This window comes from Oryzias latipes, chromosome 9, assembly GCF_002234675.1.
Source record: "Oryzias latipes chromosome 9, ASM223467v1".
NCBI lineage: Eukaryota > Metazoa > Chordata > Actinopteri > Beloniformes > Adrianichthyidae > Oryzias > Oryzias latipes.
The window spans coordinates 2,933,648-2,990,154 of record NC_019867.2 but is presented as its reverse complement, the minus strand read 5'-3'; the positions used below and the strand labels follow the sequence as shown (position 1 = coordinate 2,990,154).

The 56,507-nt window shown below is 39.1% G+C and overlaps 3 protein-coding genes across 4 annotated transcripts in view; 1 reads left to right on the top strand and 2 right to left on the bottom strand.

Annotated features, from left to right (window-relative positions):
* The first annotated feature begins 3,443 nt into the window (after positions 1-3,443).
* LOC101163331 (calcium-binding protein 7) lies at positions 3,444-31,487 on the top strand. Of its 2 annotated transcripts, none has more exons than XM_020705693.2 (5): positions 3,444-4,281; positions 24,741-24,884; positions 24,990-25,102; positions 28,439-28,576; positions 30,458-31,487. In XM_020705693.2, exons 1-5 carry the CDS (start codon positions 4,173-4,175, stop codon positions 30,506-30,508), a joined length of 555 nt encoding a protein of 184 aa, XP_020561352.1. In that variant the 5' UTR covers positions 3,444-4,172; the 3' UTR covers positions 30,509-31,487. The 2 variants fall into 2 exon arrangements, with proteins under 2 accessions (XP_020561352.1, XP_004072110.1); XM_004072062.4 differs by having other exon boundaries at positions 3,450-4,281; positions 28,439-28,589; positions 30,458-31,002.
* A 19,264-nt stretch (positions 31,488-50,751) lies between these two features.
* Positions 50,752-53,133, bottom strand: LOC101163086 (transmembrane protein 17A-like). Its single transcript, XM_004072061.4, has 4 exons — positions 52,872-53,133; positions 52,682-52,788; positions 51,275-51,388; positions 50,752-51,179 (listed from the first exon to the last, which is right to left on the bottom strand). Exons 1-4 carry the CDS (start codon positions 52,996-52,998, stop codon positions 50,859-50,861), a joined length of 669 nt encoding a protein of 222 aa, XP_004072109.1. The 5' UTR covers positions 52,999-53,133; the 3' UTR covers positions 50,752-50,858.
* A 3,009-nt stretch (positions 53,134-56,142) lies between these two features.
* The window catches only part of fep15 (fep15 selenoprotein), a 1,127-nt gene continuing 762 nt past the window's right edge, over positions 56,143-56,507 (bottom strand). Inside the window, 1 exon segment of the mRNA NM_001195444.1 lies at positions 56,143-56,467. Within this exon segment, the coding sequence (NP_001182373.1) occupies positions 56,324-56,467 (144 nt within the window). The 3' untranslated portion in view covers positions 56,143-56,323.

The window sequence follows — 56,507 nt, the reverse complement described above, 5'->3', positions numbered from 1 at the left end:
TTTAAAACTCTTTACAGTTTTTCTTAGTCGCTTTAGTACAATTCTCAGATCAGAATTGAAGTTTGCAAATACGTGTGTGCATTTCTCAAAACAATTTGTACAAACAGCAAAACACTATGGATTTCTTGCAAAAGCCTGTAACTTGCTCAAAATCTTTAGTTCATCTCTCCAAACTAAGTCTTTATGTCATTAAACATGTCAGTGCCATCAGAACAACAAGTCCTTGTGTCATTGTCTACGAACAAGACAGTCAAATGACTTAGTCATGTTTTTAATATAACTGTGTACTTTAGAGGGAGGTTCTGATGGAAACTATGGCTAAAGTTTGGATGACAAAAGTTACATCTTTTTTGTTTGATTGCAAGAGACTGGACAAGATTCACATTTACACTTTTATTGTTCATATTGTAATTTGTTGTCACATTATGACAACTTGGTCAACCATTTTGCAGTTAATGACTTATTCGATGAACTAATGACTAGGTGTTTTGAGGAGTAAGACTATTGCACAGTGAACTATATAATACATTTTGATCAACATGACATAAACAATTGATAATGTAGCAAAGAGCAGAGAATTAATAATAATGGATTGGATTTATCTGCACTTTTCAAGACACCCAAAGCGCTTACATTGTGTCCATTATTCATTCACTCCTCATTCATACTTGGTGATGGTAAGCTACGGTTGTAGCTACAGCTGCCCTGGGGCAGACTGACAGAGGCGTGGCTGCCAGTTCGTGCCTACGGCCCCTCTGAACATCACCAGGATCATTCACACACATTCACACACCAGTGGAGACACACTGGAGGAAAGGAGGGTGAAGTATCTTGCCCAAAGACACAATGACATTTTTTTTTTTTTGGCTGGTAGGAGCGGGGATTGAACCGCCAACCCTTTGATCATTGGACGACCAGCTCAACCACCTGAGCCACTGTCGCCATTGTACATAATCATTTGCATGGATGTACCAAAGCAATTGCAACTTGTTCAAAGAAGTGAGAAACTGCTTATATGATGTGCACAAGTGACATCATGATATGAAGATTGAACAAATAGTTTTGGGAATTTTATTCTGATCTGAGAATTGTACTAAAGCGACTGAGAAAAACTGTAATGTGCGTTCGTTGTTGTTTTAAGACGTTTAACAGGGAAGACTCATTGTACGCTGAGACGCTGTCACCGATGCATCATGGGAGATGTAGTGCGAAACTGCCGCAGATCACAGACACTCTCTGAGCTTCATTGAGCTTCACGGTCTGACACCGGATCCTGCAGAAAGCTACACCGCTAAAGACGAGCTTTAGCTGGAATTTTTGTTGGTATTTAGAGACTTTATGAGCAGAATCGGAACAAGGAAGTGAGGACTTTAACCTCTTCTAATTGGTCAGACAGATGACGTGTGATTAAGCCTCCAAGATTGATTGGTGGAGACAGTTAAAGGGGCGAAGTGAGAATCAAATAAACACAAAGAAATAAGTCTTTTATGATCATTCCTATTTCTAACTACTCAGTGTTTTATCAGGGCCTGTTTGGATGAACACAGAGCTGATATCCTGGAGATGGAAAATGATTTTAGATCAGTGAATGGGTAATTGCTCATGGCACACTGTTTGCCGCAGCACACTGGTTGAAAAACACTGGTTTAGGACATACTTCCTGCAGGGTGGCAGGAGCTCATTGAAATTCACTTCTGAGTTCTGGGCAGGACTGTTGGCGTGGAGCATAACCACCCCCCCATCCCGTCGCCGTGGCTGAGAGCTCGCAGCATGGAGCTTGTGGCGCGCCCAGCGCATTTACAAATAAGCTCTTTTTCAGTACGGCATTTTCTCGTCTGCTCCCGATTCACAGCGATTTGAATAAAGACACACTCAGAAATGCAATCTTAAGCTTACTGTTCTTTCTACATGTCCCTCATCATCAGAAAACAAAACAAAACAGAATTTTCATCAGAGTGGGTCTTTCACTTGTTTTTGGATCATGTTCTCATGTGTGCGTTTCCTGCAATGCATTTCCGGCATTTGGCTTTAGAAGAGTTCACTACTATTGAAGAACTAACAACATTATTTCCACATTTCTGACCAACAGAAAGCAAAAGAAGAACAGTTTTAGATGGGAACAAAAGACACCTGCATCTGAATGGATGGAGAGCATCCTTTTGAAGCAAATGAGTTCTTTTTTTTTTTTCTTTGGGATTCCAGTGAGACCCTGAGACTCGGGCAGGAGCGTTAAGGATGTTTCTAATCGTTTTTGGAAAACTCCTTTGAAACGTTTTCCAGCAGAGACATTCAGACAGTTTTTTCCCATGTTTAAATTAACATAGATTACATTTTTTTGCTTCCTTTACTTACAAGCTTTCCACCTCATGGGGTGTTTGAAGGTTCAAACTTGACTTTTCAGAAAGAAGAGTCATTCTGCTTCTTCTTTCATGGATAGAATAAAATAACCCACAGATAAACAGGGCAGGGCTCTGATCTTTACAGTCTTGCTGAAAGCTCTTTGGAGGTTGTCTGTACAAAGTTTTTGTTTCTTCAATAAATTGCTTGATTTAAGGAGGTTTGCCTCATGAAATTCTGAAGAAGCACAGGCGGACTGCTCATCCATTTTTGGTATGTTTTTTGTTATGATGAAAACAAAAGTGTTTTGAATCTGTGTTTACATCTCTGTGAAAGGAAGAGCCTAACCCTATCATATTACCACCACCATGCTCAGCTGTTACTAATATTTCCAAAAGTAACGAGATTCTCTCTTTCCAGAAGGTTCTTACTGTTTCTCATGAGAACATAGGTCCAGAGGTTGTCCAGGTGTTTCTTTATGTTCTTGCAGTGTCTTTATCTTTGAACTTTTGTCCAAAAGGCTCTTTCCGATAGTTGGATCATGATGTCTGACCTGCACTGGGTCAGTAATTTGTTGTATCTTCTGTTTGTTTGAGGACCTCCTGCATGGGTCCTCCTGGTGTTCCTGGTGTGTAGTGAGTCCTCACACTTGACATTATTCCTCCCTAAGGAAAGCACCAATGTGTGCGTTTTTTTTAAATCTCACTATCACCTTCCTCTAATGTGTTTTTAGTGAGCTGACAGGTGTTGCTGCACTGCAACGAAAGTGCAGCTGAGGAGACACCATGAGAGAAGATGCGACATTTGACTCTTCCCGGCTCAAAGCTGCGGGATCTGCGTGATGCGCAGCCTCATTCCTGCCGGCTGCTGCGGCTGCACGCGCGCGTGCTTCACATCAAAAGTTTAAAGAAACACTTCGTGCAAACGCGGTGGCGACTTGTGCACGCCACCCGACGCGTGCGCCCGACGCACAATCACACATCGTGGGTATGCCTGCTGGGAAGCAGTAAAATAAACTAAATATAAACATAGGGGGGCGGGAGGGGGTATTTGTGGATTTTCTACACCCATGAAGTGTGCGCGTGCTCTGTGCGTGCATGTGTCACATGTGAGGCACGGAGGGGAGGTGGTCTATCATATCTTATCTAAAAAAAAAACGAATTTGGTTATGGAGCTCATCTGGATCACAAAGCGCCCACGCGCCCCCCCCACGAATCAAACCCCGCTAAGTCAGTTAACGCAGCGCGAGGAACCTGGCAGGATCTGATCAGTCCTCGACATTCGCGGGCTTTTCACCTCCTGTGAGGATTTCTTGCTGTGTCGCGTCCGTGGATCATGTGAAGGTGCCAGGAGCGCGAGGAAGGAGTGCGTCCAGCGAGCGCGCGTGCAGGATCCAACAAGTGGATGCAGGAGGCTGCACGCAGCAGGCAATCCCTGAACCTGAAACACGTCGGTGGATTGATTTGATACCCTGCGATTTGCCAGTGTCTGCTTGGATCACGCCACGCGCAGGTGACCTCCACGGATCAGGCGCAGCTGTGGAGCGTCTCTGTGCGCCTTTGGCATTTTTGGGGTTTATTTTGGTGTGCAAGCTCAGACCTTTGCTGCTTTGAGGTAATACACCACCACGCATTTTTTTTTTTTTGTAATTTTCATTCTCTGACCGAAAAAGAAGATCAAAGGGACACCACGCTGCAGACCCCCCCCTCCCCCCGTCGCCCCTCATCCATGGACTCGCTCCTCCGTTCCCTCAGAGATCGCAGGGGGAAGTCGAGATCCTCCCTGTAGGTCTTCCTTTATGACGAGGGTGCAGGTGGCAGCCAAAGGTCGCAGCCATGCCGATGCATCCAGTCACCTCCACGCTGATGTACCGGGGCATGTGCACCATCCCCGACATCCTCTCCTACAGCGCGCCCGTGAACCTGCCCGAAGACGAGGTTGAAGGTGAGAACACACCTGCGTGCACGCGCTTGAAGGTTATCACAGGCTGAGGGGGGGCTTTGAAGTTGGCGATTCAGGAGAGATTCTGCTGCTGGAGGTGTCACAGATAAACGTTCAGCACCTTGGACAGCGCTTAGACAGCGATGACTGGACTGCCCAGGTTTTTTCATTGAGATTTTGATGATGTTTATCATAAATTTAGATAAAAATAAGCAGAAAAATACATTTAAGAAACCCACAAACTTTGATGTGGGCTTTCTTTCACTGGTGGGTTTGCAGTCTGAGATGCCTTTAGTCCAGTTTCTTGTGCAGCAGTGATTCACCGGTTCAGAAACTGGTGGTTGGTGGGAGTGCACGGGATTTATGGGGGCTGGGTTTCACTGCTCCATTAAACCTACATGCCACGTCTTGGTGTCCAAATATGTTTATTTTTAGTGTTTTAGTGAGGATTTTCCTGATTTCTGACTTGATTCCTGCATTTCTACACACAGAATCTTGACTAAAATATAAACATTAAACCTTTAGAACAATTTGTACCTGGAAGACAGCTCCTAACAAGCAGAAGACAGAAAAAATATTAACAATGTTTATGTCTTAAAATATGTTTTCCCTGCAGTGTTTTGCGGTGCTGTAAACTCCTCTGTTGAATATCTATTTTGCCACTAAAAACACACTTTGTTAAAATAAAAAAAAATCAGATATTTTGAACAGTTTTGCTGCATTTCAGGCACAGGTGTGCTCATAGGAGTGATGCACATCTACCAAAGCTATGGTTTGTTTGCATTTGTTGGTCTTTTCAAGCATGTTTTCCGTCTAATCACAAAGTTTACCCGATATTGATCAGGAATCATGAAGTTTGATGTTTTAATCTTGACAAATATGCATCTTAAATTGGAACTTCCACACTTTAAATCACACAGATACTATAATATTTATTCTGCAGTTTATGGAGCAAATGATCTATGAGTGGAAACGTGTTTCATGCAACTTCTTGAAAACGAAAATAATCAGACAAATCAAGCAGATTTTTTTTCACTCTTCTTTTAAAAAAAAATAAACTGAGCATGTAATTTAATAAAATAGGGTGATAGGTTGTCACTAGATTGTTATTTTGGCTTGCAACTAAATGTGTAACATCTTTTTTTTTTACTTCTCTGCCAGTCAGGTAATTTTTGACAAAGGCCCCATACACGTAAAGCGATGGTATCGTCATGTTTCAGTCACTTGTGGGAGCTCCACAAGCCAAACGATATAGATTCCCTCCTCCAGATTGAATATATAATTGCACTGGAGTGCATTAAACAGAAAACATTTATTTTGGCTACAATTAAGACATCCATCTTGGGTTTCTTGCGTGCACGCGTGCTGTCATAAGACAAATTGAGCTAAGGCAGTTTGAAGATGCTGTGGAGCTGGACTGGAGCGGCCTGACGGCGTACTGGAGGCAAAGCAAACATGCAGTAAACAGTTTCAGCTGCTGCAGAGCATGTGGATGCTGCAGCCAGTTAAGCAGACCTTTTTCTCCAAACCCGCCTAAAGAAGGAGGAGTTAGAAAAACAAAAAAGATTTATTTTAGTTTTAAGCTCTGTAAGAACGTCTCAGGTGAGATGGATGACAGGTTTTCTGGAGCCTTACGGGAATATCAGTGATACAAAAAATGTTGTGTAACTTTTTTTTTGTAGTTGCTAAAATTGACCTTTTTAAACCTGTTTTGGTTAATAAAGTTGACTTAAACTGTTTTATTTGTTAAAATAGAAATGTTTTCTTTCTCAGGTCAAATGTTGCTTTGACATGTTTGGATAAAGTTTCTTACTTTGACATGTTTGGATAAAGTTTTTTACTTTGACATGTTTGGACTGCAGGTCAGTGCTGGAAAAATGTCAAGGTAAACAACAACTTTATCCAACATTTTTACTAAGAATTTAAACAAATCATCAATGTCAAATAAAAGAAAACAAAAGAGCAAAGAACTATTGAATTAATCAAAATGTTAAAAAGAAAAGGATAGTTAGATGGATCTTTAATGGATCCCGACATGGAAATTGCTTTACTATTGCTCAAAAACGACAGACGATAAATAGCACTAAAAAACAAAGAAGTGTCCTGTGTCAATGAGGCGTAAGATTTAACTTTTAAAGCACAAACATTAACTTGTCTTTTAATTCACTGTTCTTTGATTTACAATAAAAAACATAGAAAACCTTTATCTTGTTTTAAGGGAAGTTAAAACTATTTCTAGGTTATTCATAAATAGGGCAATGAAAGAATTATTTATCAATGTGATTTTAACTTCTTTTGCAACCTTATCAGACTTTCTTTGCTTTGAATTTCTAGCTCCACACATCCTACCTCATCTTCTCCCTCTTTTAAGATGTCAAACCAAACAATATCTTTAATTTTAAATGTGCAATTTTCCAAGATGTTTACAGTGATTTTTCAATGATTCAATTTCCCCATGATTTGGTTCAAACCTGGAATTTTGGGTCACGGTTTTGTTTCTGTTTGATATTTGATGTTTGATAGTTACCAAATGACAAAAAACAGAAAATATTTAGAAAAATACTTTTGAAAATGTGTTAATGAGCAAGCTAGTAACGTTAAACAAGTCATGAATAAATAAGAATAAGAAGAATAAATCCATCTTAAATGTATCCCAACACATGTTTGACAGTTTCAACGTAAACATACTGGTATTCAGTAAGAATGCAAAGATTCACTTTCCCCATGATTTGGTCCAATAGTTTAACATATGGTTTGGTTTAAACAGAAAATTGTGGCAGACTTACCAAATTAATTCAACATGGATATCAGACAGTTAGTACGTCAAGGATTTTTTTTAATTTATAGATTTTGACTGACACCAAGCCCAAACATGCTGCAACACTGAAAAACAAGCATTTTCTGAAAGAATCCTCCTCTCTGACAAAAAGGTAGCCACAAATTAACAGCTTTGACCCATAATTGGTCAAAAACTTGATTTTTTTTTCATGGTTTATGCTTATGTGAATGTATTTTCTTCGGCAAACTTTAATATTAAAAACTCAAATGTGTGTGTTTTAAAAATATAGAGTGTAGCAGGTATGATTCTTGTTGACATCAGCTTCAGTCTAACTGCGTTTTCTCTGAGATCAGAAGTCAGTTCCAACTCCAAACATCAGAGACAAAGCTGATCCAGGAGAGACTCTGTGGTTCATTCTCTCCTGGTTTTTGATCACAGACTACCAACATTAATTATTCCTGCACCATGATAAGCAGCAACATTTACGGGCTTATGATTAGATTTTGACAGCAGGTACGTTTGGCAAAGGACTTCCCGATGAGAAAGTTGACGCCGGAGCGCCGGCCTCTCGCCGCCACTCTCCTCTCCTGAGAGACGGCCAGAATTGGCTGGTAGACTGGAGTGTCACACACATCAGCTCGGCTGTCAAGGAGACCGGCTATTGTCACGCAAAAGAAATTGCACATTAGCGCGGTTGTGTGTGAGTGCGTGCATAAGGACAAAGGCTGAGGGCCTTTCGGCACGCACGGCCGAGGATTTGATTTTTCAATTTCTGCAGCGGGCCCTCCTGGGAACGGACCGATGGCTCCACACTTTGTGGTTGAGAGAGCTGTCAGAGTTAAGCTATAACTGGAATAAAAGTTTCGTTTTGATGCTCGATGAAATGCGTGCGCGAGGCTGCAGAAGGTGTGGAGGCCGATAATGAGGGCCTTAAAGCGCAAAGTTGAAAATCTAAATTGAACCGGACTCTATATCCGTTTCCACTCCCACACAGGGGGGAAGAAAAAAAAAAGAAAGGTAATTTTTACAGAAGCACCATGTATTTTAGAGCTCTCCACCACTACACACACACACACACACCCATGCACACTTGGTGTCAATATCACTGCAGGTGGAATTAAGTGGGTAGCCCATTTCCACACTGCCTAACAACAATAACAACTCTGGGGGTTGAAGCTGAGCTTTGAGCGTTTTTGTCATCTGATCAGATGTTAGCAGCTTTCCATGAACCCAAGCTAAAGAGAAAAAACAGAGGCTGTACAGTTTCTACTAAGTTACACTCATGCTTATTTTTTTTAATGACCAAAAAATTACATTTCATGTTGGTTTTAAAAGCTGGATTCACTTCGGCCGGGGCCGATGGATCTTCACCATCATTACAAATCCTGAAATGTACTTGATGGAAGCTGTTTAACTAAAGCGTTTAAAGAAAATTGTGAACAAAATTTTACTTGGACATTTCTGTGGCTTTGGAACTCCAGAGAAACGAACAGGGATCCCTCATCCACACATGAAGAAAACATAGGAGGAACAAAAATAATCCAAGAACACCATGGAGACTCATCCAGGAAGTCATGAAAGAAGCAGGAGAAGGTAGGAAGAAGATCAGGCCCCACTTGACTCAGTTCAGGTGAGAAAGTTCATGATACTCCAGTCAGAAAGCAACTTTTGGAGAAAAGGAGGGAGACCCTGCTTAGCAACAAGATGTCAGGTGGGGAGGGCTGGTGAGCATGCAGGACCCAGAATGCAGAGATCAGAGGCACACAGTTCCAGGGCAAGGGATTTTTTATAATAACAAAAAGCGCTGCAGAGCAGGGAAACCAAACTAAATGGAGTTTGGGTTAACATGAAAACAGGGCAGAAGACAGTCAGGGAAGAGACGGTGTGGACCAGCACAAGACGAAGGCAGAGACAAGACTTAAATGCAGACAGGACTGACAAGACACAGGTGACAACGATCAGGAGAGATTGGAACCAGGGAAGTAAAACTCAAAAACATGACATGCAGGAAACCTTCAAAATAAAGCAGGAAACAGAACTCAAACCATGACAGTGACATAACGGAAGCAAAAACTAATACAAAGAAACCCAAACCATGACACAAGAACACAAAGAAACATCTGGACTAATATTGTAATGGGACACAAGAGGAACCTTCTGGAAGCAGAGCATCAAAATAACATAATACAACTAAACATGGTGGTGGTGGTTTGATGGTCTGGGGCTGCTTTGATGCTTCAGGACCTGAAAAACTTACATTCTGCCCTCTAACAAATAACCCTGAAGGAGATTGTCTTCTATCAGTTCAGATCTTCATGCTTAAAGTGCCACTCTGTCATCTTATTTTTATTTTTTTATTTTTTTCTCTTTAACTTGTCCTGTCCAACAGTTAAGCAAACAGATGGGAGCTGAAAGCCTTTTGTGTTGGACATATTTTACTTTTACAACAGGGGTTATGAATCTTATGATACACCAGATGTATATTTAAATAAACCCCTTTTGTAATTTCAGCTAAACTTTATTCATGTTAATTATATTTGTAAATATTTTTTTGTTAGACCGGACGAAAAAGAAAAGGAGGAAAGAAAAGAGAGGGATGACAGATGGGGGGGGTAGAGGGATGATTATAGTTGTGAGGGTAAGATCATGAAGCGTCAGAAAGCAACAAGTTGCTGCAGATTTATAATCACATCTGACAGGTTAAGATGCATGAAAAAACTAAAAGGGGCGGGGCCTGTCCACACACAAACGTTACAATCACACCTGTTGGCTCCAAAAGTCAAACAAGTCTACATGGACATACAACCACTAACATTCACACATGCCTACTTATGCAGACCAACACATGTGAAACATTTCATTCAGTCACACAAACTGTTTGTGCAAAGGTGACATAGCACCTGTGCTCCAGTGAGTATTTCTGTTCCTCTGGGGTGGATGATGGAATGGAAAACGAGGGAGAGAACCCAGCCGCCCCCCCACCATGGCCCCCACCGCAGCAGCAGCGGTGGCTGGGACCCCCCAACACCCGCACAGTACAGCAGATAGTGAAAGAGCACTCTGTCATTTTTTCATGTATTGGAGACAAGCCCGCCCCCCTTCCCCACCCTGTTGTTGAGAGCTCAGAGCAGAGAGCTTTCTACCTAGTTTTTTTTTCCAGCCAACATTCTTTTGTCTGCTCGATTCACAACAATTTGCATAAAGAAATCCTCAGAAATGCAGCTTTGAGCTTAACTTTTCTTCAGCTATGTCCTTCATCATCAGAAAGATGCCACAACAATATGTCAAAAAACACAATTTTCATCAGTGTGTCCTTAAAGTTCTTGGGTTCTGCAGCTGAACAATGATCAAATAGGCCAAAAAGAAGCTCTGAAGTGACCTTATCTAAAGCTGGACCTCTTTTGTAACATGATTATCACACTAGAAAATCCCAGACTTTGCTTAAAAATATTTAATCTTTAAAGAAAAGGGAAGGAAAATTCCTCCACAGACATGTCAAAAGTGTGACACACAGATGTATTTTATTTAGGGGGGGCAAATACTTTTTTTTTCTTTTTTTTTTTACAGGGCAACAAAGTTTTAAATGACACAATTATCTAAATGCTGCATCTTGTTACACGATATTTAGCAGGTAAAGCATAGAAAAGGGAAAGAAAATTCAAATTCTCAGCACTGCATTGCTGCATTTTGATTTCAGAGGATTAATCTAAACCAAACTGTCAAAACCATTGTGGATTATTTTGATTAATGCCAGAGAAAAACCGTTACGTGCAAAGAGTTGGATGAAATGTAAAACTGACAAACAAGGAAAAGCTCAAAGGCAAACCTTCGTGATAAAAAAAATAAAAACCAGTTTTTGAAATTAGGAAACAGATCGGAATTTGTTTCCTTTGTGTTTGACTTTGAGCCACAAAATGTCATTCAGAAATATTCTATAACGTCTACTTAAATGTTTTGCATCAAGTAAAAAAGGAAACCTAAAACCGCCTTTTGCAACAGTTTTGCTTGTTCCCTCTGCAAATGGCTTTGACTGGCATCTGCTCAGAACGGCGCCGACAGCATCCCGTTCCTAATGGCATAAACTGCCTCTGAGGCGTTGATGCTTCTGCCCGACTCCTACAGTTGCTGCTGCAGCAACATTGACTCATTTCTTTGCCCCAGGGTGGAGGGTTGACTCGCATTCCTTCAGAAATACTCGCATGAATACAAATGAAGATATTTAAAGACACCAGAATCAGAGCTGCAAGACAGAATTTATGCACATAACATACATTCCCAGTGTAGAATGAGTGGGAGTTATAGGTGGGAGTGTTTCTGAAAGGTCAGCTGCAACACGAGCGCACAGCAAAATGACCAGCGATGATGGAAGAAGCCACTTTCCACATTATTGAGTGTGGAAACGAGCAGATGTGTTTACCAAAGCCAAACACTTGTTTTTCTCATCTGTTTGCCTCAGCTATTGACCGCTATTATCGGAGCCTCTGAGGAAGCCACAATTAGCTTCCTTATTCTTTTCTTACAAGGAAGAGAGGCTCACTTGTTAATGAAGACGAGTACTCCCAACAATCTGCTCATCTGCTGCAAAAGAAAAAAGAAAACAAGCTTCAAACTTTTTCATTTAAGACTTATTAAACTCCCATCATCTTTAGGTTTCTTTCCAAAGTGCTCCCAGTGTTCTTTTAGTTATGTTATACCCATTTTTGACCAAAATAAAAAAAAAAAAAACCTACATTTTCTAGGACATAGTTTCTGCAGAGTGGCAGTAGTTCATTAGACATTCACCTCTGAGTTCTGAGCAGGACCGTTTTTGCGGAGCAACCTCCGCCATTGCTTTCTCTGTTTACACACTCTCCCACTAGCCCCTCACACCCCCAAACTAACTTTACAACAAAAATGGTGAGCAATCCCATGGTGTGGCCCAGGTACACTTTGTTACTGGCAACAAAATCCTGAGGACTCTGAGGTCCAAGAGTCTAGCCCCTGACCTGCCAGAGGATCTTTACCACCTGAGCAAGAAGCTGCGGCAGTCAGGAAGCACCTGGAGAGAACCAGAAAGGACAAAGATGCCAAGTTTTGCCTGATTCTCATTGAGAGCAGGATCCACAGGCTGGCCCGTTACTAAAAGAACCCAGAGAGTACTGGCCCCCAACTGGAAGTAGGAATCTTCCACAGCATCTGCTCTGGAGGCATAAACGTCAACACTTTTGGATTAATAAAACAGTTTCAATTCTGAAAAAAAAAAAAAAAAATGGTGAGAAATATTGGATCTATCCAGCCGTACAGTTTTCAGTTTATTTTCGTTGTCACAACAAATACGATCATTTTTTTAAACAATGTTTTTTGTCTACTTCTTATTCACAACGATTTGAATAAAGAAATACTCAGAAATGCGGTGTTGAGCTTCATTTTCTTGAAATATGTCCTCCATCATCAGAAAAAAATGCTTTAAGAACATGTGAAAAACACCCAAAACACAATGTTATTCTACATTAGTGTTGCAAACTTGTTTTTTTTCTGCACAATGTCAAGACTGACATTATTTTCCATCGTGGGAGGTTTTTGGTAATTATGAATCGAACATAAGGACGCTCAGCTTCAGCTGCAGCGTCTGATCTAAATGTTTAATTATTCCAAAAACAAAGCTGGTAAAGACTTTGACTCTCTCAATATGGAAGGCAGTCAGAGTCGTGTCGAATTCTGAAAGATGAAATTGTTGCAGGTTGGAGTAGAAGCAATCAGAGATTCAGGGAAATATCAATTCTTGTTCATGAGCTGTTTTCTTTATTAGTTTGTCTAACTTTCAGTTTTAGTCTGAATTTCATGGTTTCTAAAACCACAAAGGAGCAAAGATTGAGCTGGAGAAAAAAAAAGGATTTCTCTGGTAAAAGACCTACTGGGATGCGGTACATGAAAAAGTGCTACTTGACACAGACGGTGACAAAGGTGTACGAGGAAATGAGCTTTCTGTCTGAGGTTGAAGTGACCCAGCAGCACAGCTGGTGAGCCACAGGTTGATGATCAGTTTTCCTATGGGTAACAGGTGCACGTGTTAATAGTTTACCTCATTTCTGTATTTTTATCAAAACAAGAACTGCAGCTCATTAGGATCATCAGAGTTTGGACCAGAACCAGGAGAACTGATCACATTTCTCCTGCTCTCAAGTCCTTGAAGACCCTGGAAGTTGTGTTTGTGGTGTTTTTTAACAGGTTCTTGAGACAATTTCCTGATGGAGCACATATATATATATGAAAAAAAATTTGCTCAAAGAACCCATTTACGAGTATTTATTTATTCAAATTGTTGTCAAATCAGGAGCAGACGATAAAAATGTTGATTGAAAAAGATCTTATTTGTGGAGTAGAAAATCCACAGGGCAGGCTTTGAATCATCCAAAAGTGGGGGTCTTTGAATTGATTTTTTTTAGTTAGAAATTAATTAAAAGTTGTTTGTACATCATAATAATAAATTGAACCCCAATATTGATCAGATTTACTGTACTTGGGCGGCTGTGGTGCAGTGGTAGGGCGGCGGACCTATGATCGGAAGATTGCATGTCCGATCCCTCCCCCCCCCCATGTGTTAAAGTGTCCTTGGGCAAGACACTGAACCCCACTTTGCCTCTGGTGGAAGGTTGACGCCAGTGTTCGACAGCGGAGTGTGTGAATGGATGAATGGGACTGTGACTGTAAAGCTTTGGGCCTTCGGGGAAGGTAGAAAAGCGCTATATAAGTATCCGCAATTTACCATTTTACTTGAAAAATAATCAGCTATCAGAATCTAGAGGGGAAGCTGCAATCAGCCTCAAGATGAACGCAGATCTTCTAAAAGTTTATCTACATTTAAAGTGTTGCTCTTTGGTTGCACATTTGTTTAAAATGCTGCATTCCAACTGTAACTTTTCTGTTTTTTATCTCATAGACTGGAGAAATAAAAATGTCTTGTTGCTTGCTGCCAGAATCTTCTGTCTGTGTAAAGCACTTTCTGTAAAGGAAGGTGACATATTTGGTCCAAAACCTCACAGTAAACAAATGAAAACAATTCAACATGCATTCAGCAAAAAGTTTGTTTATGGAGTCATAAGCGGACGGCTTCGGGAGACTTTGATCTGCTTTCATATCAGGCTGCTTTAAGGACCGAAAGAAAAGAAATAAACAGCGAGATGATTGAAGATGCAGATCCTGGTGAGTTTTAGTCACGAACACGGCAACGCTATGTCAAAAAGTCCTGTGGAATTTCTCAGGGGATTTCCTCTTAAAGAGCTGTCATGGATGGAGACAAAGTGACACTTCAGGGGATGAAGGAAGACCACGGGTCTCACCATGAGATTTGTGGTCCTGTAGTTGGTGACGCTCAGACTTTTTTAGAAGCTGAAACCAACAGTGTAACTGTTTGAGGTTATTTTATCACGGAAGAGGTGAAATAAAATGAAGTTTGCTGGAAAAGTCAAACATTTGTGTGTTATTAGCTAAAGCCTTCGCACCCATACGGGGGTTGATCCGTACAAGTACTGCAGGTTTTTTGGTTGCCTGGGCCTGTAGAGGGTCGTAGAGAGGAGGGGCCGCATTTTTAGGGGAGCACTGGTGTGTCCTGCAGTTCCCTTTAAAGCTTGTACTGCCACCGAAAGGGGCGTCATGAAAATGGAACGAACCATTATCGTGGGTGAGGGAAGTGTTTTGTTATTTGTAAGGCTAATGGAAGTTATTTGCATTTATGATGTATGGATGATGCTGCTGTATGGTATCGTAACACCACAGTTACAGTTCTTCCCATTTCTTTCTGTTTTATTTGTTTATCTGGTTTCTCTTTCAACGACTCAATCAGCTGAGGGGGGGAAGAGCTGGAGTGGACCAATTGACTGATAGGAAAAACAGACGTAGATAAAATAGGAAGAAGCTACACTGTGGGGAGAAGGCTGCTAAACAAATAAACTCGTAAACCTAAACCAGTGGTCCTGCAGTGAGTGGTGGCGTCCTGTTTTCTTTGTGAAATCGTCAGTATCCCTGTGTTTTCTTTCCTTGTGATCTGTCCCGCTGTGTGTTGTGGACTTGGGTTTGGTTTCGTAACAATTAGGGGCTCATCCGGGATTTGAAACTAGGACTTCTTGTAACAACTTTACCATACTTTTTGGTAAAGTGTGAGTGATGGCTACGCGTGAATGCTGCACACATGGGGTGTGCGTGTAAGTACCCATAGGATGTCTACACAAACTAGAGTCTGATTGTCTAATTTTCTCATTTCTAACAACCAGGCTGCACACATGGAGCATGCACTTAACATGGGAACAACACTAACATACTCCTTGTGCAGTCCACAGGATTTGGGGGAGGTTGAAAAGTCAGTACAACAAGCCTGTGTCTCACCTACTTCACCCATAATACCCTTGCATGTTGTTGAAGTTTTTTCTATGTCCTTTTGCCCGTAGCATGCCCAAAAAACAAAAAAGAAAAAAGAAAATGAACATTTTCTCTCTATAAGCTCACATAGCGGTCTACGATCTTTATATTTCTTGCAGGCCACCTGTGTGCCCTAAACAAGTTTGCACTTTTTTCACCTGCAGATCCACCCTTAAGTGCAGCTGTGTCTAAGGCCTATTATGGAGTATTATTTATATTTAATCAAGTAAAATAGCTTAGTGAAAATAACAGAATAAGACAAAATGAAACATACCAATGTAAATATTTTGTATATCTATATAAAAACATTTCTTTTATAAATTAAAATGTACTTGTATACAAAGACTTTATCAATAATCTACATATAGACATAAACTAATTGCTTGTATGTATGGACTTGTGTGATGTTTTGTCACAATACTGAAATCGCTCAGTCAAATTAGAGATGAATTTATGGCCAAGCGGTTTAGTAGAAGCAACATATGCAGGACATGAGGGGTGAAAGGTCTGCACGAGTGCGACGTCTTGCAGCTCCATTAGCACAAACCCATCCAATCTGTGTGTGCAGCTGCACGTCCGCTCAGACGCTGGTGTGTTTTAGACACTCGTCACTTTGACATCAAAGCAGCGGGTTGGACGGGTTTGGCTTCAGGCTGAAGATTTTCCTCTGAAATTCACACATCTGCTACTGCAATAGGCACTAATGTCCTAGTATGATCACTTTTTCAAGTCTACATATAGTAGTGCATTTGTATGGTTGTACAATCTCAGTGGTATGGAAGGCTTTAACATGTCTGAGAGCAGACTCCTACTCTTCCTGGTTCGGTTTAATTGGAATGCTCCATCAGAACAAGGCAGGTGATCAGACTTAAACAGCAGCTACTCATGGGACTCTGAGACTAACAAGTGAATATCATCACAGATTAAAAGGAAGCTGGTCTCAACACGACTCTTGAGACCTTTGAAAGAATCGGATGGGCTGGACCACAAGAATCCTTCCTCTCATCCTTCCTCATTTCAGTGTTGGATGTGCTGATAAATTACTACACTTTCAAAAAGAACTTTGTGTTAGCCTTGAATTCTTGGTTGGGGCGTAGGCCATGAACAACTCCCCACCATCATCTTCTGTCCTGGGGGAATTTTTTGTGGCTCCCTCCATATGTGACTGGTTTGCGTGACCAGGGACTAGTGGTTCCTTCTCCATCCAATCCTTGGTCTTCCTCTCCTTCTCTTCCCCTGGAGGTTCCGGGTCAGGGGCTGATGGACGTTGGTTTCCTCTGGGTATGGCCGATCCAACTATCTTCTACTTATCTCGTCTAGACTGGCGACTGGTTTGTTCTTCGCCAGAGCTCCTTGTTGCTGATGGTTCCCAGCCAGTGAATCTTGAGGATTCTTCTCATACAGGAATTCTTAAAACTTTGTGATCTCTTTTTGGTGGTTTTGTTGTGCTCCGTGTTTCAGCTCCTGCTGCAGGAGAGACTTAGTGCTTGAGTTGAACAGGAGAATCATGGTGCACATTGTGATGAGGTGGGATCTCCAGGTGTTCTTGAGGGTGAGGAAGGGTACACTTGCCTTTCCAATGCAGGTTCTTACAGGCACATGTTCCTCCCTGCTGGAGGGGGAAGTTTAGATTTACTATAAGCCTTAAAGTCCCACTCTGATCTTCTTTTGATCCATTCTTAAAGCTTTGCAAGTGGTCTTTTAATTATGACTATGCCATTTTTAGCTAAAACCTAAAAACCTGTGTCTTTTTCCAGGGCAGATTTCTGCAGAGCGACAGGAGTTAAAGTTTAATGGCGAGCAATAGTGTAGCTATCCAGCCGTAGTGTGGAGCCAGATTCCATCTCAGGCGAGGAAAACAAAGACGTACATGGATCTATTTGTCTACGTGTTTTCTATGTCCACGAGAGCATGTTAAAAATATATTTAAAAAAAAAACACTAATTCCAGCAGAATGAGAAGAAACATTTTAAGTTTCAGGTTCTTTCGTTGCATGTGCACAAACAGCCGTATTTTGGATACAAAATGATTTCCCCCAAACATTTAGTTCTGTTTATCTCGATCACTGACTGGCCCAGGTGTAAACCCCGCCTTTCTTTGGGCTGCAGAGGGAACCTGCAGAGCATAGCAGCTGCTGAAATTTGTCACACTGACCTGTGCTTTGGTGCGTCCAACAGATATATGATTTAGTTGCTGCTCAGCTCCTGTGCTGCCAACTCTGACCAAAGCTTGTCAGGGTAAAATGTTAATGGATGTTGTTCCAACAAAACAAATATGCATCATAATTAGGGACTAAAAAGGTTGTGAAGTTTGTTTTTAAGCTTTCTAGAACACATCTATTTCAATGACTAAACTTACTGCTTTTTGACTTTGCTTTAAAAAAAAAAAACTACAGTAGTCTGTGGAATTATTTAAAATTTTAGTACTAATTCTGGTTAATCAGTTGTTGAGGATTTGTTTGTAAAACTGTGCAGAAGTTTTGAGCAGGAAAGAAATGCACCCCTAGATTATTTATTGGAGGTTTCTCTTATGTTGTGTATCAAAACGTATTTTTTGGCAAAGATAAACCTAAATCTGCACATCTGTGTGAAACCTTGACCCCTGAAACAGCCAGATTTTCACCGTAATCGCATAATTTTAAAACCCAACACACAAGTTTGCATGTAGCTGAGAAAAGGAAAGAAAAAGCTCAAATATTCTTTTCCTCGTGTTGGCGCCAACAGCTGATATTTCAATCACTCTAAAAAGCCTAGTTTAAAATAAATTCCCATTAAGTCAGGCGCTGTAATCTGATATGACACCCAGCTCGCCAAAATGGGTTGTGATGGAAAACACGAGGAGCAGATTAGCTGAGAATATCATGAAATGCTACGTTACGGCTGTCTGGCGGGTTCAGCAAAAGCCATTTATTTCCATTTTGATCGATTGCCATGAAGGAGTGGATCCAGCAGACTTTATTACCTGTGAAATGAGCTGTGATGAGTTCTGGAAGGTGGAGTGCGGGCTGTGGACGTTCCCTCTCTTTGATGAAGAATACAGCAAAGTCTAAAGCAGACAATAAGAGAGGTAGAAAAAAACCAGCATCTGTAAGTGAGAGGGTGTCATTAGCTCAGTGGAACTGATGAAGGCTTGTCAGATAAGCTGGAATGCCTCTCCGCCGCTCTCATCCGACCTTTTATTTGAGGTGCTCCTGGCGCTTCCTGCCGTGGAAGCTGGCCTGGGTGCAGCTTGGTTTCCCCTCTGATGATAATCTTTCAGCCTGGAAAACGTCAGAGTGAGAGAAGGAAGAAAAAGACAGATCAATGAATCCCTCCAACCCTCGGAATAGAAAATCCGCATTGGGCTTAAATTTCACATCCCCTCACCATCTTCCATCATTTTGAGGTCAAGGGGGGCTTCAGAAGCTGGCTGGAGTGCAGGATAAAGTGCCTTGACCTTTCCACCTTTATCCTCTCCCAGTTTCACCCCTGTTCTCATTTTATTGCTGCACTGATGAGATTAATGTGCCTCAAATTACATTATCTGTTGTCAGAAGAGGTTTTAGTCCAGAGCAACAAAGGGGAATTCTTCGCACCTTAGAGTCAAATTAAATTCTGGAATAGACTCCTCTCACATGCCCCAGAGACTTGTTAGAAGCTTATTATGGTAATACGAAATCCTCCGATTGTCCAGTTCCCACCTAAAGATGGATAGAGGATGATGTGAGAGTTTAAAAATAGTCATTGGAGGTTCACACAAACAGCTAAGTAGTGTTTTTCTCACCCTGATAAGGTCTTACATAAAGACTGGGTGTGAAGCAATTACCGACCCCAAGCAGCTCAAAGCAGAAACAAGTCTCACTGAGGCAGAGAGGATCTCCAGCTCTGTGAAAAGAAACCCCGGATTACATTCACGGATACTTCAGTGCTGCAAAATCCTCAGCATTAGCTGCTTTGTTCAAATTGCAGCACCTGTAATTGGAAAAAAAATAGTTTTTATTGTTGCTGAATTTATCCTAAAGCACTGAAAATGTGCCTCAAATTCCTTCCATGAGAATTATTTCAGCTGTTTTCCTGATTAGTAGTATTAAATGCTTGCAGAAATATCTAGTCCAAGCATGTCTGCCTTTGCCTTTGAGCAGAGCCGACCTGGTGATGTTTTTTTTTACGTTTGGGGTTGTGTTGCAGTTCAGCCGCTTTGTGCCGCGGTGACCCACTGCTCCTCATTGATGTTCCTCTGCTCTCGGGGAAACGCGCTGCACCTTTTTTCTTCTTGTGGGAGTTCAGCTTTAGATGTTTGGCTCCTAGATCTCAACCTTAACTTGAGCTTTTCATCCGGTGTTGGATCACGCGGCGGGGGGACGGTACGCCGGTGCATCTCTGAAGGCCAACAAGCACTTCTGCACATCAAAGCAAATACCAACACGCTTTCAAGCCCAACCTCCCCGGTGGCTGCGATTCCCATAGACCGGAACAACAGCAACTTCTAATCCTATGAACAAAGGATTTATTTACAGCAGCAGGGAGGAAAGAAAAGTATAAGTTGAGCATTTTTGGGAAGCTGAGGCAATAAAATGACCAGGACAGCACTTAGATTTAGTTTATTTATGACCCACTATGAACACCTTTTGATCCATGTTCAAAGCATTCCTGGTGGTTATTTTATTATGATGATGCTGTTTTTAGCAAAAAGCAAAAGAAAATCCGGTGTTGGACATAGTTTCTGCATTTGAATTTCGCTTCGGAGATGTGAGCGCGTCCGTTGCCCCGGAGCAACTCCGCCCCCACTTCCTGTCACCCTTATCTGAGAGCTAACCAGCTGTGCAGTTTTGAGCTACATGAGGAAAATGAAGAGGTACATGGATCAGAATGGAGCAGATCAGAATTTTCTTTATAAACATCCTCCATCATCAGAAAAATGACACAAGAACATATTAATACATCATTTTCATTGGAAAAAAAGCCAAATCTATATTAATGCTTTATGTATTTCTGGACATTTCATTTAAACGTCTAAAATAGTGTTTTTAAACAATGAACACATCATTTTTTGTTAAAAACTTCATCAGTTAAAGTTAAAGCTGAAAGATTCCTTGTCTGTTGAATTATATTCAAATGGCACATTAATGTTGGTTTCTGGTCTCAGTCATTACCTTCTGCATTAAAAGTTATTCCAGATTAGTAACGACCAAAAAAAAGCTAATCTGTAGACGAGTTAAATGTAGCCCTTGTGCCATCCTAGGCACTTTAACGTTGGGAGTTGGGTCATTTAGACCCACTAGACAGTGCTCTGAACCTTTTTTCTTCAATGATTTGTGATCTTCACTGGTGTCCATGGATTACATGAAATCTTTCCACCTTTATCCACCTTTGTCATGGTAGGGAGAACACCTCAATGGAAGGGGGGGGGGTCATCTAAGATAGCACAAGGGTTAAAAATTCAATTCAATTTTATTTATACAGCCAAATACCACAACACAGTTGTCTCTTCACACTGGTGATTGTACAAAAACATATAATCAGTCTTAAAATCCAACAGCTGATTGTTAATCTAAACTAAACTGGGCATCCCTGCCCTCAGACCCCCCTTCAAATTCTTCAAACAAAAGTTAAGACATTTCATCATTGAAATGTAAAACCTCGTCTTTAAGGAGTCTCTGCAGAAGAAAATAACGATCGTGTGAGCCCCTGAGGAGCTCCGTCTGTTGAGGTTCTTTCATCCCCCGAGTCCCTGACCACAGCGGAAAGCCTTTTCCTGCGTTAAAAAACCTGCTGCGTCCCGTTCAGCTGCACAGAGGCACAGACAGTTGGTCTGCAGCACTCGTCCTGCTCCGACGCTTGGTCAAAAAATATGAATTGGAAAACAGAGAAACAGTTTAGCAATTACAGGTTTTGATGTGTTAGAATAAACAATTCTGTAGAACAACAGTTCGATAGAAATTATTTATTAAAATGATAAATATCCTACACAACTGCTAAATTCAAATGATTTTTTTAGGACACGTCGTTCATCCCAACCTCAAATCAAGAAGCAGTCAATACCTGTGAAGGTTTCTTATGGAGAGAAATTAGACTCAGTCGGATTTGTGCGTGCGTAATTCTTGATTTGTGCGTAAATTAGGATTTGTGTATGCATATTCTTGCTTTGTGCGTGCGTAAATTAGGATTTGTGCATAAATTTGGATTTGTGCGTGATTTGTTACTCACATAATACGTTTTGTGTATAAGTTAAAAAAATATAAAATGAAAAAAATACAAAATGCAATTTACGTATGCACAAATTAAGATTACAACAGCTTGAAACTACTTACACACACACATCTTTAAAAAAACACGCACAAATCCCTTGTTACGCACACACGAAGCCAAAGTTACGCACGGATCTACCGTGAGACTGTTTTCACGGCTCACAAATCCGTCCGTAAGTGCTGCGTTTAAATACCAGTGGAATGCTTGGTCATTAGAATTTTCCTATATTCCGCACAAAGCAAGAATATGCATACACAAATCCTAATTTACGCACAAATCAAGAATTACGCACGCACAAATCCGACTGAGTCTAATTTCTCTCCATAGTTTCTCTCCTTGCTTCTCACAAAGCAGCGTCTCTGTTTTGCAAAAGTATCTAAAAATCTTTTCAAACATGGAGCGAGGGCCTCCGGAATCTGATGTGTTGTTGTACTATGGACATTAAGATCCCACTCAGGGTAGGAAATAAAAAAAAAAAAAGCTGGAGGCTTTCATTGATTCAAATGATCGTTTTCCTGCAGGAACAGACGTAGAAAAACAGGAAAAACTATCTCTGCAAATGTGAATTTGCCCATCAGAATGCATGAATGCCTGTATCCGTGGGAAAGGGATTTTATTCTGTGGATGTGCACTTCTATTTATTTTGAGGGTCCTGCCATCATTCATATTTGCAGGTTTTGTTTTTTCAGAAAAAGAGTCAAGCCGTCAGGCTGTTTCTCTGTTACCTCAGGCCGATCCATTTGTTGCACTTCTGACACAGCAGTAAATCAAAGCAGCAGCGATTCTCCTTTAAACCATTTACCGCATTTCATTGGTTTGATTTGACAACATTTCACTCTTTAGCTGTCAGTAAACTCTTTTAAAATAAGTGATTTATTTCTCAAATACTGGCTTGAAAACAGGTGTTAAAGCTCTCAGTTGTTGTGTTTTTTCTTTGTTCTAATCCAGATTGACTCAATCATCTTTTGTTATATCTAATCAATGTGGCTTCTGTATTTACTTTTTTTTACGTAACCTTTGAGAAAAGGTTTTGATGTGCTTTTTGTTATTTTTAAAAGTAGTTGTAGGATTAATCTAACCTAATCCCACAGTTTTAAAGCAATACCACAAACGACCGGGTTTTCAGAGACAGCAGGAAATTCACGATTCCTCATCAGTCCAGTCAGGGCTTTCTGTGTTTCTCAACCACAGTTTATGACTTTAAAGCCAAAAACCAATAAAAAAAATTGTAATTTTTTTAATTAAATTGCACCTCTAGATATTTGTATTATTTTCAAATCAGCAGAAGAGAAACAACAAAACACCAAAAACAAAAAACCATTTGCTTCGTTTTCTGAGGTTCACTAAGCAACAGTTCGTTTTTCACCCATTTTTTAACAGTGGAGAACAATTTTCTTCTGTGCTTTTAAAGTTACCTTGAACAACATTACAAACTCTAGTAATATAGTTTTCTTTTGCATTTTCTTTTACAGAAATATGTTGTTGCAGCTGTTTTGCAAAGTTGAGAAAGTGGAATAATAAAACCTGTCTCACTCTTCAGTAGGAATTATGTTCATCGTGCATCAAAAGAAAAACTCCTGAGTCTCTCAAAAGCTCTGAAATTGTTTTCTGGTCTTTAATTGCCTTTGTGAATTAATTGATGTTTTTTAATCACCTTAGTTTGAGCTTTTTCTGTTTATTTGAACAGAAGGTCGCTCTGCAGAGGAACATGCACAGATCACCACCATGAAGAGCACAAAGGAGAAGAACTTGGTTCAAGGGCTAAGAAAATGGGAATTAATTAGCTGCAGCGTTGCCAGGTCTGCTTATTATGAGCAACTTTAGGTTATTTAAGTTGCTTAAAAATCTGGCAGCAGTGTGGTTTAGTGAGTCACGGTCGACTGTTGAAGCAGAACTGGGTAATTGGGCTTTTTTGGGCCTGTCTATGCAAAGGTTTAGCATAGTTTGTCCTCTTTCTGTAAGATCTGACTGCATTTGCCTGCTTTTGTTTTTTCAAATTCAAGGAGACAAAATCCCTGTGCAACACCTTACAGAAGGTTTCTGTGTCAAATTCACCGGAAATGCTTTTTAGAAAAACTCCATGTAAAACATGCAATTAATGGAATTAAAAAAAATACACACACACACACATGCGTGCACGCACACACACACACACACACACACACACACACACACACACATGTATACAGTATATATATATCTTATTTCAGTCAGGCAGTTTTGTTGGGGGTTGACACACAGGTTAAAGTAAAAAAAATACTTTTTTTTTTAAATTGACATCAAAACATGATGCAAAGGGAGACTCAACAAATACTTAATAGATTTGCTCCAACAAGACTTGGTACGTCAAGATCTAGGAAAAAAAAGGCCTTTTTTTCTGTAATTGTTCTATTATTTTCACCTGAATATTGTAAAAACGGCCATTTAAAAAACTTCCAGATTATTTAATCAGTAAAATTTCCAGGGGAAGCACTCTAAGCTTACATCCACCTGCCATGCTGGATAGTGTTTTATTTGCACATTGAATGACAAATTATTAAAAAGTGAATTCTATCAAAAAGTGTTTCTAAATTTAAAGTGGCACAAAACGATGTGAACTTTTTCAATTTTGTCAGATTCATTTGAGTTCATTTTTCTTTTTTGCAGCAGAATTGATTGTAGCTGAAATACTAGAAAACAAACCTAATGGTGGAGACCACACTATGTAAAAAGTCGAGACGAGGATTTCTGTCAAATTCTCTGTTAAACCGATAGAGGAGAAAAAGATCTCAAAGGGCAGCTTCTCAACGTTTTTTATAATGTCAGGGATCTTGATATTGGAACGCAGTCAGTTTGATTCATCCTCTCAAAGTTCAAAGTGGGATTCAGAGAAATGTGGGAGCTCTTTGTTCAAAGGTGTATGTCTTTTTCAGATCTCTCTTTTTTTTGGGGGGTGGATTTTTGTGAGACAGCACCCCCCGTATTTCCCTGACTCAAGCTTTTGCCGCACAGCAAATCCCTCTTTGTTGCACTTTCATGTTTTGACGTGCAGTAGAACTTCAGATGGTGTGGCTTCTCCACAGAGATCCGTGAGGCCTTTAAAGTCTTCGATCGGGATGGGAACGGCTTCATCTCCAAGCAGGAGCTGGGCATGGCCATGCGCTCTCTGGGGTACATGCCAAACGAGGTGGAGCTGGAGGTCATCATCCAGAGGCTGGACATGGACGGTGAAGACAAAACTCTATCATTCAGGTCTATTCTGTGTTTCCCCTCACAAGTTGAGGGGCAGAAAGCAACAAAAATGAGGAAGTATTCTCCTCTTTTCCTTCCAGGTGATGGCCAGGTGGATTTTGAAGAGTTTGTTACCCTCCTGGGTCCAAAGCTTACAGCATCTGGGGTGCCAGACAAGTTTAACGGCACCGACTTTGACTCGGTGTTTTGGAAGGTACTCCACTCAGAAACCGTTTTATGTTACAGACGGACAACAGAGAAGTCATGAATATTTCCCAAGGGAACAAAATTATAACTTTCACACGACTATACTGAAAAAAGAGGTGGCCTAAATAAAAGGAGAAGAGCACTAATCTTAGGAAAGAAATCACCAAAGTCATTCGTACTCAAGAAATCTCAGAATAAGATATTCAAATCTAGAGAGGAGTTCCACACAAGTGTTTAAAAAGGGAAAAATGACCTAAAAACTGTTAGAATTGCTTCAAAGTGAATATTATGCAACCCAATAATAATTTTTTTTTCTAATTTTAAGCAAATGTGAGCATTTATTTACCCTTATTGTAGTTTGTTTTGATAACAGTGACAGAAAACTGTTGTGGAAGTGGAAATGACTCATTTAAGAACAAGACGAAGATTAATTACTTACTGAACCAACATAAATACGCCCCACTCAATAAAAGACTCTACCCTTGTTCTACTCTTTACCCTTTTAATTTTTAAAACATTACCTCCACCCCCTTCTATTTAGAAATTGCATATTTGCACACTGGAACCACCTCTCAGGTTTGCACAATTGAAGTCCTCTGTTCCTCTTAAACTACACAAACATTGTTATAATTTACAATTGCAACAAAAATAAAAAAAAATCTGATTTTAGAACCAAATGTGAACAAAATGAGAATAATTTCTTTTGTAAGATGCATCATCTTAGTTCATGTTGTCCCATCTTAATGAATCTTCATAAAATCTAAAAGTAGCACTTCTAATCTTGGAACATAAACTTAAATCTTTGTTTCCATTATTACGACGATGCAAAAGGATTTTGACTCATTTTAATAATAATTGACTTATTATTATCTATTATTACTATTTAATTGACTTTTTTTGCGATGGCATGATTTTCGCTTCTTCTCATTGAAATCAAATACAGTCAAATACGTTTTCACCAAAACAACAGTTTGTCAATTTTTTGCACTGTTCATATTTTAGCATTTCCCAGGATTCCCTCTTGATATTGAACTCCTTATAAAACAGCCATATTTCACCCCAAAAAAAAATTCTACTCATCCTGGAAGTGGAGGCTCTGAATGACCACCTTTTTTTAATTTACAGTTGACATTTAGAAAGTGTCACATAAGGGTCCTGTGGCAGTGTTTCAACATGATCGTACGACGTAATTTAGCCAAACACAATCAAGAAATTGTACAGTTTTCAGAAAATGCTGGGGGCTGCATATTATTGATTTTATGACCAGAGCTTGGAAATTTGAACACGGGCCGGACTTTGGACAAGCAAAGAAAAGTTAAATCACCTTTAAACATCTTGAATGCCTAAAAGCAAGGTGGTTAATGTCATGGCTGAGTAGCATCATTGTAGAGCCCTTACATTACTCACTTTTCATGTTGATTTGATGTTAATGTATTTACAGATAAACCTCATTTGACTTTTTATTTTCACCATGGGAAGTAAATTAGCTGCAAAGAGCGTTGCTGAAAGCTGTTTTTATGCAGATATGTGACTTCAGAACCTGCTCAACAGTGAATCTCCAAAAGGAAAGGAATTGTGGGAGTTTTGTTTGCGTTCTGCATGATGACTAGTAATGTCAAAGGGGAAATAATAAACCTGCAGATTTTCCCTCTATTACATAAGAGAGGCAGTAGTAATACTCAGCACTGATGACTGCGACAAAGAGCCTCGGGTTGCACCAGTGAGCTTACTAAAATGAGTAACACGCTTTTTCACCAGATGGTGCTCCAACGTGTTTTACCTTCGCTCTTCTTTACTCAATATTTTTTAATCAAGATGTTGGAGGTTCCACCATATCATTACAGTGGATGCAGGTGCAAAACTGCAGGGCGTCAAAAAAATGGATGAAGACAAACTAAAAGATTAAAAAATAAGTAAAAAAAAAAAGAGGCAAAAATGTTTTGAGTGTCTGACAAAAAATAAGGTTACAGGCTGTTACAAACTCTGTGCTACAATAACAATAAATATCACATGTACAGTTATCATGATTCGGACTTTAACTTCAGTTCTGGTAACACTAAGTTGCACTTGGAGTGATAAATACTCTCATCCTCCTCTCACTCCCTCTCACTCATGGTGCAGAAAGAATTAAACATAACATGACAAACAACTCGGCAAAACAGCTAAACAACTAAACACATTTGGTCAAAAACCCTCACTTAAACCTAAATCCGTCCAGACAGGCAAAGGGAATGGTATCCCACAATCCCTTGCGGGGCCAGTCTAACAGCAGCACCAAAGTTAAACCTACTTAATTGAATTAATTTAAATGAAAGTAAAATAAATGTCTGATAACTTCGTGTTATTTTTAAGTTGAGTGAAGTAAAAAAAATAGAAATTTTATTATCTTAACTGAAGCAAATAATTGAGTTAGATCAAAGTAAAAAAGTTCATCTTTCCAACATCCATATGTGATCTTATCACCCTCTCACGGTGGAAAAAGTATTATCTGAGCTTCTTCATCCACTAAATCATCTTCAAATGGACCCGCCATGCTGCTTCACCTCTCTGAAAACAAACTAACCTTCAACTAAACCTGCTCCAGACCAGGTTATGTTCAGAGCATGAGTTGCTATGACAACTTGACATACCCTGAAACATACCTCCATTTCTGGAACCGAAAGCTGAGGTTATCCACTTCCTTAGCCTCAAACTTACCGTGGGAGCTAGCATAACCTGCTTTTTGGAATACCCCCCTGCTGGGTTGTGCTGTGCAGTGATATAACAGATTTTCTTTTGGATTCATGTTATATTTTAGCTTTCACGAGGCATATGGACGATTCACCTGGACACAACTGGATCTGAAATAATAAGGAAACGCATTAAAGACATGCCGTATTCTTTAGACATTTCTATCATCTGGCAGCGTTGGAGTTCTATTTATTTTTTTCTTTGGGAATCCGTCTGTCTTTTAGTTTTGATGAGTCTCTGAAGGCTGTGTGGCTTCGTGTTTGCCCCCCCCCCCTTGATGTGACATTGTGACTTTCCAAAAAACAATTTCATGTCAGTTTGATGGGAAAATACAAAGACTTTGAAACATAGATGACACAAAGAAGCAAAGAGCGTGAGAAGAAACGCAGATGACTCATCATAAAGCCTGTGTTTTTACAGTGCGTTTTACACAGTTGGAGCTTTGCGTCTCTCTGCAGGAATCCTGGCCCTGACAAACTAAAATGGGCCATAACTGCACCTTCACGGACACAAGCCTTTATGCTGTAGCTCAAAAGATGTCACTGTTTTTAGGAGGGAGGGAGGGTTGTATTTGCTTACAGATGCTGCGTCTCAGTTGTGCGTCTCTCTGCAGTGTGACATGCAAAAGCTGACAGTGGAGGAGCTGAAGAGGCTTCTGTACGACACCTTCTGTGATCACCTTTCCATGAAAGACATCGAGAACATCATCATGACTGAGGAGAACCACATAGAAAACCCAGAGGACTGCCAGGTGGATATAGACAGTAAGAAACCAATCCATATATTTTGAACATGTCGCTGATGCTTTTGCGTTTTTATCCTCTGCTCCATAAAGCAGATTATAGTTTCTAAAAGATGCAACACTGGTTCTCCATTAGGTTTTTAAAATTAATTAATTTTTGTTAAAATTTTGGATTATATATAGCGATGATTTGCAAGCGGTAAAATAAATTAATGCTGCTTTCAGTACTAAATCATACATCTGAAAGATGACTTTTAAATTGCATGTTTAGAAGCAGAAGACTGAATGAAGGACAAGGAAATCGTTCAGAAATGATTTAAACTTTTTTTTTGGAGCCAAAACAATTAAGAACTCAAAGTTTGATGTTAAATCAGCACCAAATCCAGCTGAGAAAAGTGACGCTAAAGACTGGCATGACTGTCAAATTTGACTAAGAAAATGGCAAATTAGCTAAAAGAAGCCTGAAAACATTTATGGAATCTAGTGTTAAAAAAACAAAATGAGCTCAGAACTATCTTCCTGAACTGAAATGACATGTTTAGCTGATGAAACTCCTGCATTGTTAGATTAAAGGAAAAAAATCCCCAATACTTCCAAGATACTTCCATTTAAAAAGAAAAAAAAAAAAAAGTATAAACTATGATGAAGCTGGACTCAAAATAGCGTGCAACTTAGATGAAACTGCCCTTAATCTAAGTCATTTTGACCTCATTCAAACCTATATGGTTTTACAGTTGTGCCTGAGCTTTTATATTCTGTTACTGTGACCAGCACGTTTTTTTCATACAAAAAGTGAGTCCAAAAGCACAAGTCCATTCTGAGGTGACACCATCTGTGGTCTTGGGCCACTTCGCTAATTTGCTACACAGCTTCCTCCTGGGATGAGAAACCACACCATTGTTCATTTTCCTTCCCTTATACCAATTCATAAGGAGGATTTCAGTTGTTGCATTTCTGATTAAAAAGTCTTTCACTTTTTACTTCCCAGAGAAACATCTTGAAAAGCACACAAATGATAAAAGGAAACATCTTTTTTCAGTAAAATTATAAAGCCAAATACTATTAACTACATATCTGATCCCATTTTCCCAACAGCTGTATCTGTCAGGAACTGGCAAACAGCAGATGAGTGGGTATGGTGACAAAAACGTTTACTAAAATAAACTTCAACATGCCAAAACAAATGAAACACCAACAGCAGAAGCTCTGATAATGAAGAACTGACACCAGAGACTTAAATACTCTGAGGATCATTAACACAAATCAAGACAGCTGTGGATGATTGACGACCTAAACCTGCTGTGACTGACTAGGAAACCAAAAAAATAAAATAAAATCAACTCTTTCAAAGTATTTTACAAGTATTTTTTTCCTTTTTTTTTTTTGGTAAAAAAACCTTTTATGTGTCAGAGAAGTAGTGCAATTATTTTCTTTTTCAAATCTACAACAAATTGTTTAACCTTTAAAGATCCACTCTGATGAAAATGGTGTTTTTAACATGTTCTTGTGGCATTTTTCTGATGATGGAGGACATATAACAAAATGAAATTAAGCTTAAAACTGCTTTTTTGAGTATTTCCTAATTTAAATTGTTGTGAATCATTAAAAAAGAGCTGATTTATGACATAGAGGATTAGGCCAAAAGCTCCCTGCTCTGCAACAGGGAGGGGAAAGGGGGCGGGGTTTCCCCCCATTAACAGTTCCGCCAACAACTCAGAGGCGACCTTCCGCTCTTCAGAAGCTAGTCCTGGAAAGCGACAACGGTTTTTGGATTTTAGCTAAAAATCATAATTAAAGGACCACTTTTAATTTCTCTTTAATGGGCCCTACAGATAAGTTATTTTCCCTTCACTTTCTGTTAATCAGCTTTTTTTAACGTTTCTTTTCCAGGCTCCAGCCCCACGCAGCATGTCAAGCAAACGTGCGTGCGAAAGAGTCTGATATGCGCCTTCGCCATTGCTTTCATCATCAGCGTCATGCTGATCGCGGCCAATCAGGTGCTGCGAAGCGGCATGAAGTAGATAGGAGCCCTGGCACCGAAGACTGCTTTACATAAAAAATGACTGAAGAAACTACACAGAAAAATAAATTAATAAAAAAAAAAAACATAAAACAGACAATCATCCAGCTGCAAAACAGACCAACAGATGACTGCAGAATCACTGAAGACACCAAGGACTTTATATGAGGAGGAACTTGTCTCACTGACAGAGACAAACATTCAAGGACGGCAGGATTTCACAAAAAGACTCAAATGTTTTTTTTTGGTGGACCGCCGATGACACATATCATTCTCAGTCAGATAACCTTGAATATTCATTAGCTGTGTGCATTGAGCAGTGTTGCATCAGTGGTGACAGCTGTAGAGAAGAATGTGGTGACTGTCCGGTTCTGTATTTGTCCTGTGCACCATTTTGAAAAACTGAAAAAAAAAACTGAGGCATTGTGGGTAAAGAAAAGGAACGACAAAAGCTGACTGAGATGGCAAAAGAGCAGGAAACGTTAACTGGTTAAGACTGAGTAGTGGTGCAATAAGCAGAACAGAGTGGGTTGTGGGAGGCCGCTCGAACCCGGTTCAGCGGGAATTTAGGTCGACATGCAGCAAATACTCAACTCTGCTCAGCAGGCCTTGGAGGAAGACCACCATCTATGCATGAAATGCATGGATCTAAAAACAATAAAATAAAAAAATAAAAAACTTGTTCTGACATATTTGTAAAAGTTTCTCTCAGTGTACTAACAATCATGACTGTGTTCCAGAACTGTTTCAATCACCAAATAACAACTGTGACCAAGACGAGTGGCGCATTGAGCCAGCTGTTGCAAAAGCCAGGCATCAGATGCATGAGAGGCTGCTTTTGCACGCGCTTAATGTCAAAAAATAAATACATAAATAAATAAAAGTTCTGCCTTGACATGATCTGTTTCTCCCACATGACTGTTTTCAAAGTGTGTTTTACAGTCAGTTGAAGAATATGCATTCAGTGCAACCTGATTGTTTTTGGGGATGCAAATGTATTAAATGCATTGCTATAGAGCAATAAGTTTAACCAGATATTTGGAAAAAAATATATAAAAATTAGTAAACAAAGAAATAAACAGGCACAGCTGATAGATTTGAAAAGCACTGCAATAAAAAATATGTGTAAAGAAAAAACATCATTTGGGGATGGCTTGTTTTCATGTGCATGCATTTTGTGCCACAGCAGACAGTGCAGACATCCAAACTAAAGTAAAGCTGCAGGAAGTGGGATCAGAAAACAGGCCAACTCACCAAAATAAGAGATGTTTCTTTACTTGAAGTCAAACTGAGGAGAGATCCAAGATAGTAGAATTTTGTACGGTTCTGCATTTTATTTACACATCACGCAAATCTAAAATGATTATTTTTGAAAGGACACATTTTTATCCTATAGTCTGGATTTTCCAAATCCCTGTAAGTCAAGTTGAGAACGACAAAAGGAAATTAAAATAATGAAAAATGAAATCTTTTAAGCAAATGTGGTCAAAATGTAAAATTCTGTAACGTTTGACTTGTTCCAACAAATTCTGACATTCATTTGAGAATTTTGTCCTCAGTGTCAAAATGTCAGAAAAAGATGAAATTCAGATATTAGCCCCAGAATTTGGGCTTAAAACTCCAACTTTTATTTAATGTAGAAATTAGTTTTTTTTAAGGATTTCTGAATTTAACCTGAATATCTTAATCTTTTTACACAAATAACAGAGTTTTTTTTAGATAGTTCATTGAAATCTAGTTTTTCCTTTAAATTCTAACTTTTATTCTTACTTTTTTTTTTCAAAATGTTTGACTTTACATTAAACATTTTCCTAAATAAATACCCGAACCAAATTTTGGTTGTGAAATTGTTGCTTTTCTTTCTAAGGATCTTTCACTAAATTTGCACATCAGAAATGACTGAATTCCAAGTAAACGCTCCACAATGATCCGAAAACCAAAATGTTCAACTTTGTTGAGAAAAGACAAGAAAAAGTGAATTTATTGATATTTTTGTTCCCATCTTGCACTTTAAAAATGTGCGTCCGTGCACAACTCACCGCCATGATTGTTCATCAGACGTTGTTTGACCACCAACATAATCTCATTTTCCAGAATTCATATATTTTTTTATCCGGAGTTGCTTTGATATTTTAGTGAAGGTAACCGATCTAGTTGTGCCTGAACAGTAAAATTTCTTTTCGCAGATTGTTAAAGGTGTAATAGGATCATTTATTGCCTTATTCTTCGAGACACTTTGACAGGAAACATGACCCTTAACATATTTATTGTTTGTAACTTGAGCAGGAAAAAATAAACTGCTTCTTTTTTTTGTTTTTTAATGTCTGAAAACTGTGTAGAAACATGTTGGTAGTCTGCTGAATGTTCTGTCTCTCCATCGTACTGTATTTTGATACTTGTCTTTGATTAATGCAAATATGTTTATTGAACACGTGGAATCTGTCACCAGATGTTCTTCTGTCTGTGGAACACGAATAAAATCATGAAACAACTGCGCTCAAAAAACAAAAAGACTCTTTTTGAGATGATTTGTTCCGACTGACATGATTCTAGATTTGAAATAATTGAATAAAAAGGATTTTTCAGAGATTATTCAAAAAAACAAAAACTTTATTTTGACATTACCTCTTGTGTCTTTTGAATCCACAAATAAATATTTGTTATAGATAGATAGATAGATAGATAGATAGATAGATAGATAGATAGATAGATAGATAGATAGATAGATAGATAGATAGATAGATAGATAGATAGATAGATAGATAGATAGATAGATGGATGGATAGATAGATAGATAGATAGATAGATAGATAGATAGATAGATAGATAGATAGATAGATAGATAGATAGATAGATAGATAGATAGATAGATAGATAGATAGATAGATAGATAGATAGATAGATAGATAGATAGATAGATAGATAGATAGATAGATAGATAGATAGATAGATGGATAGATGGATAGATGGATAGATAGAAACGTGCCAGATGTGCCAAAACAGCATGGAGATGGAAAAGTGTTGACAAGTTTCCAGCGGATAAATACTTAAATAAGCAGATATACATACACTACTTTTATAAATCTGTACATTGGCATGTTCTGAAAATCTGTCAATTCATTTATATGACAACCTAACATGAATACAGTCCAACATGTTTAAAGCTCAAACAATCAAAAAGTAGAAATGAGAAACACGAGAAAACAACAACACAGTTAAAAATGTCCATCCTTGGTTCCACCTTAAGACTTGTCCTTGGTGGCTCCTACACACCCCTTACTCAGTCCTCGTGTCCCTGCCACCATGGTCAGATTTATAATAATAATCAAAATAATTAAAAAAAATACTAAAACGTTTTATTTGTTTTCGTCTTTCTATGAACCCAAGGTTTATCAAATTTGTCATAAGATAAAAAACAAAGCAGCAATAAAATATCCAGTTGTAATATACAGTTAAAATAAAGTAAAGGAAAGGGGGGAGGGATCAGCAAGTCAGAAAGGGTGTTTTTTAGCCTCCTGGTGAATTGTCCCACCCAATGTTTCAGAGGTTTTACTTAGGAGAAAAAACCTCTAATCTCATTTTATCTATACAGCCAGTCATACGTGGATGAGGGAGGCATTGTCCTTTTGCTTTAGCTCCACAACAACATGTGCCACTGAAACTTCTCAGAGGTCTGTTCATAAACGGACAAGAACATTTTCATTTTGCAGAAAAAGATATTCTTTTGTCTTTGTACGGAAAGTATGCTCTTCCTGACAATCCTCGTCTTTTAAATACACGCTTTGTGCAAAATGGCAGAGCAAGCCGTCTTCGGCAGAGCGACAAAACCGATTTGTCATTTTCAGAAGAAACAGAAGAATACTTCATTTGTTTTCTTTCGCTATGAAAGTGCCTCAAGCTGAGTGCTGGTAATCAACAGAAAATAACTGCTTCTGCATCTGTCTCCTCAATGTGTTAAGTGGAAACCTTGAACACGGAGAAGGAAAAGAATGTCGGCTGTCGCCAGCAAACTGCTAACTGTAACGACCTGATGATCAATGGAGGTCAGAAAATCCCTTTTCACTGCTGCAAAATCAATGACGACGGAAAGAGAAGACCCTGAGCTTCTGAAGAGAGGGAAAAGACCAGAAGCTTGTTTTCAGGAGAGAACTCGCATTGATTAATCCGAGATTCAGGGAAACTTCACTCACCTGCAGCTCAATAGGAGACGCACTGTAAAAGCCAGCAAAAGGCTCAAACCACAGCTTTTGATGAACCAAGAGACAATTTGTTTGCATTCCAAAGGTCAAACACTGTTGATTCAAAAGAAAAAAAGTCATTGTTTCTTTTTATTAAGTATAACTGAGAAAATTCAGAAGTGCAGCTTAATGCTGAAGAATGAAACATTTGCTCTGAAGTGCAGTTAGAGCAGCGTTAAAATTGAAGCCATTCATTAAAAAAACTAAATGTCAGATCATCACGTAGATTATTTTAAGTGGAGAACCCCCCCCCCCCCCCCCCCCCCCACACACACACACACACACTCATAGAAAATGACATACCCCCCCAAAAAAACTATTTTATGATAAATTAAAAATAAAAAAACGGTTACTATATTAAGCTACTGTCTTCTTCTGTCATCCGTTGTATAAATATTTAAAAACAATTAATCTTATGTATAATTAACTCAACTATCTTAACAATAAAGGAAAAATAAAATACTGCAAAAAATCTGCAGACTAAAAAGATGATGAATCCAAATAATCAATGGATCCTCGTGCCAAAAAAACAGTAAAATATGCTGAAAAGGCAGAGTGGTAAAAAACCCCCAAAAAAAGAAAAAAAATATAGGGAGCCCCTAAAGGGACATTGAAGAAAAACAAATGAAGTTATAAAAAAAACAAAAAAAAAAAAACAGGCGCGCACCTGTTATTTTTTATTTTTATAACTTAATTTCCTTTTCTTCAATGTTCCTTCAGGGCTCTAAAAATCCACTGAAGGAGTAAAAAAAACTAATTGGATGCATCTGAAGTGTTAACTTGTCACAAAGATGTAATACATATAAAGGTAAAAACATTACAAAAGGTAAACAGAAACAATGAAAACTGATGGTACCTACAAAATGTACTGTCCTGTAGCAGACCTGGACCACAAGGAAGGCTTTCGCAATTTTACTTTCTTACTGCGCCTTCGAATGAAAATGTTTGCATGCACCTGGTACCTGGTGAAAATAACCATTTCCCCACAACTATGATAACATCACGAGCGGGAGAAACCTTAAAAAGATGTGGGGCCAAAATCTTGAATGTGGCTCAAAAATTATTTCAAAATCTAACGAAACCGAAACACAAATCAGGGATATCTGAAGTAAGTTTGGTAATTATTATGAGATTTCTCACACGTCCCACTAGGCGAGTCTACAACCACAACCCAGTTTTGCTAACCTTTGACTTCAGGAAGAAGCTGCCATCTTAAAATGTTGGAATGAGAAGTTGTAGATTTTGAACGGCGTTAGTGTGGCGAGGTCGCAAAAGTGGAGTTCCCCTTTTGTTCACACATTTTTATTAGAATATTGTGAAAATTTATTACACTAATCCTTGGCTGAAGCTGTACAAAAGTATATGATACAAAAATATTAGAAATGTGGACGTGGTTAGCAAAAAAAAAAACATCGCCAAGGAAATCCAAACGTTCACTTTTGCCGAATCATCTAAACATGATGTAGACCTGTTTGTCACCCCTGGCGACCAAAAAATAAAATGGTTGCTATGGAGTTAAAATCAACAGAAAACTGCCAAATTGTAAACAACGTGTCTTTTTTAAGAATGCAGCTTTGAGGGGGGCAGGGCCAGAAAGGGAGAGCGAGGGACGGATAACAGCCGCTCTGACAATGAAAGCGGGTCGAAAGGGGGCGGCAAAAGTTTTGGCTTTAGGATCTAACCGACATAAATGAAACCCACAGAGAGAGAAAATGTAATTTACGAGCACTCAGTGGTGGCCACAGAGGTTTGAAGAGGTTTGCTCGACCCGCAGAATGGAAAGTGGCCACAAGATATGAACAAGCCTACAGAAACAAAGGCTGTCTTGGTAAAATGAGGAGATTCCTCTCAAAAGTTCCCTCCAGACTTTGCAGAACTATCGATTTCGATTTGCATAAGAAGTGTGAAAGGCGATCTTCAGCCAAACAAGAAAAAGCCAGATCTTCTAACCTTTACAAAGTTGCTAATTGAAAGCACAAGGTCTTGAGTCAATTTTAATAACAGTGCCTAATGCTTCGTAAGTGGGGAGACCCGGATCCTGGCATTTAAGGGCGTGACCTTCTGCCTGTGGCAATCTTCTCAAGTCGGATCCCTGCGCAGTGAATCAAGGATGACTAATACCCTGCAGCAACCGAACTGCTGCAGAGGGGCTGCAGATCTGAGACACTTTATATTCTGCGACTTTGGCGTAAAGCATAAGAAGTTCAGCAAGTTCTTCATCTCAAGTTTAGTGCGGCAACGACCCCAAGGAAAAATCCCATTTTAAGATAACATAACAGAATGAACTATATTGATCTGTCAATATTTAACTTTTATTTGCAAAAAAACGAACTAAATGAAACAAAAAGGTTTCTTTTGGGCACTGAATGTATAGTTTAGGAAGGACATCTGGATTTTGGTAAAGGCTTAACAATTATCTCTTGGTTAACTGTTAGAACACATTTTGTTAGACTGTAAAATCGATTCAGATAAAATGGCACAGTCTTAAACACATGGCCTCCTGTTAAATTTGCTAAAGATGTCACTCAACACAACTCAAAGCTCAAACATAAACACGGGATAAATGTAAGGCAACAATGAATGCATCGCAAAAACGGAAACTTTCATTTGACTTCAAGACTGAAACTCCTTCAAAAATATCAGGTGACGTTCAATAGGTGACCAATAGGATCACCCAAAGATGGAGACTTGGGCCAAATCCGCATTGCTTCTCTAGTCCTACGGCTTCTCTCAACATTTATCCATCCAAGAGGCAAATTTGGACTTTAATTCAATTCAATTCAATTTTGTTTATATAACCCAATATTACAACAAAGACTCTCCTTCTCGGTAAGGAAAAACTCCTAAAAAAACGGATTCCGGAAAAAAAGAAAGAAACTTTACTACCAACTTTATGACATCATCAATAGTTGCCAGTCATCTACATCAGTGCGTAGCTGCCAGCGCTTGTAAAATAAATAACAACATCGGTTTAAAACCTTATGAAGTCACACAAACTCTACTTACGTTTAACCCGTGTGCTATCTTAGATGACCCCACCATTACATTGACGTGTTCTTCCTACCATGACAAAGGTGGATAAAGGTGGAAAGATTTCATGTAATAATTTCATGTCTTGGACTTGTGCTGCATGACTGAGTATTTGTAATGATAAAATGTTCATTTCAATCAATACAATAGGTCTTAAGATTTGACTTGTAGCTACAGCTAAAGACTTGAGACTTGGAAAAAAAGAACCTTAAACCTTGTTCCAAAAGATTCCATTGTAATGCTGCACAGCCAAGAAGCAGATGAAGAGCATTGTGTGAAGTAAATTTAAAGAAGAATAATGTTCTGCACATGTCTACCTTTGAACATATTCTAAAACAGATCTGGATTGGGGTTGTTTGATTAAACCAGTAGTAACTGGCGGAAATTTCATAGAATTATAAGCATTAATACCAGGACATTATTGAGGACAAAACACAATTGTTTGTTTTTTTGTAGTGGTTTCATTTTAATCCAAGTTAACCGAAGACTGTTGGGTTAAAAATAACCCAATCCAGCTTTGGTTATTTTTTAACTATACGGGGTTCTTAGGTTCCCGAAGTGGCAAAAACTGTAAGTATACATCAAAAATATGTAAAGCAGCACATGAAGCATAGATTATGCAGAAAGACTTGGGTTGTAAACTGGAACTTTCCGATAAACTGAATTTAATGGAAATATGTGCTTTTGATGACATGGCAAACATTTTCTGGAAAAGCTGATTTTTTGGAAAAGCACAGTGCAGGCTGTGAAACTGCTAAACATTTCCCTCTGTGCAGGCTTTCACTTTGCTGACAGTTAATGTTGCATGTCTGTTTTCAATCACCATGACAAAGAGCTACAGCTGCATTTCTTTCCAAACTTCACCTCCAGCATTTGAGCTACACTTTCTGGATGCGTGTTCTGCAGGAACGTCAACATGCTCCTGGCCTCGTTGTTAGTTAAACGTTGACATCCATTTCCGTCCCTCTCTCGCCTGCCGCCTTTCTGTCCGTCTCTTCTGCTGTATTATCATTCTCTTCATGGTCATAAACTGGTGCCAGGAAGTTGATTGGATCAGGAGTCACAGAACTTCAAGTTATAATTGAATTGAAGCCGCTGTCTTCCCTGGAGTCAACCAGCGGCTCTTGGGTAGGAAATACTAAGCAGCGCATTTAGAATATGCATGAGATGAGTTACTGTAGATTTAAACAGTGGCCATAAAGAGGTTAATAGCTTTTGAGCATCTGCATAATTTTTCTTTAAAACTGTGATTAGAATTCTTGTGGTTGGATTTCAAAGATCTAAATTTGTCATCACTCACAGCAGTGGAAGGATGGATAAAAATGTTATGAGCCGCTGGTTGTTTGACATGCTGGTTATGTCCTCTTCTGATGGAACGTTTTCATCCCTGCGTGTTGTCAAACATTGCCTCCCTAAGATTTGCCTGACTTCACTTGAACCAGAGAGAAGTCATGTGTTTATTTATAACTTACTGCTGTGTTTTGCTGATCTGTTTGTTGGCTTGGAGGCTGATCAATCATCTGGCTGAGGATGCTTGCTCAGAAGTGCCTGTGGAACACTCTGAGGAGTCCAGCTTCCACTCTTGGAATTATGTAAAAGTAAATTCACAAACAACTCCTTGAGGGCAAAGGTCAAAGTATCAAACATACATTTCTGCTTAAAATGAAAAGCTGCATGCAGAATTAAACTTCTATTGTTTACTCCCATCTTACTGATGACTGGAGTGTGTTGTAAGATCACCTTATGAAAGTATGTCATTAGTACCTGCGACATGCATTAGCCTTACAAATCCTGGACAATACATTTACTACATGCAAGACAATGGTACGCTCCATTTTCATGACATCCCTTGAGGTGGCCACACAAGCCTCTGAGATGCAGTCGCTCCTCTTTACGACCCTTCACGGGTCCGAACAACCCAAAAACCTGCAGCAGCCATATGCTGCATGTTCGTTCACACCATAGTTTGCATGTGAGAACAGTGCAGACTGACCCCTCCCCCCTGGCCTTCCAAACAGAAAGTACCTGCTGGCTCCAAGAAGCCAAAACCCCATTGACTTCTACGTATAGAGAAATAAACTGCTGTTACTCAGTCATTCTATTGGTCAGAATAAACATTCTGGATCTGATACCTTTTAATAACATATTCTTGCTAATTCTAATTTAGTTTCATGATATTGTTTCTTTATCCCAAGTTATAAAATGACCAATCAGATGCCTCGGTGAAAGCATGGTTGCCCCCACCACAAATGTTTGATTGTCAGATTCTTGCGAGCCTAAGGTAAGATGCTTGTTATGGGAGACATCACCCCCGGCTGTGTCCATCTCTATATGAAGTCTATGGTTCAGAGCGGGCACGTGACACACATTCTTGTACACACATTTAGCATGTGGTGTTCACACTGGACTGTCGCTACCCAACGCTAGCGCATGTACCAGCAGTTGGAAGAGGCTTGGTGCGAAATGTGGAAGTGGTGCAAATCTTGTGCAAATCTTCTTTCAAAGCTCTATTCCAATATATGAAAGATTTGGTGTCATAGAATTCCAGCTGGTACTAACAGCAATTATTAATTTCTCAGTTGCCGATTCCATGAATTAAAAAGGATGCCATCATACATCACTACCAAATCAGAGTCCCTGTGTAAGTGTGGCTCCTTCTAATGTCTGTAAAGCCCACTTAAGCTGCAGAGTCAGATTGTATAGTTGGTGCGTCTTTCTTAAATGAGCTTCCACAGTCCAAGTTCTTCGTTTTAGATGTTTACTTTCAAAATAGGCTGTGACAAAAAAACGTAAATTATGGTTCAAACATAAAAGCATGTTATAAGGACGCAAAAGTACAGTAAAAAAACTAGTGCGCTCTCTCTGCTCTACAGCTTCACTAAGCTGACTAAACGACGCGCATCAACTACGTCATGCATCTTGCAACATTTTTTCCATGTTTACCCATTTTATGGCATATTTGATCAAAAAAGAACCAAAGGGCATCTTGGTTATATCTAAAGTTGAGTTTTTATGTCTCGCTTCCTGTTTCTTTTGGTTCCGCTTCTATACTTTAGTCAGTTTTGAAATTCCTCCTTCATTATTTAACAGAATATTTTTTTTCTATTTAATCCTCCATCTTTCTGGCCAAAAAAGCTCACATTTACATGCATAATTCTCTTTCAGAGATCAATTAGCTGAACTGCTCTCATCCTTCTGGAGTTTACTGACAAAGGCTTCAGTCCTTTTGTCCGAACACACCTCAAAGGGAAATTACAAGGATCAAATACTTGCAGGATCGTTACCGCTTCATCCCAATGCTGGACAAGGGCCTTTGTATTTCACAAAAATGACTTTTCAGAACAAAGCCGGAATTAAAAAGCGAAATACTTCACTCAAGCTATGAAAGTTCAATTACATTTCTAAGAAATTTTGTTTGCATTTAATTAAAATATTTGACATGTTCAATGATCCAGTTTTAACCCTCTGACTCTTAACTGGTATTAAAACGTTGTAATCACAAATCTTTGATTTTACCAAAGTGTGACAATAATATCTTAATAAAAACTTGGACTTGAGAATGTGAATCAACACATTTAACATCACACAAACAAGAATAATCTCAAAACACAGTTTAGTGAGCAATAAATTAATTTAGACATTTACGATTTTTTCATGTATATTTGATCCCTTTGGGTTTGTTGCTGCTGCTTTGAAATAAATGTAAACCTAAAAAAATAACTTGGTAAATCAAACAAATCTTGTTTCCATAAATTACACAAAGATCTGCAGGTCCTCAAGCTGTGAATCAGCCCAAACCATCACACTTCCACCACCAAACAAACGCTACATCATTTTCCTCAACCAAACAAACTCTTTGTTTACAAAACTACTCATGTTTATTCCCTTTAATTGTGTAATGGCTTAAATTAAACTAATGTGATGCAAAAGGGATTTTGATTGTTGCCTTGAAAAATCTGACTATAAAATATGTATTCTTTTTTAAATATGATTTATTTTATTTAATATTAATTATTTTAACAATCAAATATTTCAAAGTCAAATCATATCATATTTAGTTTATTTCATTTATTTTAAATATTTTATCAAAACAACAGATAAAGGAGAATCCTGGAGCTTAATAAAGCCTTTTCCTTCATGACAATTTCACTTTGTCACAAAAGAAAACTAAAAAAAGAAAACAAATAATAAATGGAAAAAAAAACCTATTGCTGCGATTCCTGAATCACCATCAATCCCATTATAAAAGTCACCATTCATTACGATCATCATGGAACTCAGACAGATGGTTCATATCTTCATGTTTGTAACCGCTGAGGTCTTTTCCAATTCATCAAATTTTGTTATCTAAAACCCCAAAGCCCAAAAGATATTTCAAAATAGGAACAAACTAGTGAAAGATATAGGAACTGCATGATAGATAGAGCCAATCAATGGAAAAAAATAAGTGGCATTTCTTTGGAGGGCTAAGAAAGAAATTGGCCCAGTCGTATTAAACTCAGAATAATCCAATCAATGTTCTACAATTATGTTGACTCATCTGAAAGGACTGCCTTTGAAATTTTTAATGCCATGTTATCATATCTTTAGTCATCAGTCTAAAGTTTGAGGCTTTCACTCCAATGTCATTCTCCAAATCTTTGAGAGTCTTTAACATGGAGAACATTTTTACGGAATGAAAATAGCTACATAACTTCAGTTTTGAAACATGAAATTCTGAAGTTATCGTTCATGTAAATTAGATTATGATTACAGAGTACGTTGTTTACAGGGAGATGAGGGCAATTTCTGCTCAATTTATAATTGTTTAATTGAGGCAACAGTAGTTTAAAAAGGTGCTGAAGATTGACTGTTGCTGCTGTTTCTACAGAACTAAATCTGTCATGTCTGCTCTTTAACACCCAACTGAAGCTCCAGGAAACAGTGAACCAATCCCAGCTTGATCACCGAATGAAGTCCTTTAACAATTCATTTTACCGCGGCCGGGCTTTGACATCCCATCCAGAAGCTCATCAGACCTCCGTGACATCATCTTCCCGCCTCAAAGCAGCTGTTTCTCTGGAATCGGAGGCTGCTGCGTCTCCTCCTGTGTTCCAGACCCACCTGAGCCTGAAAAAGCGCTCTCTGTGTTGATGTCTGAAGTTTGTTCAGTTTGTAAGAAACATTCAAATTAGTTCCTAGATCAATAACAGAAATCAACAAAGGCAGTTAGGAAGGCTCCTGTCAGATAAGTATCTGTAAAAATGTATTTTTGAAGTTTTTTTATTTCCATCCTATTGTGAGGAATAAACTTCCACGACACATTTACACAACAGCATTTTGAAAAAAGGTTTTGGAGAGCTGTTCTTAATATAAAACTCAATAAATGACTAAGCACACCACTTAAATCTCCACTTTTGTGCACATGGCTCAGCTTTCAAACAGCATCCAGCATTGATCACACATTGAGTTATGGCCTACTTTATTATTTAGCAAAGGTATGCTTCAAAAAATACTTGTAATTGTCCTGTTGAGAAACACAAACCTCTTTTAAATGCCAATCTCAACTCATCGTTTAAAATTTAAACAATGTAAAACCCGGTGTGCTCATCAGGATTTTTCTGTCTTATCAACTTTAGCAGATTTAAAACTGATAAGATATTCTTCCATGCTGTATATTGAGTGTCCATTTAATGAATGGCCCTGCCGTTTCCTCCTCACCAGGATAATCAGACTCAAATTGAAAATATCCAGCAGCCAATTTCAGTGCTGGTTTCAGTGTTTTGCGTCTTCCTGAACAAATCTTCCATCTTGCCAGTGCAGAGGCAGCGTAGAGTTTATGAACGGAATGGACATTTTTAAACCTTTTGGCAGCTTTTCTTCTCTTCTCGACTAAAATCTGTTTTCTCAAATTAAGGTTATTTTGCCGTTGAAAAACTTTCTTGATGAGATTATTTTTCTTGCAAGACAGAAAATGAGACAATTTTTCTTGAAACAAGAAACATTTTACTTTCTTAAGATTTATTTTTTCCAGTACATTTCAAGAATAACTTGAAAAGAATCTATCGGATCAGAGCCGGATTACAAAAACTATAACAAACTTTATTAACTCAGTAGGGGTGGGATTATATAAACTCTACTTGACTTTAGTTAATGATCACTATATTTAATCAAGTAAATGTGACTTAACTTTTTTTCTCTCCCTGTTTTTTATTTATGCATTTCATTATTTCTGTAATAGGTTTTGTAAATCTGTGTGAACTTTTTTATTGTATTGACTGTAATGCTTTGAAATCAATCAACCCATCAAGATGAAATTATCATGGATGCTAACTCAGATAACTCAGATAAAAAAACAAAAAAAACTGAGGCCTGACGTCATTTTTCACATACAGTAGTTCTGTTTTCTGGTTATTTTGTATTAGTACGTGCAAATACATCTGTTTATGATTGAGAGTAATTATAATGTCAAGAAGATTTTCCAATCAATTTATGAATTAATGTATTAAATAGCAATTTATTTTATTGTCTTGTTCATATTTTAAAATAAGGCAAGGCAAGTTTATTTGTAGAGCACAATTCGTACACAAAGTAATTCAAGGTGCTTCACAAAACAGAAAAATGCATTAAAATCACAATACATCATAGAAATAATCAACGTAAAATTTACTTTAAAAGAAAAGAAAAAATTTGAAAATTGATTTAAAAAGAAAGGAAGGAAAGGAAAGAAAAGTGCAGATAGGACCTTTCAGTCATATACACGGCTAAACAGAATTTTTTTTTAGATTTAGATTTTTTAGATTTATTTATTTATTAATCCCACGAATGGGAAATTTCCTTGTCACAGTAGCATGGAGTTTGGCACAAGCATGTACAGACAGTAATGACGAGTTATCAAATACACATTTTGAAAGAATATATACAAAAATAAGAGTGTTTAGATAAATAAACAGGGAAAGAGATGTGCAGGAATATAGAGGTCATCTGTATATACAGTTTTGGTAGTGGAATAAAAAACAAAAAACTATGAAACTATTTATTTAGGCTGGTGTTGAACAGCCTGATGGCAGCTGGGATGAAGGACCTGCTGTAGCGTTTCTTTTTTGCATCGTGGGTGCAGCAGTCTGCCACTGAAGGAGCTGCTGAGGTCAGAAACAGTCTGATACAGTGGGTGAGAGGGGTTGTCCATGATTGATGTCAGCTTGGCTAACATCCTCTTCTCACCCACCTCCTCGATGGAGTCCAGGGAGCAGTCCAGGACAGAGCCGGCCCGTCTGACCAGCTTGTTCAGTCTCTTCCTTTCTCTCTTTGAGCTTCCACTGCTCCAGCAGACTACTGCATAAAGGATGGCCGAAGCCACCACAGAGTCATAAAAAGTTCTTAGCAGTGTCCTGCACACCCCAAAGGACCTCAGTCGTCTGAGCAGGTGGAGACGACTTTGGCCCTTCTTGTACAGGGCGTTCGTGTTGTGTGTCCAGTCCAGTTTATTGTTTAGGTGAACACCCATGTTCTTGTAGTCCTCCACGACCTCAATGTCCAAGCCCTGGATGTTCACCGGTGCAGTCAGATGTGGTTTCCTGCTGAAGTCGATCACCATCTCCTTCGTCTTGCTGGCGTTAATGTGCAGGTGGTTCAAAGCACACCAGTCCACAAAGTTGGTGATGACCTCCAGGTACTCCAGATCGTTTCCCTGAGATACCCGCCCGACAATGGCTGTATCATCAGAGAACTTCTGGAGGTGGCAGCTCTCAGTGTTGTGTGTGAAGTCCGATGTATACAGGGTGAAGAGGAAAGGAGAGAGCACGGTACGCTGCGGAACCCCAGTGCTGCAAACTACCACATCAGACACACAGTCATGAAGCCTCACATACTGCGGCCTGTTGGAGAGGTAGTCGATGGTCCATGCAGCCAGGCTACTGTTGACTCCAGCTCCCTCCAGCTTCCCCCTGAGCAGTGATGGTTGGATGGTGTTGAAAGCACTGGAGAAGTCAAAGAACATGACTCTCACAGGGCTGCCAGTGTCATCTAGATGGGAAAAGCATCTGTGCAGCAGGTAGATGACAGCGTCTTCCACACCTATACCTGGACGATAGGCGAACTGAAGCGGATCCATGTTGCCGTTCACCAGATGACGGAAGTGGTCCAGGATGATCCTCTCCATGGTCTTCATCAGATGAGAAGTCAGGACTACTGGCCTGAAGTGGTTCGGCTCACTGGGACGTGCAGTCTTGGGAAATGGAAACACGCAGGATGTTTTCCACAGGATCGGAACCCTCTCCAGACTGATGCTCATGTTAAAGATGTGCAGAAAAATCCCACAGAGTTGATCTGCACAGTCCTGGAGGAGTCTGGCGCTGATACCATCTGGGCCAGTAGCCTTCCTTGGTTTGATCCTCCTCAGCTCCCTCCTCACCTGGTCCGTGGTTTTAAGTCTAGATTTGAACATGAACACAGAAGAGGCCTGTCTTACGACTTCAGGGAGGCTGTTCCAGATTTTAGCTGCAGAATATTGAAACGCTGATTCCCCTTGTTTAGTTCTGACTCTGGGAATCAACAGGAGGCCGGCCCCTGAGGTCCTCAGAGTACGAGATGCTTCATATGGCACTAACATGTCAGAGATGTACTTTGGTGCTCGGCCATGGAGAGACTTGTACACTAGCAGAGCTGCTTTGAAGTCTATTCTTTGAGGTACAGGGAGCCAGTGCAGAGACCTGAGCACAGGACTAATGTGATCATACTTCCTGGTTCTGGTCAGGACTCCAGCAGCAGCATTCTGGATGTACTGAAGCTGTCTTACAGCTCGTTTGGAGAGGCCGGTGAGCAGGCCGTTACAGTAGTCTAACCTACTGGAGACAAATGCATGAATAAGTATCTCCAGGTCTGGCTTTGACACTATGTTTTTGATTTTGGCAATGTTTTTCAGATGGTAAAATGCCGCTGATGTTACTGACTTGATATGGAAGTTAAAGTTCAGGTCAGAGTCCATGATTACCCCTAGATTTCTGACTTGATTAAACCAATAAATTCAATTAAATCAATAAATCAAAATGCAAAAAATAAGAAACTCAGGAAGGGAGCAAATACTTTTCATGGCTTCAAATCCAGTCCATGCTTAATGTCTTATTTGTTTATTAAGTTGTTGTTACAACAACTTAAATGAAGTTAATTCACAAAGTATGGAAAACTGTTATTTATTCATTTACCTTCTGTTCCTGTTATGGCATCTATTAGGAATTGGTCATGAGGTTCTAAAAAAGCAACGTGATGCGGTTCATGCTTGTGCAGCCTTCTTAGGATTACTAAAAGCAGACACAGGGATGCCCATGTGATATTCTTCCTGCCAGCTTATCCTCACCAGTCCCATTTTGTGATTGCCTCTAAACTGGATCCTGCCATAATTAGGATGAAAAGCTGGTTTACACCGTGTTGATGAGCAGCTTTTGTACAAAGAAATGGATGAGATAAAAGGAAATAAGCATCAGCATGTTTAGTGAGAGTGAAGCATGTCCTCATTCTATCCAGGGCTATGATTCAGCACACACCACGGAGGGAGAGGTGAATGAGTTTGTGTGGAGCTGCTGTTTTCACCAGCAGCTGGTTAATCTGTCTCTGCAGCAACAAGAGGTCTGATGTATTCAAACCGAACGAAGAAGAACTGAATGGATGAAAACAATGAGCCAATTTGTGAGACAAAGTAAACCAACCACTTTTTAAAGGTGGACCTTTTAGGTGCTTTGTTTGAATGATGCATCTCATACTCTCCTTGTTTTCTATTTTTTTTCCTCGCCCATTTAAAGGTAGATTTACAAGGTAATGCCTCTCAAAATGGAGACTGGCTTCTCAGAACCGGTCACTGTCAAATAAGGTCAAACTTCCTGTCACTTCAACCATCGCAAGCTTCGTTTTCAAACAGCAGCAGAACATTCAGGATCACCAGACTGTTAGTTTGGATCTCAGAGTTGGGTTGGGATGATTTACGGTAAGTTGTCATCATCACAACACAAGGGAATTAAGCTGTTATTGCTGCAGCTGCTACCTGCAGGACTGACCATGCTGACACGCAAACAATATTCACAAGACAAATGGGTTTGCACTGCATGCATCTCAAATTCAGATTTCCAAAAATCTTTTGCTTTGGAGGGAAAGAAAAAATGCAAACTGGAAGATATCTATAAAAACCTAACAATTCTTTTAAAATGATTTTTTATTTTATTGGATTAAGAACTGAATTTGATTTTTTTCCCCTTGGTTTACACAACAGCTGAGGGAACTGCAGCTTTCATGAGGTTTGAGAGCTCAGTAGTAAAACTGATCAAAACAAAAGAAGTATGTTGTTTTTTTAGCATTCTTTACCAATTTAAACTGAGTTCACGACAACTACCATAGTATGTGAGAAACTGTCTTTACAGAGAAGAAAATATAACAGATTTTTAGTAGCTTTCCACTGTGGACGGCGTAGCTTTACCAGCAAATACACAAAAAAAAGAACCCAAAAATTCAAAGAATTGATCTGATAAAACACTTTAGACGTAAATGTTAGGAGCTGCGTCATCCGCCAAACACAATAGTGCAAACTTAAAAATAAAACATAAATTTGAAAAGACATTTAAACCTAAACAAAACCATGAAAAAGAGAGAGAGAGAGAGAAAAAAGTGGCAGCTGAAACCAGACTCTTAAATAAATGGAGGGTGTTAACTAACTGAGGATAACTAGTAACTTAAACCTGGTGTGACTGAAGGTAAAAAAAATAACAACCTGGAAACAGAATGTGACCATTTTATGAGCCTAATTAAATTAAAAAACTTAATCCTCACACTATCTGTGTCTCTAACTGTGTCTACAAAGGTTTCCTGGATCTTTTGAATGTAAATTTTGAAATAAGTCACTGCCTCCCTGAGCAAAAAAAACCCCAAAATTATTTTTTTAATGACTTCAAGATGAATTATCTCCCATAAATGACGATGTATTTAGGATCAAAACCACTCCATAATCTGTTCCACATCCTCAGACATGTGGTACATCTCTGCACATCAGGCACAACACCTTCCTGCTTTGTCATTTTTTCACTCTAATGATCAAACAAATTTCACTTTTTAATTAAACTGTAAAATGCCAGAAGACGTTTCATGTGTTTGGTGTGTCTTCTGCATATAAAGTGGTGTTGCACTTCTTTCATACTTTTCCAAGCTTTGGAGTTACACAGGAAAGCAGCTGGGCTCCATGGGTCGCTTCAAAACCGGCCAAAAAAGTGAGACTTTATGTTGAACATTTCCCATATTTTGTGGACAACACTGCAGTTCCCCGAATGTGGAGCAGGATAAGCGTGTTATTTCCCAGAAACGCCACCTCTCACATAAGCGCCTTGTTGACTTTCTAGTGCATCCCTCTCTAAATAATTTCTCACACCAAGTTCTGCCTGAGCATGTTGTTCCTACTGCAGAACTCCATTTTAAATTTAAATGAAAAAACAGCTAATTTGCTGGCATTTTCTTCACAACACTGCTTATCTTATGGCACCTCTGTTTGTATTTAGCAACGTTTCTTAGATCTGTTTAATGTGAATCTTTACCTCCAGCTTGATTCCTTGTTCAATCAGGCTGAAGTTAAATATCCTCTAATATTACATCTTGCTCAGCTGCAGACAAGTCTAACCTTTATCGCTCTGCCAGAGGGTTTCCTGATCAGCACACTGGCTGCATACCAATCTGTCCCTGCTGCTGCTGGATGAGGCAGATCTGTCAAACGCTGGCGTTCCTCTGATCACACGCTGCCACTCTGTGGTCAGGAATGGTTAACACAGCTCTGTTGCAGTCTCACTGCCACTTTTGTGCTTCAAATCGTGGCTAAAGATCTACTGTGCTGGAGTCACCAACAGAAGTATCACGGATCCTTTTAGAAACCACAAAGAAAAAAGGAGAAGAGACACCCTGAGATGCCGTTTTACCGTATTTTCTGGATTATAAGTTAGGAGCCTTTACTAACAACTAGAGTGTGAAATAAGGACAACGTATGATGGCATCACCCGTGCGTCATAAGTGTGTGCAACTTCTATTAGTTTTACGTCACGAGACACTTACCACATGCATGACAATGGTACATTCCAATTTGAATAGGTGGCAGTACGAGCCTTAAAGGAACTGAAAGACACATCTGTGCTCTTCTTAAGATGCTTTAACATTAATTCACCAACAATATGTCTTTCCTTATGTTTAAACTGATTGTATGGCTCCTCAACTAATCACAATCTTTACCCTGTTGATATCAGAACAAAGGAGCACAACAACAAGGTCCACATCTAATGACCAGTACGGTTGGCCAAGCCAATCAGCATTTTCGTTTAAATCTGTAACTGAGTGGATTAAACCGCCCACACTTGCAAAGATTTTTTAAAAAATTGGCATGGATCAATGAAGCAATAATTTTTAACAGAACAGACATTTCAGCATTGTTAAATATGTCAAATTTTAAAAAGTACAATCGTATTTATTTAACTATAAGTGATCTTAAGTAGTGTGTGAGGAGTAGTGTTTAAGAATCGTATACGTCTTTTTTCCCCCTCTCTCTTTTGTTTTTTTTTATTATGAAATAATTGTATGTTTTATGTAAACGCATTGCATTGTTTTATGTTAATTCTTGTTTTTGTATGTCTTTGTGACTCCAGATGGAGATTCTGCAATCACAGTCTGGTACAAAGCATCTTTTCTTTGACTTTCCCCTGTCAAATAAACTAAACTAAACTTCACATCCCTCATCAATGTAAGTGACTTGATGATTATATGTCTTTTGTTAAAAAACAAACGCATCAGGTGATCAACACACAGTAGTTAGTCGAGTCCAGAAAAAACGGCAAACGTCCTCAACACCATAAAAACAAACAAAAAGACAGATTTTAAGAATTAAAAGAAGCTCCTCCCCCTTTAAATTCATGGGAATCCCCCCTTCAACTTGTTTATTTATAAGTTAGAATTCAGAGCTGGTACAAAATAGAACTATTTTCTGAGCACATTACGCATGTGTTTGGCATTAATGGAAGCTGTGAGTGGAGGATGAGACAGGAAGCACGCTGCAGTGATATGGAAGCCCATGGATGGGACTCATCGCCCTGGGATGCAGGTTCTCCGCCCTGCCAAACTGCCGCAGATAAAAGAGCAGCGTGAGCTTCTGGGTCATGGTCCTCAGTGCCATGAAGGAGGTCAGAATCTGAGCGAGCAGGAAGAGCAGGTAGACTAAGTGAATGCCTCTCTCCAGAGGAAGGATGAGAATTCCTTCGTCCGTCATGAAGAACAGCAACACCGGCAGCTGGAAGGTGAAGGACAGGAGCCAGAAGGCGGCCAGCTCTGGGACCTGATGACACGGGACGGAGGGAGAGTCTGGGTGGCTGCATGGATTTAAAAAAAATGGTATAAAAGTGGCTTATTGGAGCACATCAGGGGTGTTACCTTCTCTTCAAGGTTGCCGACGTAACCCAGATAGAGCCGGATGACTTCTATGATCGTGACCAGGACCAGCCCTGTAATCAGCAGGGCCTGGTAGTACCCAGCTAAATGGTGGAACTGAAAAAAAGAAAAGCACATGTGGAACAACCATTGTATTGATCGTATATATTTTTTTGCAAAACAACATATCAAAACTTATTGAAATGAACAAAAATGATTGATTTTTTTTAAGCAAAACAAAAGAATAAGAGGATAAAAAAAACATAAACATGTCAAATCTTTTTAAGAAATGTATTTATTAATACGAAAAAAGTTGTGCCATCTTCTGACATCATAATTGTTCTTTATCATAAATAGACAAATTTGCACTGAGATACAGTACAGATGCACTGAATCTCTTAACTAAAATGTCAAAAAAAGGTTCAGGTATTTGCTTAAAAAGGGAGTGGGAAGAAGCTAATTTATATAGTTACACCCATATTATGACACATTTTTTTTAACTTAGTTGTCACAAGCTAGTTTTTAAATTCTTTAACACGCTCTTGTTGTACTTTTCTCATGATGGAGGACTATCATAACAGAATTTAAGATTAAACTGCGTTTCTGAGTATACTTTTTCATTTACATCAGGGCAGATAAAAATGTGTCGTTTGAAAATGCTACTGTCTCCCTGCTCCTCGCCATTCTGATGCATCCAATTACAGACATTTAGGTACATTAAAGTATTTATTTTCCTCGTCTGAGCTGGCATCTGGCTCAAAACTGTACGGCTGGATAGCTCCAATATTGCTCGCCATTTTTGTTGGTCCAGTTCTGTTAGCTTGAGGTTGTGAGAGGCTGTAAGCTAGTGGGAGAGCGTGCAAAAAAAGTCTTTTTGATTTTGGCTATAAACTGCATGAACAGCTGGGAATGATTTTACAAAAATGGATCAAAACATAGTTGGAGTGAGACTTTATAAATCAAATTAAAAAAAAATAAAAAACTATTCTTTTAGAATGAGTTTGAATTTCATCTTTGGCATTAAATGAGTTTTAGAGAATGAAGTCAGTGATGTTCATGTACAAATGTTTCCATGAAGAAATTCAGAGCGAAACTTTGTCTTTTGTTGTGCGCCTGAAGTATTTATTTCAGTCGAAAAATAGAAATTGTTTTTGAAGAATAGACAACTAAAGGACATGGTTTGCAGAATTTTGCAACTTTTTATTTTTGCAAAGTATTTTAACTGAAACTTACCTGGTTTATGCTTTTTATCTTTTCTGTTTTTTATATGTGTATATATACATATTTTAACCTGTGAAGCACCTTGTGACTTTTGTCTGTGAAAGGTGCTATACAAATAAAATTTACTTACTTACTTATTTACTTGTAGGAATTTGTGTGAATGTTGTGTTTTCACACGGTGGAACTGACCTTTATGTCCAGCATCACGACAGCAGAGAACCACCAACAGGGGAAGTAAAACAGGTTGAAGTACAGAAGCATTTGAAGGGGAAGATTAGACACCTGCTCGTTGACGACTGGAAGCAAAAAGCAGCAAACGGACATAAGAATCAACGATTTCATGACAGAAACACACAAAATAAAAAGACGTGAAACAAACCGGGTGCATACTCTGGCTCCCTGCCAAAGTCGCTGTCTGCTGTCCTGTTATTCGTGAACACAGAGCCTCCCATGGAGGTCAGGCCCATCTGCAGGGTCTCTGGTACCGGTGAGTAGAACACGGGCATGGTGGACAGAGCTGGCGACCATGTCCACCTTCAGGGAAGAGGAAATGTAAAAGACGTTTTGAGTCCCGCCGTCTGCTGTTGTCCTGTGTTGTGTTCACACAGACAGGAGGCTGACCGCTAATCAGATTAATGAGAAGGAGGGGGGTTTGGGATTAACAGCAGCCCGGCAGGATGTCAGTTCTGGACCATGTGTGCTGCTCAGTTCTTATCAGAAATTTTGATGTAAAACATGTCAAACTAAAGCATTTCTCCTTTAAACACAGATCTGACAGTGAGCTCATCTTTACAAATGTTGTGGACCAGCTTCATTCATGTTTTTCTGCTGCTCTTTTGTAGCATCACAGGAAGACTCCTGAAGTCTCCTCATCTCAGGGCTTAGTGTCTCCCCCTCCGTTCTCTCTTTAGGAAAATACAACAGTTTGTAGAGGTTATCAAAGCACATGAAACATCAGGCTAGACCGGAATTCAGTCGTTTGCTTTCCTTACTTTAGTCTATTAACAAAGTGCATGTTTTACCCAGAAAAGAGTGAATCAATTAAAATAGACAGTGTTAAAAAATGTTTTTTCCCCAGTAGGTGAAGCTGTTTCCCCATTTCTGCAGGGGCCTGAGATCATGCAGACTGTAGAACTGCCTTTGTTGAGTTTTGAAGAAAATGTATAACTATTGTTTTTCCCTCACAGTATATACCATTTGTATAATACCACTATTATATTTGTTTATTTTTTGATTAAATGTATTTTTCTAAACTTTAAAGGTTGAGAAAGGACTTGTTTTAGCAAGAAAACCTTTTTAAATAAATGTTAAACAGTTACATTTTGAGGCTAGTTTTAGTTGAAATTCAGAAAAACATGGCACATAAAGACACGCAGAGTTTCTTCAAGATTCGTGGCAATAGCACAAGTTTTTATTTTGAAGGGAAAAAAAGTATCATTTAGCTCCAAAAAGTGTGTAATTTTAATGCTGTATTCATTCATTCATTACATTTATTTCATTTAAGTTTCTTTTTTGAAGGGGGAGGTGTTGATAATTGCTGCTACCTAAAAATGAACAAAAACTAATGAAAAGCCCAAAAGATTCATGTTTTGGGTTTTTTAGGATGAAGTATTTCTTTTTAACTGGTATATCAGGTTTAAGTTGTCTTTTTCTCTGCTGTGGTTTCACACAGCTCGTTCTCACTCTGTCATGGGAACAGTTTGGGGGGGCTTCTTTCTGTTTCTACATGATGTGTGCACAGGAGCACCAGGAAGGTTCATGAAGGCATGGATGAGCAGGTCTGATGTGATAGAACTTGACAGTCCTGGACAGAGTCCTGACCTCAGCTGTATAGAAGACCTCCAGACAGAGACAGACCTTCACATCAGTGTCAGAAATATCCTGAAAGAAAATTCAAACATTTTCAAAAACTCCCAAAAAACATAGTTTAAGACTTCCTGGATGAGTTGGAGCTGTTATAGCTGCAAAAGGTGTGAAACCCTTTGGATTTTGAATTCCCCATCATTTCCAGGGTCCTCTGTATATCCCGGCTTTGGCCTTTTAACCCTTGTGCTATCCTATGGGGTCAAGATGACCATTGACGTGTTCTCCCTACCATGACAAAGGTGGATAAAGGTGGAGAGGATTTCATGTAATCCATGAAAACTAGTGAAGATCATAAATCACTGAAGAAAAAGTTCAGCGCACTGTCTTGTGGGGTCTAGTTGACCTCACTCCCAATGTCAAAGTGCCTAGGATAGCACAAGGGTTATAAACTGGGATAGGCTCTAGAGTAGAGACCCCTGTGACCTCTCCCAGGATGGATGGATGGATCACCAATCAGATATTATTAGTGTGAAGGCAGATCAATATTTTGGACATAAAATGGAGATACAGATTCTAGTATTTAGCTTCATCTAAAGCACATTTAACAACTTCAATATCATTTTCAAACAAACAGTTCAAGGCACAAAACAAAAACGTCAAATGAAGTCTAGGAGCAGCTGCATTTCCAGAAGAAAATGCAGGGTTGAATGCTATATAGCTGAATGAAAATGAAACTTAAAGGGTAATAATTGGCAAAAAGAAAGAAAGAAAGAAATGATGGAAGTTGACCATAAATAAAGTGAAAACAGCACAACAAGAAAAAAGATATTTTTGTGAAAAATGCCAGAGTTGGGTTTCGAACCAGCGAGTTTCTGCACCAAGGTTTCACCATGGTTATTTTAGGGAACTTGTTCTTCTTTCCTCTTACCTATCTGTAGTTATTTCAGTGCAGCATTAACACTGATGCATTTTGGTTTGGTTTTTTTCTTTACTACAAGCATAAAAAGTTCTCCGATTCTTCCACAAACATCTTCCTCTTTAAAATGTTTTTCAAAGTAAAAGCCTCTTGTCTTCTTGCTTGTGCAGTTGATTCAGATGACTTTTTAGAGTTGATAGCGATGGACAGAACTGATTTTGTCTTTTTGGCTGTGTTCACTTACAGCCCGACGGATTTCAATGATTCTGAAGAGTGCTGCTGCATCTCTAAATGCTGCCACCTGCTGGTCACACAGCAGACCTCCTTAGATTGAAGCCACACTGATTAGTCTTTCTGACAGCTTACTTTTCTGAGGATTTTGAACCACTTATTGGTGGATTCAAAGTTTATTTGAGTCACGTTACTTTGTGAATGTATTAATCTTACTTTGGATAATTTTTAGGAGAGTCACACTGCTGTTTATTCTTTATATATATTAAAAATACTTTGAGTGCTAAAATCGGCTTAGTCTCCCTTCCATTTGTTACAGTCAAAAGCCAATCGTAACAGGTCTATCAAACAATTCTATATGAGCGAAATTGGCATAACTGTTTAATTCTTTTTTATTTTTTGTAGAAAGGGAAGTTGTTTGAGCCCCTGATTAGAAACACAGGTCTGAGCAAGTTAAATTTAACCCTATTAGTTGTGAAAAAAAAAAAAAATTCTAACTACAAACAAACTTGTAGAGTTGTGATAATCTGCTGGAAAGCAGGTTTTGAACCGGCCTGGCTGTGCTGATAACTGTGCTGACTGGAGAGAAACGGATAACATCTGCTGTGATCTGCACAGGAGAACTAACTCAGGACTAAACATGGATTTATTAGAACACCTGTCTGCTCTTACTTTGCATCAAACATTTAGACTCAGGCATTTTGGGACTTTTATTGTGAAAAACAAAACAATGAGAGCTATGAGTGACAAAAACTCTGCACGCTGCACCTAACCGGCGAGTCTTCAAAATGGTGCCTGGCGTTTTTCTTCGGCCTTGGAGCCCCACCCGTCATTTATGCGATCAGGTAGCAGCCGCCGAGTCCAGCCGCTCGCTCTCATCAAAGCTCGTCCCTGGGGGTCCGCAGAGGGAAGTGCTGAAACTCCTCTGGCACCTCCTCCCCTTTCTTCGACCTCTTGTAGAAACCAAGAGAGTCCAGAAGGTTGCTGATCTCGTCCGCCGTCATTTCCTTCACAGGGACAGTCTGCAGGCACAGGGCCGTGCACAAAGGTGATGGATCTGTC

Coding starts and splice junctions, on each gene's coding strand:
- LOC101163331 (XM_004072062.4), top strand. CDS start 4,173: ATGCCGATGCATCCAGTCACCTCCACGCTGATGTACCGGGGCATGTGC. Junction 4,282..24,740: donor GCCCGAAGACGAGGTTGAAG/GTGAGAACACAC, acceptor GCTTCTCCACAG/AGATCCGTGAGGCCTTTAAA. Junction 24,885..24,989: donor CCAGAGGCTGGACATGGACG/GTGAAGACAAAA, acceptor TTTTCCTTCCAG/GTGATGGCCAGGTGGATTTT.
- LOC101163086 (XM_004072061.4), bottom strand. CDS start 52,998: ATGCCCGTGTTCTACTCACCGGTACCAGAGACCCTGCAGATGGGCCTG. Junction 52,789..52,871: donor GGAGCCAGAGTATGCACCCG/GTTTGTTTCACG, acceptor TTTTGCTTCCAG/TCGTCAACGAGCAGGTGTCT. Junction 51,180..51,274: donor TCGGCAACCTTGAAGAGAAG/GTAACACCCCTG, acceptor CCGTGTCATCAG/GTCCCAGAGCTGGCCGCCTT.